This window comes from Tiliqua scincoides, chromosome 4 (assembly GCF_035046505.1).
Source record: "Tiliqua scincoides isolate rTilSci1 chromosome 4, rTilSci1.hap2, whole genome shotgun sequence".
Lineage (NCBI taxonomy): Eukaryota > Metazoa > Chordata > Lepidosauria > Squamata > Scincidae > Tiliqua > Tiliqua scincoides.
Genome location: NC_089824.1, coordinates 83813921 through 83874868, shown reverse-complemented (window position 1 = coordinate 83874868; position 60948 = coordinate 83813921). Strand labels below are relative to the sequence as shown.

The following is a 60948-nucleotide window of genomic DNA, read 5'->3' as shown; positions in this document are numbered from 1 at the left end:
ACAACACTGACAATGTTGGGTTGAAATTCAGCTCTGTACATAAGAACAGCTCTGCTGGATCAGGCCCAGGGCCCATATAGTTCAGCTTCCTGTATCTCACAATGGCCCACCAGATGCCTCAGGGAGCACAAGACCACAAGATACTTACATCTTGCTGCCACCTCCCTGCACCTAGCATTCTATTTATTCTCACACCCCCCAGCGAAGATATGAGATTGCAATTGGGTTTATCTTGTGTTACTTTATTAAATGCAGTGACCAATTTTTAATGCATGAAACCTACAAAAATTGCCATGTAACCCCAAGTGGCCCCAGTGCTCATCTTGGGAATTACTCAAGTGTTTCAGCAACAGTAATAATTGCATAACCTTACAAGTAGTTATTCAACCAAATAGAATTTGAGCACCAATGTTATTTATTTTAAAATTTAAGTAATTACGGAATAACTTTCCAAAGGTAATTCACAATCTCCATGATATAAACGCCAATTATAATTTAATACCCATTCTTAAACAATTGTAACATAGGAAGAGTTCAGTTTGTGTGGTAACAGAGTCAAATCCATAGCTCTTTCAAGGGTGTACATTTTTGGAAGTAGATACAAAGCAGCAGGCATCAGAAGCACAGCCATAAGGAATTAAGTGGTAGGAAATGGCTTGGTGTACACAATGCATGCATAGGACAGAAAAGAATTTCTAGTGCTCTGAAAATTTTTTGTGGCTTAAATATGAAAATGAAACTCTATAGCAACGAATTATAAGAAATAATCTGCAGTTTCAAAGATGCTCTAAGAAATTTCTTTTACTGGATACCAGAAATACTGCTGGAATGTCATTAGGAGTAGACTATTCCATATACATAAAAACTACAGCAAGAAAATGTTTTGACAATAAATAAGGCATAGTAATGTCCGAAAGAAAAAAAAACACTCTAGAAACATAAGCAGGTATTGTATTGCAACCTTTTACTTCAGAGACAAATTTGCACCAGTCCTATGATTTTAGAAGGTACACAAAATATGTACATCAAGAGAAAACCAAAGCCTATGAGATAGTGACTATACAGGACTTAAAACATGAAAAAATATAATGTCAAAGCATCTAGAGGATACAGTCTGACAGCAATAATGCAACATGTTACTTTACTGATACTAGTGTGATTACTAGTCTACAACCAGGGCAAACTTACAAGGCACAAACTTAGTGCTGACACTGTAGTGTTGTAAGTTATATTCAGGCACTTCTCTAAGATGCATAATTCTTAGCAAAGGCCATAAAAAAATCTATGATACTTTATATGTTGTGTAGAGAAATGTCAACTCATTTCCAAAATATTTAATTATTAGACTAATAAACAAGATGGTCATAGTGAAGACAACTTCCCTTGGCAACAGATGTTCCTATGTTCACTGAACTCTTCATTCCTTGGTCCAAAAATTGACTGAAAATAAGGTTAAGTCCAGAATGGCCTTCTCTTCCATTAACCAGTGGCTGACTACAACTCTGTTTGCAGGCTTGGTCACAGATTCTTACGAAATACAATGTGTTCTTCATTTGGTTTAAACTCCCGCAGAGAATAAAGCTGGAAAACTAGAAAGAGAACCAGAGCAGCTTTCCTCCCCAATATTTACATTTTAAGCCTATTCTCTGGTAGTCTGCACAGTGACAGGTATTTATTGGCAAATTAAAAACAATGCTTGCTGCTCTTAAGGCAATGTCTAAATACCACATAGCAGGAAACACACCCGAAAAAGTATCAACTTGGTATTGTACTTAGTAGGTACTGGCCTTTATTTAAATGCAAATCCCCCCCTCACATCCACTGCTCACTTCTTTGCTGTACCCTACAGTATTCTCCAGTTTAACGACCTGTATTACCAATTTCTGCCGCATAATTCAAAGGGAAGCAATTATTTTTCAGGAAAATTGACACTGAAAATACTTGGCAATCAAACAGATCTTCTGCTGCTTCCAAGCCATATTTTTAAATACCTATAGGAGTATATAAATATTTATAAACTAAATATTTATAACTATGACTAGTATATATTACCTAAAATCTGGACTCTTAAAAACCACAATCTGAAGGGGCAGCCAAATTTTTAAATATAATTTACCATGTTTTCCTCTTTCTTTTCCATGAGATCCTAATATTATGCTCTCAGAAGGTGAAATTTAAGATATTTCTGAAAAGTGAAATTACAAAAGCTCAAAGGTCCTTGCAAATGGCTCTTTAGTCCCATATGGAAACAAAGGAAGGAGCGATTCATTTATTGGCAATAAAGAGGCGAGAATTCCAAAGAAAGAAACCTAAGGGTCACAGTGGTCTTTGGATTAGCCTTCCTGTCCAAAGTCTTCTGTGAATTTCTTTAGTTTTTCCAGGTCTTGTTCATTCACAGTTGGTTTAGTGTTGGCTAATGACCTCAGCATGTCAGCCTGTCCACGCAGGAAAAGAAAAAAAAAAGTTAAAAAATATACTTTGCTAGGTACACACAAACTCCTGAACAGTTGATACACAAAAGATAGCGTATACTTCACGACTTCAGTTGATTTAAAAGAGGAAAGAAAAATCAACAAGGTAAGGCCATGCCATGGAAAAAAAGCCAATAGTCTGTTTCTACATATTTTGTCAAACACGCAAGTGTTTACAGAAACACTTATAAAGAAAATTTAAAAAAATTTAAAGAAAATTTGCTCACATTATTGGCAATTAAAATAGTGACAGTTGGGAACAAGAGGTTTATTTATTATTTGGAATATTTATATACTGCTTTTCAACAAGAGTAATTCACATAGCAGTCTACATAGTAAAATAATAAATGGTTCCCTGTTCTCAAAGGGCTCACAATCTAAACAAAGTTTAGATGCTATTACCCTATTTTTAATTAGTCCCGGTTAAAGGCAAAAACAGGCTCACAGACATCTTGTGTCTTTCATTCTGCTGTTTTCCTGTTGCTCGTGGATTTGCTGGTGCTGCATCAAGCATCCCAATTCTCTCCATCACTCAAAAACTGTTGTGCCAATCGACATCCATGATGGGTATCAGACTTCTTTTTCAACTAGTCTCCCCTCTTCTCTGCTCCCTTCCCCATAAAGTTACTGCAAAATTGATGCTCTGGAGCCCAGTAATTTGCCTTCAGAGCATCACTTCCCCTGGAAAAGCAATCTCAGTTCCCTCGCCATACTTCCCTTCCCTGGAATCAGCTAACTACTACACCTTGCCCTACACAGGTTGCTTTTCAAACTCTTTTCTGCCTCTGTCTCCACTTTTTCATGGGAGATTGGCACCCTAGATCCATGATCTCTATAATGTTTCAAACTGCCTCAGCAGAGAGAGATTGGTAACCTTGGCCTTTGTCAACTCTGGCCATTGGTCCCCATCTCCCTATCTTCCATGTCTAATATGAAGTCACAACGGACACCACACTTATTGCTTCCATCTTTTTCCCCTGTGAGTTTGAGAGTCTATGACAATTCAATGCACCTGAACAGAATGAAACTTACTTCAGAGAAAACACGCATAGAATTTTACCATTGCTCTACTTTTCAACAATTTAGTTTCCCCAGAATGGGAGGCCTAAAGATTAGCCTCCAACAAATGACCCCTCTGAACAGATAAATCACAGATTTGTAACCTCAGAGGCACAGAGTATCAGTTAAGAAGAGTCAAATGGTAGGGAATGGGATATTTGAGCTTATTAACTTTTGGAGGCATCAGGGGTTTCTATAGACTGGGGATGGTGGCTTCCCCTAGTGTAGCACCTATGAGCACAACTTTCTGAATGCCAGCCATGATGTCTCATATATTAATAGACTTTGCAACATTATAAGCAGAAATATGACTAATAGTTTTCACTATCTTCTTCAATCAACAGACAATACTTACATTTGCAATTTTGTATAAGCATCTCCAGGTTTTATAATGTGCAAGGCAATAAATGAGCAAGGTAGTGGTAGTAGGACTAAGCATTTTACAGGCATTACATATACAACTAATATTAAGCAAAAAAAAGAACGACATGTTACGAGTATTTTATGAGAGGTAGTGAAGAGATAAGAGTTCTCCTTTAACACCACCTTCTGAGGAATAATCAAATCCTCATCATTTGTTGTCCATTATGAGCTGGCACAGGAGCCTGTAGGTTCCATATAAAGCATGAATGGGAAGCAAGTTTTAGGACAGACTTGCATGCATTTACTAGTACAAATTTTTTATTATAGCACACTGGTGAGCTAATTAAATCAAGTACTAAGAAGTAATGTGCTACACAGCAACCTGAGCCACCTGTCTAGCAAACTAGTCATCTGCAAGGAATCGTTACACAACTCAGGTGTGTAGAAATTGCCTATCCCAAGACTATCTTGGCTTATGGTCAACCACAAAAACACCATGGCACAGAGAAGTATCTACCCATGTATGTTGTTATGCACTATAACGAGTTCTTGAATGCTTTACCTGCACATGGGGACAAGACAAGTAGTATGTATTGTCTAAGAACACACCACACAATAAGAGGATCACGGTGGCATGTCATTGTTGTAATTCATTATGATTCAATAGCCACAAAATATTTCTGAAAATAAGACACATTTAATTAAGAACCTCTGAGGCTCTTTCCAAGATTGATGCAGCGGTTCCGAGATCAAGACAAAGACTGACCATGGAAACTACAGGCTCCAGTAGCTTATCCCCTGGCAAATCCATCCATGTCATTTCAATAGCACTGGGTTCTCCTGGAGAGCATGGAGTGAACAGATCTACTATGACATCAGGATCTGACAATGATGGTCCTTTCACCTTGCAAAGAAACAAAAATAAAATAAGTCGCAGGTATGAAATATTTTAGAATTACAGATAGGGAACTTGAAAAGACAGAAAACATTGGAAATTGATAAACTAGGATTTTTTTTAAATTGAATGACAATTTGAAATGCATTTCTGTCATCAGGAGTTTTAATCTTCTGCTCACAGAAAAGGTCTTTGCCTCCAAAAGCAGAATCACTGGTTGGCATGCTACCTATTGTATATTTCAAGAACATGGGTGGCAACACAGCTGCTGACAATCTTGGGCAAAAATAACAGGCCATGGAGTCTAGCCCACACCTCTTGCCTGCTCCCCAAACTCAACAGATTAGAGACAAAACCACATTAAGGCAAAGATGAAATGCACAAGTATTACAGTGAGCTCTTGAGTGACACTATATGACATTTTGAACTTAAACTTTTGCATTTGTGCCAAACTTGTTTGCCAGTAGTTTAGAAGTTTCAGTTCTTTTTTGGTAAATGAATTTTCCAGCAAACAGTAGTAAGAGCAGCTTAAATGAGCAAATATGGTGTCATGGTTCAGGAATTGGACTTAGAGCTGAAGACCCAGATTCAAATTACCACACAAGCTCAGGGAGATTGCCAAGTAGCAGGGTGGTCGGTCACAAGCAGAATCCCTATTCTGTCTTAGTGATACAGTTGAAAATACTTAAAATTGAGTGACTCAGGATACCTAAACAGAGCATGGATTCATGAAAGATTACCATAACCTCTCCCCACTCTTCTGATCTGGCAAGCAGTTAGAACAGATTAACCACCTAGTGACTTAGTTCCTGGTGGAAACAGATATATAAATGGTGAAATTCAGTGGGAGTATTAAGACACCTAAAAAAATATCCTAAACAAATATTTGTTTTAAATAAGCTCCTCAAAGAAGCACCCTAGTTTTTTATCTCCAAGTTGTGCTTAGGTATCCAGAAAATCATGAGTACAACTGTTAAGTTGCATGCAGAATTTAGTGCAGAATCAAGTATCTGGTCAATTACTTGGAGATTTGGAATCAAGCGGCTTACTGTGACCAACTACAAAGTAATAAAGCATTTATTTAAACTCCTGTTACTTCAACATATCTACTTTTTTAATTCAGAGATTTTAGGATAATTGGGGGTAGAGCACTTATGTAAAACAGGAGCTGCTTTTAAAATATAAGCTTACAAGACAGGAGAGTTATACAGCAGCGTTTCTCAAAATGTGGGTCAGGACCCACTAGATGGATCAAGAGCCAATTTGAGGTGGGTCCCCATTCATTTCAATATTTTATTTTTAATATATTAGACTTGATACTACTAAGGTATGCAACTGCAGTTGGGGAAATGTTAGACCTGTACTTTTAACCAGCTACTATGACCCTGGTATCAGTGGTGAGTCAAATCAGTGGATAATGAGGCACAACCTATAACTACTTAAATTTGAAAAGATTACACAAACTGAAAATTGTTCTAGAGAAATACACAAAAAAAATTAAGAGTTAATTTACTTTAGTCACTTACTTTTTTAAAGTGTGTGGCTGATTGAACTTTCCTAACAGGCTGCATTAGGGCATCTCGTACTATTACACTTATATCAGCACCTGAGTAACCATCTGTTCGCTTTCCAAGTTCTCGATAATCTGATTCAGTCAAGTTGTTTGGAGTAGTCCCAAGATGAAGCTTAAACATTGCACTTCTTGCATGGTCCTCGGGTAAGGGAATGTAAATGCGCTTCTCAAATCTCATTAAAAGAAATAAACACAAATTGAGAACTCACATTTGAATTGTTTTTCCAGTACAGTATAGCTTGCTGGGAAAGGAAACTCTCTCTTTACTGCAACTTTTGAAAATCTAGCCATGAAAATCAAACAAATCACTAGCACTCTGCCCAACAAGGCACTAAAGGGTTTTGGAAACAAAGATTAGCATTCAAGCCTATTTCAAATTACTCAGTTATTTTGCTTGCTTATTTCTGAGAACAGAGAAATGGAGGCAGAAATTTTTTTTTTTTTAAAGCGGTCAATGAGTAAAACAGGAAGCCCAATCCTATAGTTCTCAGCATCTGGCAGAAGAATGGAGACAAAATGGCTACCGCTTTATCCTGCGAGCACAAGGAAGCCATTGGAAGTCTCTTTGGGGGAAAGAGGACTGTCGATCCCTCCCCCTGAGGAAAATCCCTGCAATGTACCGGCTATTTTGCCAGCACAGACGTGAGAACCTCCATGTCAGGATTTTCAGCCTGATGAAGATGACAGAATCAGGTGGAGGAGGCCTATGCTGATCCCACCTCCCTTCTGCCCTGGTCACTCCCTCCTGCTCTGAACACCCACAATGCTGGTTGACGTCCTTCCAGCACCGGGCCCAGCACCCACACAGTGCCGTAAATGTGTTTTACAGCATGTTTATGACACTGAGTGTCAGTGCTGGAGTTCAGCACATGCACTATGGGCCATTAAGATTGGGCCCTAAGGCATTTCTATTTCTACATTCCATAAATATCAAACAGTATAATTCTATGTCCCACATTATATCAAGCTTCCTGTTTTTATGAGAAGTAAGGTAAATTTAGGTTTGATAAACACCAAATGTCTCATGAATTTAAAGTTTAGGGCAATTTTATTATCACCATTGTCTCTCTCTCTGGGTTTTATAACAGTCCACATGGTCAGCACACTTTAAAAATAAAACGTTGGAATATTTAACCTACCACTACCACAAGACTGCCCTACTCTTTCCACTGAGAGTAGTAAAACACAGATTAAAAATTGGTTGCCTAATCAAGTAATATTCAGTGTAAAGACTACAAAGTGATCTTCCTTGTGTTTCCTCTTTATGTAAGAAAATATTGCAACAGAATATTTACAGATCTTACATATTCTATCAGCAGGATGGCATAAATATTTTATTTACAATACAATTTGACATCCCAATCCCTCAGAATTATACAGCAATGCAAACAACTTGCAACACCATAAATTAATAGCATTTTAAGCCTGCAAGGTCGTGTTAATGCTTGGGCCAGGGCCTGCTGACGACACCAGGGAAGATGTAGCACTAAACAGTCTGAGGACAAGTAGCCCCTCAATCTGAAAAACTATGGAAGTGGAATGATTATATTTTAGACTGGGCCAAAGAATAGTAGTGAAGCTATTATACCTTCTTCTGATGGCAGAATCTAGAACCCAAGGTATATTTGTAGCTCCTAGAACCAAAATCCCATCATTGTCTACTCCAACTCCTGAATCAAAATAGGCAAAATTTGTCAGTATTCAGTATTACATGACCTCTAAAATAAGGTATGAAAAGGATAAGGTACAACAGGCATTTCAATAAATCTCAACATTAGTATGCCTCTAACTAAAAAAACATTTCATAATTCAAAATGAATTTCATGCATTGTAATCTAATGAATACAGGGTCAGACTAATTCTGGGCAGAACAATGAATGCTGGGTCACAGGTAAATAAAGATATTACTTTAACTATGCCTAGAAAACCAATAACCTTACCTTGCATTTGAACTAGAAACTCTGTTTTAATTCGTCTAGCAGCCTCACTTTCATTTTCACTTCTGGAACCACACAATGAATCTATTTCATCAATGAAGATAATTGAAGGTTTGTTTTCTCTGGCAAGCTGGAAGAGATTCTTCACGAGCCTATGGAACAATTTAAGATATCTTACAGAATGACAGAATTTACAGTCATATGAATTACACTATACTCTAAGATTCAACAAAATGTCTAGTTATTAGTCTTGTGTAGTCAGACAAGTTATCACTAAATCTTACAGTTGCTTTACTTCCCATAAAAACATCTTTCATCTGACAACATCATACACATTCTGACAAATGAAATGATATGGTTCTTGGTAGTCCCTCAGTTGATTAGAATACAGATGAATGTTTGCAATAAGGTTATGAAACTGAAGAACAAAATACGTATTGCATTATGCACATCAAATGCCTGTGCGGTACGCTGAAATACAGGTATAATATTTAACAGGATAAAGTAGCCAGGAGTTAGCTTGTTTGAAGGTTCCCAAGTATGATTGCTACTGCTGTTTCTTTCACCCCAACAGACCCATAATAACAACTTCTGCTTTTGTTCCCTCTTATTTTTCCATTTCTACAACAGCCTTCTCTGACACACACACACACACACACTTTAAGCATCTCACTGCACCAATTATCTATTTGTTTTGTGTCTGCGTGGAGCCCTACAGAGGCTATGCAGATGCAGCTGTTGGCCTCTGTCACGCTCTGCAGCACAGAGAGAGAAAATGTGGCCAAAGAGATGTGGGTGGTACACAGGGCTTGGTTGTGGCACAGGAATGAGCCTGAGTTGACACAGGCTGTCAAGGCTCACCTGCAGATTTAGGTTTTTAAAAACCTAGGGGAGTGGAGTTTGGAAGCTTTCATCATCTGAAAAATTACTTACTTTTCACTCTCCCCCAACCATTTTGAAACAAGGTCAGAAGAAGATACAGAGAAAAATGTAGAGTTGTTAGCTTCTGTTGCAACAGCTTTTGCCAAATAGGATTTTCCTGTTCCTGGAGGTCCAAACAGAAGGATCCCTCTCCAGGGGGTTCTCTTCCCTTTATTTAAAAAAAAAAAAAGGCACACACATTTTTAAAGAAAAAGTATTATTTGAGAAATTGCTTCCTCAACTTGGTAAAATTTCACAATTGCCTCAAGTAAATAAAGTCACCTCATACAATAATGAATCACTTGTGACATCTGTACACAATCACTCCTCGCAATTTTTTTAAAATCTCCAAAAGCTGTCTGGAATGAAGTCATACACATAAAAGAATGTTAATCAGGAATGATTCCTCAGATTGTGCTAAAATGTACTCGCAGGATTATAACTGGAAAATTTGTGGGAATGACTAATTCTGATGTCCTTTTGTCAGAAAAGGCATGTTCTTTTTCAACTTAGGGCTCATGGCAGACTCAGCACCATTGCCTGCTTATAGAAACATCAACACACAGACAGACCTACACCCCAAATAGTACAAATAATTGATCAGCTCCATTCAAAGCATTCTACATGGGTATACTGTACTTGGGTTACAATTTAAAATATGTGATCATTTAGGAAACAAAAATTAGCTCAGGGATTACTAAATTGATTAGCAAACAATAATTAGTAAATACTCTGATTGGTCAAGATATACCTGAGTAAGTCTCATGCTAACCAGATCTTTATGTTAAATCTCAGTTCAAAATAGTTGAGATGCACATTTCCTAACAGTTCCAGTTAATCCTATCAGTAACAAAGTCTGAAGTCAGCATTGTTTCACAAAATTCTTCTGTGAGGAAAATTCAGTTCAGAGATAATGACCAGCCCAAAGTCATGCTGGGAAAGCTTCATAAGTGAAAAGGGATCTGAACCCAAGCCTCCCTAATTTTAGACTTTCTACCATATGGGCTCTTAAACATGGATTACAAATTGTCTGTACATGGCAGATCACATACCTTACATGTTTGACAGAAACTTCCAGCATCTTATAAGTCAGAAGAAACTACTGGCTTGACTCTGGACAACTAGCATAAGAGATGAAGGCCTTTAAAGCTTTGTTATTTGGCAACCATGGGGAATAGGGGTTGCTGGTTAACCAGATATGCTGTTTAACGTTTTTCCAGTTCTTAAAACACCCCTCCCACCTCTACCTTCTGGACAGGATCCTCTTTGCAGTATTGGTCTACCTGCTTTTCTCTCTCATGAAGGCTCTCTAGGAACAGAGAGAGTACTTCTTAAGCAGGGCCCTTGTGAGAATAAAAGAGTCCCACAGGGGAAGCCCTGTTTGGAAAGGCTGGGAGATAAGTGAATGGTTTGCTAACTGACACAATTAAGTAACACGCTTGGTTAGCTGGCATTCCCACCCACTGTCTTATTGGTAGATGGAGATGCCAGTTAAGCTTTTACTTTATATGGAGTCAAGTACACCTTCATGCCTGAGCAGCAGCAAACATTACAGAAGCACCTCTGTAGATATATCTTTTAACGTCTCCTGGGAAGATCATTTATGTAGCTGCAATTTAGGTGAAGTAGAATCATCCACACACATTATGTTGCACTGTCCCAGATGTCAAGCACTAAGATAGCAATTTCTCTCTCCCTTGCTCCATGCTAAAACAGGGCATTCTGAGAAAGCTATAATTCAATTCCTTCTAGCAGGTGATGTAGAGCATTCAACCTTCTCAGTCGCTCAGTTCCTAAATTTGAGTAATTTGAATCCAGCCAAGCTTTCTGTAGCAAGTAATCACTGAGTACATTACATCTTTGGCAATATCTGCAGAGTAACTGATTATTTTGTTTTTTAAATAATACATGTTTGTATGTAAAATGTATTGTACGTTTGTATCTATGAGTACACATAGGTGTGCACATATACATATATTTGTGTACTACTTAGGTTTATATTCTCTCTACGGTTTCCGTACAGAGTCTTCACCTACCAAATGTTTATGCCTAATAAAGGTTGACTTGACTTGACTATATCTTTTAACACCAGAAGAGACTCACAGATTGACAGCCAGGTTATATGGAATATATTCACAACTATTATGTTTTTGTAGACTAATTTCAACCAACAATCACCTCTTTTCCTCATTAGTCATAATGTTGTCTGAGAAGCATTTTCTACAATTTTATTACCATTCGCTTTGCTGGCACCAGCCCTTATTACCAACTTCTGTTCTACATACTTGACATAACAGTAGCTCAAGCACAGCTCAAGCCATCCACAGACAGACTTTCTAACAGGGCAGCTTTCCATATTTCAGAAGCTGTTAAAGCTACCCCTTATAACTCAAACATTTGAGAACTTTTGACTAAAAGGGAATGAATATCACAAGACAAGCCAAACATTGACAAGCATTTTATAGCAGATTAGTTTACCTGTGAAAAGATGAGGAAATTTAATCGGCAATATTACTGCTTCTTTAAGAGCTTCTTTTGCTCCCTCTAAGCCAGCAACATCATTCCACTTGACATTTGGTCGCTCCATGACAATGGCACCTATGCAATGAAACACTATCACTTAGGAGGGCTCACTGCTTCAAGATGTTTAATGGCACTATTAAATAAGGTCTACGCTAGTTTCTAGCCTAGCTCCAATTCAGTTAAGGTTTATCAATATCTGCTGTAGTCCAACAGAGCAGAAGAGTCATACTGTTGAAGCTTACGAAGGAGTACACAAGTTTGAATTTTTGCAAAATGCTGTTTTTCATGTTAACAAGTGTTAGGGTAGTTCTTTTCCGCAAAACAAAACTAATTGGTGTGTACAGGAGATTAATGCCAAACTTAGTCACAATTATTTCAGATACTTCAATTTCTTTTACTGAGCTTCTTCTTTAAATATCAATATGATTTTGATTACTGCTGACGGGGGGGCTTTTCAAGATATTTCTCCCTCAGTTGGAAAAAGGGCAGCAAAAGAATAAGACAGCTGTACAGATTATAGCAATACAATACAGATTATAGCTATACAGCTGTATAGCAATATTACTAAAATGTATACTCCTTAGCAAAATTGCTTAGTATTCATGTTGCACTTTTCAAATTCCATGATGCAACAAATAAGAAAACTGCCCTCGGAACACAGCATAAAAAATGAGAAGCACTGCCCAGTTATCTCAGGGAGAATATGGACATGTCCCCCCTTCCCTCAGGGCAATGCTGCTTTATGTCCCCCCAGTGATAATACTATGTAAGAACATACCATCACCTTGCCCACTATGTGATCCCTGATTGTATAGGATCAAGCAGTGAGGTGCCAAAGGAGCAGGTAAGGAAAAACAAAGTATCGGAGAACATGAAAAATCTAAAATCTTTGGAAATCTACCCAATTAACATTTGATAATAATTGTTAACGAAACATTTGAATCTACACTCCCTGCAACAATTGGCCTGAAATATGACTAAATTTCTTTGTTCAAGACATTCAGAGTGACATAAAGCTACCTTGCAGTTGATTCTGCAGCTTCTTTTTCTCAGGATCATCTGATTCTCCTTCACCATCACTTTCATTCCTAATTGAAGTACATAAAAGAAGTATACACACATATACCCTCCAATGCAGAGACAGGTCCTTCTGATCAAGGAGGAAAATGACACACTTACAATAAATACCCCTGCTAACTGGATAAGGAGGGACCTTTTAAAGTGGTGGTTTTCCTATTTCCCTAGGAGACAACAAGTATTCTTATTTTTCCTAGCACATCATCCCTCTTAGTGGCTTCTCTCATGTCTTTTTAAAAATATTGTGAGCAATTTGGGATTTATTTTCTTATTCATTTGCTATGTAGACTGCTTTGAGAATTTTGTTGAAAAGTGGTATATGAATATTCTAAACCAGTGATTCCCAAACTTTTTAGTGCCGGGACCCACTTTTTAAAATGACACTCTATCAGGACACACCTAGGTTTACCAGACTTTTAAAGAAAGAGATCTAGAAAGAAATAATGTTTTATTTACTTATAATAATAGTCAGAAAAAAGACCCTAAAACATTTATCTCCTTATATTTATACATGCTGCAAACATCAGGAACTGAGCTCTTTGCAGGATAATTATCAGTAATAGTATCTGATTTTTGAATAGCCTCAGGTATGAGGCAATCACCCTTTGGCAACCCACCAAAAATCAGGCCGTTCCTACCAGTGGGTCCCAACACAAAGTTCAGGAACCACTGTTCTAAACAGAGACATTATTTAGAAACCTTAATACTGGAAAAATCTAATTTAAAGCATATCACTGTCAAAAGATAAATGGAATAGTAGAGTTTTTTGTAGACCGTAAGATTAATCTTTCTCTATCATCATTTGAATTGTCAAAGCCTGGCTCACAATAATTTTGCATTCCCCCACTCCCAACACTGAAAATAAAAAGCCTGCGTGAAGCAGCCACAAAGATTTGCTCAACAGAAGAAATAGAGGATATATATCAGCAATAATGGAACAGAGTCCCCAATACCCCAATGTTCCACTCAGTGAAAAAGAAGTTCCACAGGCTACACTTTAACTTCCTTCTCCGTAAGCAAACTTGGGGTTACAGCTGAGAAAGCTGTTGCTGTAGGGAAAAACCAAAGAGCATGCCTAATTAGAAGCGTAATGAGAGCTGGTTTAGCATAGCTGCAAACTGACTGAGCTAAATTAAGACTCCCCTGGTTTGAATCCCCTGCCTCTCATCCAGGTACTTCTGTCCATTTCCTCTCAATCTCAGCTCTCCAGCTACTATTTGGGGATAATTACGCACCTTACAAGGCTGCTGTAAGAACATCACTATACACATGAAGCACTTTGCACGCTCCAAAAACATAATACAAATGTTCAGTATTATTATGATCTAGAGCAGCAGTATTCAAACTGGAGACTGTTGTGCCCTGCAAACAGCCTCCCTGGCATAATCAGAGTTTACCATTCTGCCGGGTAGGCTGCTATTGTTGCTGCGGATCTCCCATGTATGCTCTGCACCATCACATCTGCTAGGAAACCCAAGTGTAGAGCTTCCTGGGGTGGCAGAATGCGAAAGTGGCAGGCCACAATGAACATGGGGGGAGATAGGTGACAACAATGGCAGCCTCCTCCATGGAACGGTAAGCCCCGTTCCCACAGGGACGGGGATAAGTGATATCCCCGTTCCCACAGGGACAGGGATAAGTGGTAACAGGGATAAGTGAGGACACTGGATCCGGCCTGTTGTCTGGAGTACCCTGATCTAGAACAGCTATTCCCAACAGGAACCATGGCACATTTGAAGGGGGCCACAGACTGTGTTCAATAATAAATAATTTTATGTTTCTGTTTGTGATATATTCTTGTTTGACAGGAGGCCCTGGAACCTGATAAGACATGTTTAAATAATCATGATAATCACGTCTTATTATTTTATTACCTTCTCCCATGGTGTGAACATTTCAAAAATATCACAGGTGAACAGGTCTATAGATGTTTAAAAACTGAAATGAATGGCAAGGTGGGTAAGTGCTCAGGAAAAACACAAGAACCCGAGATCAACTTTAGATCCCAATAAAGAATATTTTCCAATGGGATTGTATCCCAACGAATGTTCATGCAAGTTATTGTCTTTCCCCCTCCTTCCTTCAGAAGCTTTTTAAGCCTCACCAATACACACCTGAGAGTTGAGACACCACAGTACTGTGAGGGATGCAATGCAGGGGCTTTTGTGGAAGGCAAATTGGCCAAAAAAATCTCATAGAAACTTGCCTCCATGTGGTTTTCATCCATTTCTACCTCCCACAGTAGTCCCTGCCTCTTCCCTGCATTCTACACTATATCAAAGGGCCCCTCACCCTCAAGAGCAGTTTTTCGGGGGGTGCACAGAATTTTCATAAGGAGGAGGCAGGGAAGATAGCTGCTACAAGTATCACTGTACTCGAGTGCCTTAGGATGCTACCCATCATACGCAAAAAAGCATGTCTTATATGTCATATTTTCATGCAACGTTCTAGCACAACTAAAAGGACCTAGAGAGAAGAAACCTGTAAAAAGTTGGAGTAAATTACATTAACTTACCCCTTTTCATCAGCTGGACCAGATTCTTTTACTGGCTTGGGGGGAGCTTTTTCTTTCTTTTTCAGATATTCCTTCAGCTTTTCTGCTCTGTCCAGATACTCAGTACACTTTACTCTGATGCTTTGTTTTGCTTTATCACCCTGTGCTTCATCTGAGAATAAGAAAATATTCTGGATCATGATCCAAGTCAAACTTCCAATGTACTTGACTTTAAAAAAAAAATCCACCTCAGAACACAAAAATGTTATCATCTAAGATTTCTAGTGTACCAATGGCTACATTATTCAAAAGTAATAATTATTAAAGTACTGCATCTTCCTCATCAACAATTTGGAGATTCAGTAAGAGTTTCTGGGGAAAAAAACAAGAGATAGTGATAGCTTTCTTCAGTTTTTGGATTGCAGAGGCTTGGAACTTCCGGGGCTGGAGACCAGTTAGGATGGTCCACCCCGGAGGCTGATAGATCCTGAAGAATTCTTGATGGTGTTGCTGACACTGTGTCAAAGTCCTAGTGGATTCTAGAATATAGTAATGACCCAGATAAATGACAGTTGCTTTTTAGATGCCTCCTCCCAGTTAGCAGAGCCCAATTAGCTCACTGGTTTTCTAAAGAGCCAGGAGCAAGGGAATGACTGGGATGACAGCAAAGATGTTACAACAGAGCTTATACAACTGAATACTGAGTAAAGTACAATTTAGGGCTTCGGTGGCAGTGAAAGTGGTGAAACTTTGTCTGCCACTGTTGCATCTTCTCAAAGTCATCCAGCTCTGCTTTTAAAGAAAAAATTTGCTTCATCTGACCCAAAGAATTACATTGATTAATTCCTTTGGTAGTTCACTGTAACATATTTGCAAGGTGTACACCAGCAGTCCCCAACCTTTTTTACACCAGGGACCAGTTTTGTGGAAGACAATTCTTCCACAGATCGGGAGGGGGGAAGGGGAATCATCGAGTGCCTTCCCTTGCTAAAGGCTGGGAAGAAGGGGGTTTCCCCGAGTCTTCTCCAGGTGGACCTTGGCAGGGTGAGGCTGCCGGGGGGCCTCAAACTAGACTCCGGAGAAGGGGGTAACGTCACCCCGCTTTCATCCTTCCTGGGGTTACAGCCCTGAGATGGGTCCCAGGCAGGTGGCTGTTAGCTTCACAGCCTCCTGCCTCACCATACTGCCTGTTCATTACTGCCCATCAGGCCCCTCCCCCCCAGATTTATGGTACTGGTCAGCCTCCCACAGCCCCACCCCTCCTCTCCGGTAGGGCCATCTAAAGGGGCCCCAGCTCCCTTTCCCTGTGATTGCCTGATGGCTAGCGGCACCTCCCTCGCAGCCTGTCTTCCCTGGCCAGTTTGCTCCCTCCTTGCCTGCCTTGCTGGGGTATACCTTCTGCCATTCACAGTGCAAGGGAGGCTTCTCACCTTGTGTCACCCATGGACAGCAGGTCCCTGAGTTGCCTGGTGGGAGCAGCCCCTGGTGGAAAAAGCCAGGGCCGCACCAGGCACCAGCCTGCCCACTTCTGGCATCATCAGCTGGAGACAGCCTAGAAGGCCCTGGGGTTCCCAGCACTTCCCCACCGCTCTGGTGGGACTGGGCGAGGTGCAGGGAGGCCAGACACTCAATCCCTGACAACTGCCTCCTGTGTTCTGTCACCCTCCTTCTGATGAGGCCTCTGCTGAGGCTGGTCACGGAGGTAAGTTGGGGTCCAGAGGTTTAACTGGACCCCGAAAGCTTCGCTTGCTCACCCGCTGCTCACCTTCTGCTGTGTGGCCCAGTTTCTAACAGGCCATGGACTGGAACCAGTCCATGGCCTGCAGGTTGGGAACCCCTGGTGTACATTATGTTTGTACATTCTGATTTGTATATTTCTGATTTGTATATTTCTCCATGCAGTCTTCAGTCCAACCATCTCTGCTTGGATGAATGTCAATTAAAGTCCGAGAATGCTTAGATCATACCTCTCCATATTCTTTCCACTCAACTATATTCTATAGTGATGTGCAGTGCTTAGCCGGGGGGAGTGATTAAGTGAGTTCAGGAAATAAATACCTTATGTTGAAGAAGAGAAAGCAACTGACCACCTTGAAAGATGGCTGCAAAACCATTCCTGAAGAACAAAACTTAGATCTTAGCAACTATGACCACAGGTCAAAACTCCCTTTAAGGGTAAGAATAGGCAGTTACTGCTCAACTCTACTCACTTCTGAAACCAATTATCTCTAGATCAGCTTCAATCTGCCTCAGTCACCTTGGTGAACCTACACAAGGGGAAAAGGCAGGGGTTGCATGATCTGTTAATTCTGCTACATTTCTCACAGCAGATTTCTAGACCAGTGTTTCTCAAACTAGGTGGGTTGCAAGCCAATTTCAGGTGGGTCCCCATTCATTTCAAAATTTTATTTTTAATATATTAAGACTTGTTGCTACCATGGTATGGGACTGCATTTGGAAAAGGTTACAGACCTGTACTTTTAACAATCTACTATGTATATTCTTTAAACAATGATAGTAAATGGGACTTACTCCTGGGTATGTGTGGGTAGGATTGCAGCCTAGGATTGTTAAAAATTTTCCTGCTTGATGATGTCACTTCTGGTCATATCACTTCCGGTGGGTCCTGAGAGATTTTTATTCTAAAAGTGGGTCTCAGTGCTGAGAACCACTGTTCTAGGCTATTGACCTCAAGATTCTTCTAGATAGACTGACGAAGTTGGGAGTTAGAGACACTTTGCTCCAGTTGGCTCTGCTCCTTCCTGACTAATCAGATAGGTGCAGAGTCAATAGGTGATGGTAGAAAATACCTTGTAAATAATTATTTACACAAGGTTCCATTCTATCTCTCTGTTTTTTAATGTTTACACAATAGTAGAGGATGTTTGGGAACTTAGGGTTACGTGTCATCGATATTCTAATGACACATGATTCTCCTTAATGTCAAATTCATCACATGTCAAACATGTGTGGCAGCACATGTTCTAACAAGTTCTGGAGTCTGTAATAGACTGGTTGATGACCAATAAACTGAAGCTCAATCCTGATAAGGCAATATACTGCCACCCAACTGCAGAATGCAGTGCATGTCCCATTGGCACAGCTATGCCAATTCACAGTTATGCCAACAAACAGTGTGATACACTGTTGGCTTGAAACAGAGTCTGGACTGTACTGAATTCCTTTAAAGCAGGGTTTTCCAAACTTTCAGCATTGTATTGCTCTTATAAGTTAAAGAAGATACAAACATTTTGGAAATAACTAACAATTTTCACAATCAGGGAACAGTATTTGAAAAATGCTTGCATTTGTGGACTTCTTGCTAACTCTCTCTTTCAACTTGGCTCTCAACAAGAGCGACCAAGGCTGGTAGTTGCTTCCATTAGGAAGAAAAAACGCATGGTAGTAGATAAGGGAGGGGAGGAAGGTGTTGGAGGATGTAATTATGTCACTGACTCAACCTGCTGATCAGGGGCAAATGTGGCCCGTAGGTCATAGCTTGGGGACTCCTGCTCTGAAGGATCATGCTTGCAGTTTAGAAGTGTGATCAAATAGACCTCTGCAGAAACACGAAGATGTCATCCACAGCACAAAACATATTTAACCAGCTTCATTTAGTATGCAAGCACCTACCCTTCTTGAAAACAATGACCTGTTTATAGTTATGAATGCCCTGGTAATGTTCATGTTAATCCAATCTGTTGACTTTGTCAAGGAAAATAGTTTCTTTCCTGGGCTTTTAATAGCTTTTAGTTGTTTGGCAGATTTTGACTGGCTCTCAAGAGCTCCATTTTTGCTATAAAATTCTGTTTTTTATTTGTTGTTTTTATTTGTTCATTTGCCTTTTAAAATTTGCTGTAAGTCACCCTGAAAATATGATACTGGAAAGTGGAGAACATTTATTTTAAACAAATATTTAATGGATAATGCACGGCTATCTTCTTGGTGTTGAAGGCAAAGCAGGACCCCTACTGATAAGGATACATTTACTTATTTATAGAATTTATATCCCTCCAATTCCATGCTGAAGCAATTACCCAATGTGGCTTACAAATACCACATTATTTATTCTACATATTGTACATTTTAAAGTCATAATAAGTACAATGGGGGGGGGGGGCAACTATTTAGACCACAGCATTATTACAGAAGCACAGACATCAGAGAACAAACAAAGCATCACTCAAACACTAGACCAGGGGTGTTCACACTTTTTTGGCTCGAGAGCTACTTTGAAACCCAGCAAGGCCCGGAGATCTACCAGAGTTTTTTTTTACAATGTTCGCGCCATCATAACATATAACATTTATGTGTACAATGTATGTTGGTGTACCTTGCATAACTGCATAAGCCAATATTGCACAACACAACATAATTAACTATAAACATTTTTTGTAATTACTTGAGTTTACTTTAATGACTTGCACTGAAGTGAATCAGCCAAGGATGCATAGTCCAGACAGTAGCTGCTGACAGCCAGCCTCAAGCACACTTCCAAATGTTCATCAGTCATGGTGGAATGGTACTTGGACTTAATGATCTTCATGTAGGAAAAGGCTGACTCACATAAATAAGTGGAGCCCTTCCTGCCTCAGGTGCTCTTATATCCCTGAGGGCCCTATTGCCTTCAAGTGGCTGCAGCTGTGCAGCACACTCTGCTGGAAGCCCAGGCCTTACCCTTAAAGGGGCCACTGCTGACACCACATCTACCTCCACACCAGATCTTCCTTGATTCCAATACAAGTGGGGGGGGGGGAGCAGATCTCTATACAGACCAGTGCAAAAACAGGGGAAAGGTGTGGGGAAGATCTCTATATAGACATCACAGCAAGACCAGTGCAAAACCTCTTGCACACAGAACCAACAGATGGAAGTTGGGGGGGGGGGCAGATCTCCATATGTACCAGTGCAAAAACAGGGGAAAGGTGTGGGGGAGGGAAATCTCTATATAGACATCACAGCAAGACCAGTGCAAACCCCTTGCACACAGAACCAACAGATGGAAGTTTGGGGGGGGGCAGATCTCCATACATACCAGTGTAAAAACAGGGGAAAGGTAAGTCAGCCCCAGTAGAGTCAATGGGGCTCACTCCCAGGGATGCGTGGACAGGAGGGAAGCCTGCCAGCGGCTCCTCTCCAGGTCTACTCATGAGTCAGTCCCAGTAGAGTTAACGGGACTCACTCCCAGGGATGCATGGACAGGAGCTCACTCCCAGGGAGCTTCACTCCCAGGACGGGGCTCACTCCCAGGGATGCATGGATGGGAGAGAAGCCTGCGATCGACTCATTTTGCCTCGTGATCGACCGGTGGATCGCGATCGACGTACTGAGCACCCCTGCACTAGACAAACAGGAATGTTATGAGCCTTCACTGAAAGACCATGAGGGAGCGGGTAGTTCTTTTCCCCCAGAAAGTTTAAAAAATTCAGTGAACTCTTGTTTGGAAAAAATGAAGTTGTTCCTCAAAAAAAAAAAAAAAAAAAAAAAAAAAAAAAAAAAGCCAGACAAATCCAAAGGTAGACAATATGGCCCAATATGAACGAGCAATGTGTAAAATATAAATACAAACTGAATATCTCAGTTTAAATTACACCTGAAAACCACTTGGAATGACAAGGTTAAGATCTTACACCATCATAATGTGCATAGTAAAGAACAAAATAAATAATAGAACCAAAATGTTTAATGTGTGTATGAGGAAAGCTGGTACTGTCAGCAAGATAGCCCCGCCCATTCAAATAGCCTGGAGGGGAAAGAATCCATAAAATTTCTGGATGAGCATAGCACAATGTAACTTCCTAGATTCTTTTTATGCTCAGTTAAAGTGATGGGTGGTTTTGGGTAATTTACAGATGCTAAAAGGTCCCTATTAGATAGTTAAGTTGTTCCAGCACTTTCACCTTCTCTCTACTGCTTACCAGCTTACCTTATGTTCTGCCAGCACCTCTTCTTTCTGTTCCTTCCAATTTCCTGACAATTTCTCATTAGAGCTTCCCTTAGACACTTTCTTACATTGGTAGATAAACTCAACTATCTTCCTAAAACAAATTAAAATCCTACCATATTACTCCACAAGCTTTGTTGTGGAGAAACTGCATATCCTTGGAATTCATATACACTCATTCCAATAAATTAAAGCAAGAGTTGCAGCAATTACCTGCCCTCATAAGGTAACCTTTGGTATCTTGTGAACTGTCACGGAACAGATTCATCCTATTCTTATTTTTCCTAACAGACCTTCAGAAGGTTTCAATAAGACAAGAAAAAAACCGCAGGAAATTCGTAAAAGACAACTGAATATTTATCTTTGATCTGGATACACCTTTAGGCCTCATCCCATCAAGGAAATGAGTCCAATGTTATTTAGCAAGTAATTAGCTGCCCCCAATACTGCCGGCTTATAGTCACTGAATAAACCATATCTTTGCAAACACCATCATAAGGACCACAGCATACAATTTTAAGATGTTGCTGCAGCTTCCAAGAACAGCTCGCTCCAATCATTTATATATATAGTAATTCTTACATTTGACTACATGGAGAAAATACTGCACAGCATGTTGATACAAGCGGAGAGCTTCCTCAAAGTTTCCTGCTTTATCTTCTTGTGCTGCCTTGCTAGCAAGGTCTATTGCTTTCTAAAAAAGAAAAAGAAAAAACACAAACAAGAGATGGAATTAAAATTACATTTCTCAGATAAATGAGTATTAAACAATATTTCCAATACACTTAAGTTCAGGAAAACAAGAATATAATAAATTCCCTCTCAGCTTCTTGGGATCCCAGTGCGTGGTGGCACAAAGCTGAGAGAGGGCAGGGGGAGACATGACGGGAGGCAGGGGTGGGGAGGGGGCAGGCGGGAGGCGTGCTGGGGGAGGGAGGGAGGTGGGTCTGTGGAGCTCTGCTCCACCGAATCCAAGGCAGGCTTGGCGCCCTACACAAACGCCTTTCCTTTACCATCAACCTTTTGGTCGGCGGTAAAGTGAGTAGCCCCATTACGGGGTAGCTTACCTTACCCAGGAGAAGGGGACGAAAGTAGCCCGGAGCACACAGGATCCGGCGGTAGCCGTTCTTTGTGCCACTGAGGCTGGGCGCCCTGGGCAGCTCAGGATAGGGCTGTAACTTGGGATATCAGTTAACAGTGCTGATCCGGTGGGCGTGACTAGCTTTTCCACCGCAAGTGTGTGTAGGTTCACCCCTTGTCTGCATCCCCTTGGTTCAGGTTACAGAAAGTCTCAGCCTTACTCTGTGGCCTGAACTTCAGGAAACTCTCTTCTTTCCACTAATCTCTCCATTATTCTTCCATGCACCTAAAATTCTCCATTCTTCAATATCTCTGGGAAAACTGTCCCTTCTTCTAAAGAGTTCCTCTTTCCTTGTTTCTCTTCGTTCCAACTGCTTTCCCCAGGATGCCACAGTGAGTGAATGTTAGCTGCAGAATTACTCTGTGTAGTTTAAGTCATGAGCAAGTCGGTTCAACTAGGCCACAGCTTTGAATTCCCTTCTTGTTGACCACTGGAATAAATTCCTTGGTGCACCTTTTACCCTCACCTTTACTCTCCTTTCCCTGCTGAATTATTTAAGTTTACATATATACTTGGTGCTGAGTGCCTGCCAGAAGAGAATGGACCAGGGCAGCCTGACTGGCCTGTCTACTGAATGGACAGATAGTAGGATGCTATTTTTTGGCACAGCATCAATAGTTCAGCAAATTTATGCTATGCAGTTACATTACATATGTAATATAGTACATTAGGACAGCTAAAAATACAAATTTTATGGTAACAAAAAAGTTTTGATACAAAAATCTAAGATAACTGTAGGAATTCATGTCTCTGGATTGTATAAAAAATTCAAAATAAACAATTTTTGTGTTATACAGTGTAGTCACTGGGAATTTCCACAACATCAGCAGACCTGCAATCAGTCAAGGACATCTGTTTAGAAAGAAGGTCTGAAACTTAACTCGGCCCTCCAACAAAACCATACAGAAAAACCTTACACACTACTGCGACAGTGACCAGAACAGAAGATGCAGTTCCCTAAGAATTCCCAAAATTCCTATCAATGTATGCACCCCCAGTATTCATACTGGGTGGTTGTAGGGCTTATTTTTCACATGTACAAAGAAAATCTTATAAAAAGATTCATGGTTCATATAGAATGTGTGGTTTTCGCAGCACTTTCCTTCCTTGGGGCGTGTACTCTGTTGGGGAACCCCCTCACCCCATCTTCAAGTCTTGTTGTAGAGACCACATGTTCCCATGAAAGGGGGGTGGGGAAGAAGCAGAGATATGATTCATCTTCCTCTACTGAACACAAATGATTTGTGCCAGGACACAGCGATTGATTTGTTTAGTGGTTTGTGGGTACCCAGAAAAGCTCCTTTCCCTAGTTCTGAATGAAAAGGTTGCCCTGGAAAACCACTTGATCAGTTAAACAAACAAACAAACAAACACACACAGACAGAGAGAGAGAGAGAACGAACACACTTTAATTCTGGGGTAACCTTCCTACATGGAACCAGGGAGGGGAGCCTATTTAATTTTTTTTCCCAAAAGGGGTTTCACCTCAGGGAACACTGCTATCTTGGCTGAAAACTCCTCTGTGAAATCTGAGGTGGGAAACTATAGTACATGTCTCACCCAGGAAGTTTCCTTCCCTCAAGCCTCGAGGGAAACTCCCATTCCTTTTTATGGGTAAGTTCTCCTGGGATTTCTGCTGACACAGGATGTCTGCTAGAGGACAATTGGCAGTGCAGGAGGAGGGTCTAGCATGGTTTTTTCACACAAAGAAAGCCCTGGGTTGCAGTAAATCTGTGATTGCAAATCATATGTAGGTTGAATCCATGGATGTGACTCACGGATTTGTTTTCTCAAAGAATAGCTACACATTTGGAGTAGGCCTTAGTGCTCATGACTTTTTCCTCTCTGTGCAAGTACTATCTGTGAGTGAAGTCATTTCTACTTCCTTTTCCTCTTGTTTTCTTCCTGACAACTGCTTATGCTTAGGGTCCAGCAGCAAATGAATGGTAAAAAATTGTTGCCTTGCCCAGCTAACTGTGATTTGAGTGGGCAAGCTTAACTAAACATGGTTTTATTTTTTCCCCTTAACCATTTTTGTAACCATCCCCACAAAATATGTGTTTTTCTTGCACCTTTCACACTAGCCTCCCAAACTGCTGCAAATGAATCTGCACCCCAGAGTGCTCTGCATAATTTTCTGCAACATGCACATTCTCCAGCAGACAAGCAAATCTTTCTCCATGAATGAGTCAACATGGAAAGTTTTCTGAAAGTATAAAGCCTACTACTAAAATTATAATTATATTACTTTTATGATGAAGTCCAAAAAAAATCATTTTCTTCAGTGATAAAGTGTCACACTTTTTTTTTTTTAAAAAGCATGGCATGGATTGTTATGAAAACTTTGCAGCAAAAGTACTCCTAAAAAGTCTCTATTTCCCACACTCACCACATAACTTGATGACTGCCAAAATCACAAGAGGTCAATATGGTAAAATACTATGACAATCAAAAGCAACTGTGATTTTCCTACCCAACTTTCTTAGAATGGCCACACTACTACCACCCTGACATGACAGGGGGCGGGTGACGGACAGACAACTTCTAGAGATCACTCACTGATCCAGGGAAGTGATACTTAGTGCCAAGCTCTCACTGCCTTCCCATCCCCCACCCTTCCAATCAGTTTGGACATGCAGCTTGGTGGGACTTGGTAGATCTAGTCTGTTGCAACCAGCCCAAGCGATCCAGTTCCCTGGGCAAACTTCTACACAAGAATGCTATTTAAGGTTGTTAAAATGTCCTTACTCTGACAATAGTACCTGCAAAGCAGGGAGGCTGATAAAACCACTGATCTCAGAAAAATGGTAGAGGTTTTAAACAAAGAAGTTTTAAGCAAAAAGGTTTTATTGACAGATGGCTTAACAGATGAGAAAAAACAACATAAACAGTTCATAAATGTAAACATATCTGCATGGTTGGTTTCTCACAGATAAACATCCCCTGAATGTTGCTGGCTCTGCAGGGAAGCCTCACACATGTAGGCCGTGCTGGACTAAGCCGAGAGCCTGGATCCCAACTTGAGCTGAGGGGATAAAAGCTCCCAATATCTGGAGGGGGGAACAGCAGACCAATATAAACAGAACTTAACACTCCAGGCTGATACTTAGTCCCTTTCTATGTATTAGAAAGGGTCTCACCTCCCTGCATTACAATCTCTGCGCATGAACTGGAGGTTGTCCATGACTTTGTGTACCTTGGCTCAACGATCTCCGACACTCATTCTCTCGATACCGAGCTAAACAAATGCATCGGTAAAGCAGCTACCACATTTTCCAGACTCACAAAGAGAGTCTGGTCCAACAAGAAGCTGACAGAACATACCAAGATCCAGGTCTACAGAGCTTGCGTCCTGAGTACACTTCTGTACTGCAGCGAGTCATGGACTCTTCGCTCACAACAGGAGAGGAAACTGAACACTTTCCACATGCGCTGCCTCTGATGCATCCTTGGCATCACCTGGCAGGACAAAGTTCCAAACAACACAGTCCTGGAATGAGCTGGAAGCTCTAGCATGTATGCACTGCTGAAACAGAGACGCCTGCGTTGGCTCGGTCATGTTGTGAGAATGGATGATGGCCGGATCCCAAAGGATCTCCTCTATGGAGAACTCGTGCAAGGAAAGCGCCCTGCAGGTAGACCACAGCTGCAATATAAGGACATCTGCAAGAGGGATCTGAAGGCCTTAGGAGTGTACCTCAACAGGTGGGAATACCTGGCCTCTGAGCGGCCCGCTTGGAGGCAGGCTGTGCAGCATGGCCTTTCCCAGTTTGAAGAGACACTTGGCCAACAGTCTGAGGCAAAGAGGCAAAGAAGGAAGGCCCATAGCCAGGGAGACAGACCAGGGACACACTACACTTGCTCCCGGTGTGGAAGGGATTGTCACTCCCGAATCAGCCTTTTCAGCCACACTAGATGCTGTTCCAGAACCACCATTCAGAGCGTGATACCATAATCTTTCGAGACTGAAGGTTGCCAACATGATGCACCTGGGGACTCTCCCAGTAGCCTTCCACTCTGATCCCCAGAGAGTGGGCTCTACCTATCTTGCCCAGTCAAAAGTACTTGGGGAGGGGAAGAGTGACCCCCTCAGACCTGGGGACCTTCTCTTTAGCACCACCCACCAGTTCTCTGATTGGCTGCCCCCTTGTAACATGGAACACTCCAGCATTTGGAGGAAAATGCTCCACAATGAAATACAGCTGAAATAAAGCAGTACTGTACAACTATTTTATCATCACACACTCCCATCCCAGAAAGTGCTGTTATGTTATGCCTTGCTTCCCATAGTTCGTTTATAAATGAGATGACTAAGGACTAAAATCTTTGTGGAAGTCACATCCGTTAATCCTGAAGGCAATTGCCATAACATCAAGTGCACAGAACAAGATTATGGCCTTGCACAAGCAATGGGAAGAGAATGTATCTGTGCACATTTGAGGACAGCTTTCTCTTCCTATTTCATAACTGTGGTCAATCAGATACTTTCAGGAAGCTCAAAGACAGCACCAGAGTGCAATGGTCTTTGCTGGTTGTTGTACCCCATAACCTGTACAAATTTAGGGGCATGCTGCCTCTGAACATGGAGGTTCCATTTATTTTAAAATAATAAATGCCTTTCCCGTGCCTGAACATGGAGATCGCAATATGAAGGGCTCAGACCTTCAGATAACAGTGTTCTTCTGGGGTTGGGACCCCAATGGGGTCACAAAAGCTCCACCGTGGGGTCATGGCAACTTACGGGAATGAAAACACTCCTGGACTAGAGCACCATCAGTTAAAGAGGAAGGCACTTAGTGTACCCCTCCAGGTCCCAGGGGATTGTGCCCAGGCCTGCTCAGGTTCTTAGCAACTGGCTAAGAAACTTCCACAAGTGCCAGGCTTCCTGGGGGGACTTTTTCTGCTTGCTGCAATAGGAATATCTGGTTATGGTGAATGGGGCTGGGAGGGCAACACGAGGGTGGGGAGAGGGTGGTGACAGCAGTGGGTGCACAGGGTCCTGGGAAGGGATCAAGAGTGGGGTCCCCAATGTCAGGCTTTAGCTATTCGTGACATGAAAAAGGCTGAAGACCTCTGCTGTGCAACATGCTGCCTCTGAACATGAAGGCTCCATTTGTGCATGTACTGCCTCTGAACATGGAGGCTCCATTTATTTGTGTGTGTGTGTGTACACATAGTTTATTTGTGTACACACACACACAAATAAATGGAGCCTCCATATTCAGAGGCAGCACACACACACACACACCCCTCCCCCTCCCATGCCTGTACAGGGAGGTTCCAATAGGAAGGTTCAGCCACAGACTATTAAGGCCACCCCTGAACCTGACAGCAGAGCAGTGACAGCTTGGAGGGAGGGATGGCTGACCGCCTCTGGTCCCCACCCCCACCCTGCCCTTGGAACGCCTCCAACGTCCAGCCTCGCGCCCCCGCCCAACCGCCTTCGAACTCTGGCAGGGCGCCTCCCAGAAGCGCTCGGGCGCCAGGTGCCTCACCTGCAGGTTGGACGTGGCCGCCATGATGGGCGGGGACAGGCTGGACCAAGACGTCGGAGGGGGACCCGCGAGCGGCCCCCACACACACTCACACGCCCAAGCCCCCTTGTGCGCAAGGGGGGGAGGGAGGAAACAAAACGCGTCCTGAACTGCTTCCGCAACTGGAGCCCACCGCCGGCCGGGAACTACTAAACCAAACCGCGCTTCCGCTTCCGCCAAACCCCGATGGCGTCACGCGCCGCGCCCTCCGCGGCACGCAGGCGCTGTGCGGAGCAAACCGGAAGGAGGAAGTAGAGTTGGCTGAGGGGGAGGGGAAAAAAGCAGAGAGGCGGTACTGCGGATGCGCATATTTCACGCATCCGGATCCGCTCCCACGCCTGTGCCTGGAACCCGTCCGCCTGGATGCTTCTTCGCGCATGCGCATCCGCCAAGCCTGTTCCTAGGACCCGTCCACCTGGATGAGCCAGGATGCTCAACATTCTGCACTCGCTGCAGCTTTCGAGGTGTCTCTTGTTGCTGCTGCGCGCGCGGGGCAGTGAACGTCGTTCATTGGCTCTCGCTTTGCTCTGTGGGTGCCACGCAGAAAGTAGAGCTGCAGTGCTCTGCAGGTGTGCTTGAGCCCAGTCTTGGACTGAATGGGCTTGACTTCTGCCTGGACAGGCAGGGGATTGCTCTGGAGGTGCTATGGGAAGGGGGTGTGAGCATGTGAGAGCGTATAACTGATTAAAATAGCAAATTGTGGTGTTACGTGTTTTCATGCCAACATTTTAATAAATTGTAACTCTAAATTATAATGCCTTTAAAATATGTACTAGGTGGGTGATCTAGTGTCACTGTTTCTCAACCAGCGGTTTGGGTACCACCAGCGGCACTTGAGGTGTTGTTTGGTGGTACTTGCTGCACACCCTTCACCCAGCAGCAAGACCAGGAACACAACGCAGTAGGCGACTGGGCTCAACAGGCACAGCACTGCAGCATGCTTTTCCACGTTCTGAAAAACCCTCCCGTCCACTCTTACTGGTGTTGGTTGTGTTGCATCTGGCCTCCCAAATCAGAAGCAACTGGCCATGATGTCATCACCGGTTACATCCAGTGGTACTTTGAATAGGCTTATCATGTGAAGTGGTACAGCGGAGGACAATCATGGCGAAACACTGATATAGGTGATATAGCATCAGCAGATGCAACCACAGTATTGTTTCTAAGTGGAGAAGTAATCTATTTTGATTTCTGGAAAATATCTTAAAACACCAAAATGTGGTGTTGTGTGTTTTTATTCAGATGTTTTAACACCAAAAAAGTGGTGCTTTGTGTTTTTAACAACAACAACAAAAAAAAAACAACTCCTAGCTATGGGCCAAAAATGGGTTGGTGATTTTTCTATCGACACTGTCATCATCTGAACTATGAATATAAGCAAACAAAAATAAAAAGCTGAGGACTGAAGACACTAAGCAGAAATTTTTTTGTGTGTATACTGCTAACTCCAACATGAAAATGCTGACAGCCCAATCCTTTTTACCGGGAGTAAGAGTGTCAGAGTTCAGTGGCGTTTCCAAGCAAATGTGTGGTTTCTTCATCCCCCCAGCATCTCACAGGAAAAAAAATCACATCATGTACTCTGGATTATGTAATTCCCAGGACACTTGCAGACATGCTCCTTGTATCGCTCTGCCAGCATGTTGGTGCTGTTTGGCTGTGGGTTGCAAGCAGAATTGTATGGCTACTTTCATGCTGCAGTAGATGTACTTTAGTGTGTATTGGGGACACAAGTTTTCCTACCCCCTTGTACCTCTGTTTCTGTTTAGGTTATTGAATATGACCCACTCAGAGTATATGAAATAGCTCTATCAACAGTCTACGCATGTAGTATTTGCATGGTTGTGCTGCTTTTCTTTAAACAAAAGAAAAAAAAAGATGAATTTTACACAATATGATTTGAATTCTGTATTCAAAAATACTGTATTGGTGGATGATCTATGAATGATTATGTCATGTGAAACCATCCCACCCTCCCCCAAAGAGTGGGTGAATACATCCCGCTTTATGTCTTATAATCACACAAGTTCAAATCCCTGTTTATTTCTAAACACAGTTTACTTTAAAGTCCATTGACCACAGTGGAATCCTTTCAAGCAAACAGGTTTAGGATCAAACTGTTAATATCCAAGATATTTATTCTCCCAAATTAAACCTAGAGCAGTAAAGAGACCATACATAATGTGGTAAACTGTCTATCAAGAACACTTAGTGCAAGAGGTACAACCTGAATTAATTCAATTAATATTATGGTCAGGAATGACAGGATTTTATCGATCCATACACTCCCCGAAGTTTCTAAGTCAATAACTGCAACTTAGTATTTCTGATGAATAACTAATTTGCAAGCAGTGTTAGCAAGAAGGGAAGGAATTTGACTGACACCTTTATTATATATACCTGTTTACTTAAAGTAAGTTCCATTGAAACTAACTGAACATGCCCATTTGCATACCTATGACATGGTGGGGATGGTGGCAAAGAAATATTTATTCCATCCCACCATTTCAACAGTTGAATCATGCCCAGTTAAGCAGAGCTTCCAGGGGCTCCACCCTGTATATACTAATATGGTCTTGTGGTCCATGCCTGTGAATTTGGATGCAAAATTGTACACCCTAATTATGGTCCACCCTAAAATTATGTCCATCTTAATAATTTTAGGGTGGATGCTCTGCCCTAAAATAATGTCCCAGTTTCCCAAACGTAAACATTTATATTGTACATGATGTTTACTTTGTATTTAAGTAGTTCTATTATGTATATTGCATGTATTTTTAAATAGCCTATTATAAGCTGCTTTGGATGTCACTCAGAAAAAAAAGCAGTATAGAAATCAAATAAATATTGTACATGTCCAATAATAAGGCACTGTCTGATTATCATAAATACTGCAGCATCAGGTGGTACTATGCTGTTCCCTGATCTATATTATCTCTGGCACTATAGCAACGGGATTGCTACAGTACTTCCAGTATTTTTATTTAATCTACTGTGGTTGTTCCTCAGTAACTTCAATACTTTGGCAGCCACAACTGTGCTCGTGCAGGGGCCAGCATATTTTGGTGCCAAACAGTCAAGAGTGTAGACAATCAAATGCTGGATTACTGGAATTTTACTCTACTTGTAGCACAATGTTATGCATATCTACTCAAAAGTGAGTTCCAATGTGTTTAATGGGGCTTACTCCCAGGAAGGTGCCGATAAGATTGCAGACATTGGGAATTTCCTAAGTATGCAGAAGTAAGTTTGTAAATTAAAAGAATTTTTTTTTTAACTGACGCTTTTAACTTCTTGGACCTGTGTGACCATAAAGGAGTTTTTAGAATCCCCCTGGTATACAGATAGGGTTAGCTTGCCTATGAAGTAAATGGAAGTAACTGCTTCAGGCACCAGCCTGGTGGGAGGCTGTGGACTGGCAAAAGGCACCCAACTCAACATGGAAAGGTTTAAAAAAAAGCTGCAGCTGCCAAAATTCCCTCTTCTATACAGTGGTTAAAGGTATAGGCACTCTGTTCCACTTTGTTTCTGGTAACCCTACTTCTAGAACACTCTGGTCATGTTTGTTTTTCAGGTTCTAGTATGGTCGCCATTATATGCCAATAAAGATGCTATTGTATTGTATGCTCACCACATGAGCAACCCTAACCCCTGCTAATTGGGTAAGAGGCACTTTTTCAAGTGGGTGCTCCTTTTTTAGCAGGGGGAGAGTAACTAGCCCACCTCACCCCAGCACTGTCTGTTCTAGTGGCTGTCTGCTGGTATTCCTTGGCATCTTTTTAGATTATGAACCCTTTTGGGACAGGGAGCCATTTAGTTATTTGATTTTTCTCTGTAAACCGCTTTGTGAACTTTTAGTTGAAAAGCGGTATATAAATACTGTTAATAAAAATAAATAATAATAATATGCCCTTCAAGCTCGATGCTAGAATACATGGTCGCCTTCATAAATCATGTTATCGTATTGGTCTGTTCTCAGGAAACAACTGGATGCAGCTGGATGTACAGCAAATAAGGGAAGTGGTGTTTTTGAACTTGGACAAAAGGAACTAGAACCCTAGCTAGAAGGAGATTAAAAAACAGCTCTCTAGCACTGGAAGCTGAAAAACAAACAGCCTAATTTGCATGCTGCTACTCTTCCAGCAGGGCCCCTTCAGACCACATGGAAACAGTTTCAGCCACTCAAGAATGAGTCAGTTGCTGTTTCTGCTGGGTGCTGCCTAGTATTGTTCTGTTCCTGCAACCCTTTAAAGGCCATTCCAGAGGAGAAGGAGCCAACAGAGGACGAACAGATATGTCTCCGGAAGCTCCTGGGAGACAGCTTGTTTTCCCCCAAATACTGCAGGTCTGAAGAGGACCTGAAGATCTTTGTTAGGAGAGACAAGATCTTCATCGGTGCAGGCATCTGGGAAACTGAAAGCCCGACCCGGGGGGGGGGCTTTCTTCTCAGAGGAATCTAACCATTTGTGACAGTATTGGGGGAGGTGCAGTGCTGGCTCCGTGCTGAGGTGCCATATGAAGGGAAAAAAAGCGTAAAGTGTAAAGTTTAAGCTGGAAATTTAAGATATGCAAGTGTTAATATTGTCCCCGGCTCTGATTGACTGATTTGGCTAAAAGCCCTGGATATATTGGAGGCGTTAACGAGAGACTTTTTAAGGAGGTTGAAAGTGCTCTTTTTCTCTGCCATGGAATAAATTGGTGGTAGATTATAATTACAACTATAACTTGGGTGTGAACTAAAATCCAGAATTATTCTTGGACATAATTGGATATAAATATAATTCTCATTAGATTTGCAAGAGCTTTGTTTTCTCTGCACCAGAGACGGTGAGACTGTTTTCTTTCGTTTTGTTTTTCTCTCCATTAACCACACTGGACTGTTATCTGCAAGAGGTATATAAGGAATGCGGATGGCAGAGTAGTAATGACGTGGTGGAAGTGAGGAGAATAATATGTTGTGGACATCTAGTAGACTAGAGCGAAATTGCAAAATAGACTGTTCCAGAAATGTGGGTACAGAAAATCTTGATTAATACGGAGAGATTGCTTGTTATGGAGCGACAACAGCTGAATTGGTCCTCACAGATTCAAGTCAGTCTGGAGACTCTTTCCCAACAGATAGATGTCTGTAAGGAACAATTGGAAGATGTGAAGAAACAAGCAGAAGATAAACAAGGGAGTGAAAAAGCGGACAAGGAGGAAAATCAACAGGATGATCAACAGGACGAAGAAGAGGCCCTGATGGAGATCAAGTAAGATAAGATGGACAGAGTAACAGGAGTGCACAAATCACAAAATTTGTTGGAACAAGCAGGAGAAAATATATCCCAGTTAACTGGAAGAATGAACACACCCTAAATAAGAAAGTGGGGATTTATCAGATTCTGTTATAGAGATAAATTATTAAAGGTATTACAGGAGAAAAAATGGAAAGTAAGAAAAAAAAAGAACCCTGAGGGGTAATCTGAGGGTTAAAGAAAATTGGAGGATTTATTTAGCTAATAACAATGGCCCAAATTTATTTGAAGAAAAAAAAAAAGAATACGTATGAAATTGATAAATATGAATTAGAATGTATTAAAAAATATAGCTGGAAATGTAAACGTGTGGAAGAATTGTTTTATATGTGGTTATTATGTCAAAGAAAAAAAGTGTAATTAGATTGGAGAATTAGATTGGAGTTGAAATAGCTGAGGTGATAATTTTGGTAATTAGATTATTTTGTTTTAATATTAATGAGCAATTGAAGTTAGTTTACGCTTGGTAGAAAGTGAATATTTAGAAACTATAGTATATAGGACATTAGGGAAAATTGGTTGTATATTATATAAATAAATGGATAAATCAATAAAAGGTAGAAATAGATAAGAACATAAGAACAGCCCCACTGGATCAGGCCGTAGGCCCATCTAGTCCAGCTTCCTGTATCTCACAGCGGTCCACCAAATGCCTCAGGGAGCACACCAGATAACAAGAGACCTCATCCTGGTGCCCTTCCTTGCATCTGGCATTCTGACATAACCCATTTCTAAAATCAGGAGGTTGCGCATACACATCATGGCTTGTAACCCGTAATGGATTTTTCCTCCAGAAACTTGTCCAATCCCCTTTTAAAGGCGTCCAGGCTAGACACCATCACCACATCCTGTGGCAAGGAGTTCCACAGACCAACAGGAGTTCCACAGACCAACCACACACTGAGTAAAGAAATATTTTCTTTTGTCTGTTCTAACTCTCCCAACACTCAATTTTAGTGGATGTCCCCTGGTTCTGGTGTTATGTGAGAGTGTAAAGAGCATCTCCCTATCCACTCTGTCCATCCCCTGCATAATTTTGTATGTCTCAATCATGTCCCCCCTCAGGCGTCTCTTGTAAGTAAGTAAGTAAGTAAGTAAGTAAGATGAGTAAGTAAGATGAGTAAGTAAGATGAGTAAGTAGATTAGGAGATATAGTATGACTGATTATAGTATAGTATAGTATAATCATATAGTATAGTATGATTAACTAGTAATGGTATATGGTATTTAGCACTCCTAAATGTATGTTATATGTTTGTGTGTCTGTGTGTGTTAATTAAAAAAATAATAATTTTTTAAAAAGCCATTCCAGCCCAGCGTTGCATATATACAACAGGGACCAAATGTGTACACCTGTGGGCCAGGCAAAAATGATTTAGGGCACAAGCCTAACCAGGTCTACTCAGAAGTAAGTCCTATTTTGTTCAATGGGGCTTACTCTCAAGAAAGTGTGGTTAGGATTGCAGCCTTAGGGCCCAATCCTATCCAACTTTCCAGCACCAGTGCAGCCGCAACGCAAGGGAACAAATGTGCCCATACCTTAAGGAGGCCTCTGTGATTGCTGCCCCACCACAAGATGCAGTGCATGCCCCATTGGCACAGTTGCACCGGCACTGGAAAATTGGGTAGGATTGGGCCCTTAATCTTGTATTTTACTGTTTTTCTGACTTGGTCCAAGTTCACTTGGGAGGGAATGAATTTACCATCTCAGACCTTTGATTCTGTTATTGTTTCTCAGGGCACTCTTCAGATTTCAGAGCTCTTTATTACCCTGGGAGAGAGGCTTCTCCAAGGCTGTCTTTCTGTGTGGGCTCCCTAAGCCTGGCTATCAGCAGTGAAAATAAATTCCAGTTGGCCCAGTAAGAACAGTGAAGAAGGGAGCAAAGCGTTGCTTACTGCTAGGCACTATTCTTCTGCCCTCCTTCCTTCTTCTTCTGCAGTATAAACATGGGTGTATTTTGGACCCAAAGATCAGTTTAACACACACATACACACAAACTACCCCCACTTGTGACACTTAGTGCAATCCAGAGGTGCCCTTGGGCCAGTGCACAGAGGTGTGCTGGCCTGCAGAGGCTGATACAAGCCTCTGCACCACCTTCCTTGGTGAGCCTTGCATTGACACAGCTGGGCCAAGCAAGCCTCTGGGATGGGTGGGGAGGAGGCAGGAGGGAGGCATTCCTGGGGGGGAGGGGGAGGGCAGGCAGTGGGTAGCCCTGGGGGTGGGCAGGTGGGGAGTGGGAGGTGGGGCTGGGATCCAGCACTTTCCTGGGAGTAAGACCCATTGACTATAATGGGGCTTACTTCTGAGTAGACATGCATGGAATTGGGCTGTAAAGATTCGTATAAGCTGTTTCCCATATGCAGAAGGAAATTAATCCAGCACTTATGCTGGATCCCAACCCTCAACCCCAGGGAGTTTGGAGCGGCTTGAAGCCACTCCACTCTCCTCACGCTACTTTAGGAGGTGGCGCAAGTCCAAGGAGACTGATAGGAGCAAGGGCGTCTTACCCAGAGGTAAGGGGAAAAGTTTCCCCTTGCCTCTGGCTGAGCCGCCTTGGGCCCCTATCATGTGCTGGATACAGCGCAAGCTTCTTGGCTTGCCTGTTCCAGCACAGGGTATGATTGTGCCATTAGTCTGCAATCCTAGCCACATTTACCTGGGAGTAAGACTCATTGACTAAAATGGGGCTGACTTCTGAGTAGACATGCATAGAATTGGGCTGTAAAGGTTATACAGGTTAAGCCTCATTATTCTCCTGGGTTCCTTCCAAGCACTCACCTGGATGGCAAAAAAAAAAACGCACAATAGCAAATCAATTTAAAAAACAAAGGTGATTTAAAAACAGCCTTGCTGACCTTTGTGATGTAAGATAAGAGTTATTAAGAAGACAATCCATCAATCAGTTGTCCTGCAAGGGCTTACAAAGGCGCTTCACTCCCTTCTCCAATGCCCCTCCCTTCTCCAGTCCCCTTCTCCCTTCTCCAATGCAAAGTGATCACCTTTCTGCTCAGGGGGAAGGGAGGGGTCGCCTGGAGAGAGAAGGCATGATGGATTGTCAGCCAGCTGCCCCCTCTCTCTATTGTTATTGTTAAAGGCTATTGTTATTGTTATTAATAACAATCAATATCAATTGTTATTAATTGTAATTAATTGTTATTAATAACAATTGTTATTGTTATTGTTAAGGCTATTGTTAAAGGACTGTTCAGTTTTTAAAACTTATTTTAAAGGGATGCATTTTTTCCCTTCTCCAGAGATCAGCACATTCCTTTTCATTTGCAGGGCCTATTGGTGTTGAGTCAAGTATGTATATAAAAAAATCTGTGTATAAATAGGCTGGACCTGTATATTATTGGCAACCTTCAGTCTCGAAAGACTATGGTATCGCGCTCTGAAAGGTGGTTCTGGCACAGCGTCTAGTGTGGCTGAAAAGGCCAATCCGGGAGTGACAATCCCTTCCACACCGGGAGCAAGTGCAGTCTGTCCCTGGTCTGTCTCCCTGGCTATGGGCCTTCCTTCTTTGCCTCTTAGCCTCAGACTGTTGGCAAAGTGTCTCTTCAAACTGGGAAAGGCCATGCTGCACAGCCTGCCTCCAAGCAGGCTACTCAGAGGCCAGGGTTTCCCACTTGTTGAGGTCCATCCCTAAGGCCTTCAGATCCCTCTTGCAGATGTCCTTGTATCGCAGCTGTGGTCTACCTGTAGAGCACTTTCCTTGCACGAGTTCTCCATAGAGGAGATCCTTTGGGATCCGGCCATCATCCATTCTCACGACATGACCAAGCCAACGCAGGCGTCTCTGTTTCAGCAGTGAATACATGCTAGGGATTCCAGCACGTTCCAGGACTGTGTTGTTTGGGACTTTGTCCTGCCAGGTGATGCCGAGGATGCGTCGGAGGCAGCGCATGTGGAAAGCGCTCAGTTTCCTCTCCTGTTGTGAACGGAGAGTCCATGACTTGCTGCTGTACAGAAGTGTACTCAGGATGCAAGCTCTGTAGACCTGGATCTTGGTATGTTCCATCAGCTTCTTGTTGGACCAGACTCTCTTTGTGAGTCTGGAAAATGTGGTAGCTGCTTTACCGATGCGCTTGTTTAGCTCGGTATCGAGAGAAAGAGTGTCGGAGATCAGTGAGCCAAGGTACACAAAGTCATGGACAACCTCCAGTTCACGCGCAGAGATTGTAATGCAGGGAGGTGAGTCCACATCCTGAACCATGACCTGTGTTTTCTTCAGGCTGATTGTCAGTCCAAAATCTTGGCAGGCCTTGCTAAAACGATCCATGAGCTGCTGGAGATCTTTGGCAGAGTGGGTAGTGACAGCTGCATCGTCGGCAAAGAGGAAGTCACGCAGACATTTCAGCTGGACTTTGGACTTTGCTCTCAGTCTGGAGAGGTTGAAGAGCTTTCCGTCTGATTTGGTCCGGAGATAGATGCCTTCTGTTGCAGTTTCAAAGGACTGCTTCAGCAGGACAGCAAAGAAAATCCCAAACAAGGTTGGCGCAAGAACACAGCCCTGCTTCACTCTGCTTCGGATGTCAAAAGGGTCTGATGTGGAGCCATCGAAGACAACAGTGCCCTTCATGTCCTTGTGGAAAGATCTGATGATGCTGAGGAGCCTGGGTGGACATCTGATCTTGGGGAGAATCTTGAAGAGGCCGTCTCTGCTGACCAGGTCGAAAGCCTTTGTGAGATCTATGAAGGCTATAAAGAGTGGCTGTCGTTCCCTGCATTTCTCCTGCAGTTGTCTAAGGGAGAATACCATATCAGTGGTGGACCTGTTGGCTCAGAATCCCCACTGCAATTCTGGATAGACGCTCTCTGCAAGTACCTGGAGCCTCTTTAGTGCAACTCGGGCAAACAGCTTTCCTACAACGCTAAGGAGAGAGATGCCGCGGTAGTTGTTGCAGTCACCCCTGTCACCTTTGTTCTTGTACAGCGTGATGATGTTTGCATCCCTCATGTCTTGAGGTACTCCACCTTCTCTCCAGCAGAGACAGAGGATTTCATGCAGTTCAGTGACAATGATCTCTTTGCAGCATTTTAGGACTTCAGCAGGGATGCTGTCTTTTCCAGGTGCCTTGCCAAAGGCAAGGGAGTCCAGGGCCACGTGAAATTCTTCTAGGGTTGGTTCACTGTCAAGCTCTTCCAGCACAGGCAGGCACTCAATGTTGTTCAGTGCTTCTTCGGTGACTACATTTTCTCTGGAATATAGCTCAGAGTAGTGCTGCACCCAGCGTTCCATCTGCTGCGCCCGATCCTGGATGACCTCGCCTGTGGCAGATTTCAGAGGGGCAATTTTCCTCTGTGTTGGACCTAGGGCCTGCTTGATACCGTCATACATCCCCTTGATGTTGCCCGTGTCAGCTGCTATCTGTATCTCGGAACAGAGCTGGAGCCAGTAGTCGTTAGCACATCTCCTGGCAGTCTGTTGGACTTTGCTGCGAGCAGCTCGGAGGACCTGCAGGTTGCGCTCACTGGGACAGGCCTTGTATGCTGCTTGAGCTCTCCTCTTTTCCTCAATGACTGGTGTCAACTCCTCAGAGTGGGCTTCAAACCAGTCTGCCGCCTTGTTGGTCTTCTTGCCGAATATAGACAAGGCAGTGTTGTAAATAGTATATGTATATTGTAAACAGTATACAGTATAAACCTGTATATGCTGTTTCCCATATGCAGAAGGAAATGAATCAGAGCACATGTCAAGTTATAAACAATTAAATTTCCAAATATACATCAGACTGATCAAACTGTTCCTTCCTTCAGTGTAATTATTTTAATTAGAGCTCATAAGGCATACATTACTATTCAAGTCAGGTTCTTCACCTCACGTCCTCTTTCTGTGTTTGTAAATACTTGCTTCCTGATGCAATCAGCTGCACTACTCAAACCAAGCCTTGTTATTGCCACAAGTTGTACCTGGCAGGGAAGACTTGCTTGCCAGAAAAAAATAAAAATAAAGGACACTGCCTCTAGCCCCTTACTTATAGAGAGTGAGGCTGGGAGGATTCTGGGAATGGAAACTATCCATGTCTAGCAGCCACTTCACCCTTTCACTTTACACAAAGTAGCAGGGAAGAAGCCATAGTGGTTCTTTTCTGAAGTAGTTAGGAGAGTGCTAGGGCAGGGGTATCATAAGGCCTGTGGGCCACTAGTGTAGCATCTGCTATCCAGGGTCAGATTTTGTAGAAGATTTTGTAGGCCCCCATCACAAAATCTAATTAAGTAAATAAAAAGTGAGCCCCACATTCTTTAGATACAGGTTCTACAAATGCCCCCACCCAGCACATGTTCCTATCCAGGAGAGGGGGCTCTATTAAATGTTTGGAACATAGAATGGAGCAAGACAAGTGAAAGATGGGACTGCTTGGTTGTGAGTGCAATGTCAGAAAACTGATCAGACAGAATCCTTTTTTTAGCAAGGCACTACTCTGTCCTCAACGGAGCTAACACACAAGGAGCTCCCTGCCACAGCTCCACAGCACCCAGAACTGTCTCATTTCACAAACATGCCTCCCCTTGTAAACAATCTAGAAAGATGCAGAAGAACACCAGCAAAACAGCCACTAGAAAAGATACTGTGCTGGGGTGAAGAGGGACAGTTATTCTCCCCCTGCTAAATATAAGAAGAGCAGCACTTGAAAAAGTGCATCTTTACCCAGTTAGCAGGGATAACTGTATGATGATACATGGAAATGAGAGCTGACTCATATCAATACCTTATTGGTTCCATGCTGTATCATAATAACACCTCATTGGTGTTTGGAACAATCGGTTTCTGGTCATTTGCAGCTAACAAGTTTTTATGTGAGAACAAAGTGCTTATTTCTGGCCATCATCTGTTTAATGATGTCACTTTCTGCTTAGTGACATCACTTCTGGCCCTCAGCAGGCACCATGAATGCTAATTTCAATCCTCTGTATGAAACAACATGAACCTGTGCTGGGGAAAGGATTGCAATGGCAGTAGGACTGAAAGAGAAGCTAAGCCCTTCCCCATCCTCCTTTTGCACTCTCTTTTTTGAGAAGAGGGTGCATCAGTGGCCTAGTTAGGCAAGGTGGCAAGCTGAGGAAAGTTGCAAGTGGATGCAGGTTGCAGAACCTGCCATCCTATACAATGTATAGGATCATAGCCATAATGTGGAGCCATGGCCAATGGCCCAGGAGATCAAGGGAGCCTCATGTTGAAAATGTTTGGGAACCACTACCTTAGGTAATTTCCTGACACATTTACAGGGATATAATTGTTTTGCATTTTTACCAGCATCTTCCTTCCCTAGTACACATCACGTGTGCGTCTTTCTCATAATCAGAATCATAGGATAATATGGGTGAAATTTTACAGCACTAGAGCTGTGCCGCACTTATGATGCTAAAAATAATATGCTACTTCTCTTCCATAAACAAGGAAACAAGTCAGAAAAGGAATAAACATCCAGTTATATATCAGATGTACCACACTATTTCAGAATAATTGTTTTAATTAGAGGTCATAAAGGCTATATAGTCAGGGAATATCACTTCCTGTTGCTACTTCTGAGTTTGTAAAGTCTTGTTTCCTGGTAGAACTAATAGTGGCAGTACTCAACTAACCCTTGTTATTGCCACAGGTTGTACTTGGCAGGAAAGGCTTGCTTACCAGAAAAATAAAAACACTCCCTGACTCTCACCTAAAGTCAGAGACATGTTTTTGTTCAAGTGTGCATGCATTCACATTCGCTCTCTCTCTCTCTCTCTCTCTCTCTCTCTCTCTCTCACACACACACACACACACACACACACACACACAGATATCCCACTAGTATTTTTGGACATCTGTTAGCAAATTAACAATGATCTTGACAGTGATCAGTGTGTCTCAACAGCAGCTGATATTTAACTCACAACTTCTTTGAGACATTTGCTTCATTCAGTATGTCCCCAACCTCGGTACAGATGTGAAAACATCCAACCTATGTTGTGTTCACTTTCCTAGCTGCATGACAGCCTTTCCCTGAGCTGAACATTACTGCCATCTCCAGAATGTTCTTTTCATGACCAACATATATATTTCATTTGTCCATATCAATATTCTCAATCTCAAGGAGAAGATTTTCTTCTACCTCAGCAGGTTTACAACACTTGAGGACATAAACAGGCATGTTATATAAGAAACTTGGAAAAGAAACGTGAAAAGAAACTTTGAAAAGATACATGAAAAGAAATGTGAAAAACCATGAAATGAAACGTGAAAAGAAAGGTGAAAAGCCACAAAAAGAAATGTGAAAAGAATAATGAAAGAAATGTGAAAAGAAACTTGGTAATGAAACTTGGAAAAGAAATGTGAAAAGAAACTTGGAAAAAACCGTGAAAGGAAACTTGGGAAGAAATTTGGAAAAGAAACATGAAAAACTGTGAAAAGAAACGTGAAAATAAAGAAGTTTTTCACAGTTTTATCAAAATAAAATTGAAAAAGTCAAAAGAAACGTGAAAAGAAACATGAAAGAAATGTGAAACAAAATGTGAAAAGAAATGCATAAAGAATCATGAAAGAAATGTGGAAAGAAATGTGAAAAGAAATGTGAAAAACCGTGAAAAGAAACTTGGAAAAAACTGTGAAAAGAAACGGAAACTTGGAAAAGCATGGTTTTCACAGTTTTTTCCAAAGAAATTTGGAAAAAACAGTGTGAAAAACGAAATGTGAAAAAACGTGCAAAGAAGCATGAAAGAAATGTGAAAAGAAACTTGTAAAAGGAACTTGGAAAAGAGATGTGAAAAGAAACATGGAAAAGAAACGTGAAGAGAAACGTGAAAAGACACATGGAAGAGAAACTTGCAAAAGGAATTTGGAAAAGAAATGTGAAAAGAAACTGAAAAGAAATGTGAAAAGAAACATGAAAAGATACTTGGAAAAGAAACGTGAAAAGAAACTTGGAAAAGCATGGTTTTTACGGTTTTTTTTCCAAAGAAACGGAAAAGAAACTTGGAAAAAACAGTGTGAAAAACTAAAAGTGAAAAGAAACGTGCAAAGAAGCATGAAAGAAACATGAAAAGAAACTTGCAAAAGGAACTTGGAAAAGAAATTTGAAAAGAAAAGTGAAAAGAAATGTGGAAAAGAAACGTGAAAAGAAACTTGGAAGAAACCGTGAAAAGAAACGTGGAAAGAAACTTGGAAAATAAACGTGAAAATAAACATGAAAAAACTGTGAAAAGCTGTGAAAAGAAACTTGGAAATGAAATGTGAAAAGAAACTTGCAAAAGGATCTTGGAAAAGCAATGTGAAAAGAAATGTGAAAATAATCATGAAAAAACCGTGAAAAACTGAAAAGAAACGTGAAAAGAAACTTGCAAAATAAACTTGGAAAAGAAATGTGAAGAGAAATATGAAAAGAAATGTGAAAACCATGAAAAGAAACATGAAAAGCCGCAGAAAGAAATGTAAAAAAATCATGAAAGAAACGTGAAAAAACGTGTATCATGTATTGTATTGGCAACCTTCAGTCTCGAAAGACTATGGTGTCGCGCTCTGAAAGGTGGTTCTGGCACAGCGTCTAGTGTGGCTGAAAAGGCCAATCCGGGAGTGACAATCCCTTCCACACCGGGAGCAAGTGCAGTCTGTCCCTGGTCTGTCTCCCTGGCTATGGGCCTTCCTTCTTTGCCTCTTAGCCTCAGACTGTTGGCAAAGTGTCTCTTCAAACTGGGAAAGGCCATGCTGCACAGCCTGCCTCCAAGCGGGCCGCTCAGAGGCCAGGGTTTCCCACTTGTTGAGGTCCATCCCTAAGGCCTTCAGATCCCTCTTGCAGATGTCCTTGTATCGCAGCTGTGGTCTACCTGTAGGGCGCTTTCCTTGCACGAGTTCTCCATAGAGGAGATCCTTTGGGATCCAGCCATCATCCATTCTCACGACATGAGCAAGCCAACACAGGCGTCTCTGTTTCAGCAGTGAATACATGCTAGGGATTCCAGCACGTTCCAGGACTGTGTTATTTGGAACTTTGTCCTGCCAGGTGATGCCGAGGATGCGTCGGAGGCAGCGCATGTGGAAAGCGCTCAGTTTCCTCTCCTGTTGTGAGCGAAGAGTCCATGACTCGCTGCAGTACAGAAGTGTACTCAGGACGCAAGCTCTGTAGACCTGGATCTTGGTATGTTCCGTCAGCTTCTTGTTGGACCAGACTCTCGTTGTGAGTCTGGAAAACGTGGTAGCTGCTTTACCGATGCGCTTGTTTAGCTCGGTATCGAGAGAAAGAGTGTCGGAGATCGTTGAGCCAAGGTACACAAAGTCATGGACAACCTCCAGTTCATGCTCAGAGATTGTAATGCAGGGAGGTGAGTTCACATCCTGAACCATGACCTGTGTTTTCTTCAGGCTGATTGTCAGTCCAAAATCTTGGCAGGCCTTGCTAAAACGATCCATGAGCTGCTGGAGATCTTTGGCAGAGTGGGTAGTGACAGCTGCATTGTCGGCAAAGAGGAAGTCACGCAGACATTTCAGCTGGACTTTGGATTTTGCTCTCAGTCTGGAGAGGTTGAAGAGCTTTCCGTCTGATCTGGTCCGGAGATAGATGCCTTCTGTTGCAGTTCCAAAGGCCTGCTTCAGCAGGACAGCAAAGAAAATCCCAAACAAGGTTGGTGCAAGAACACAGCCCTGCTTCACTCCGCTTCGGATGTCAAAAGGGTCTGATGTGGAGCCATCGAAGACAACAGTGCCCTTCATGTCCTTGTGGAAAGATTTGATGATGCTGAGGAGCCTGGGTGGACATCCAATCTTGGGGAGAATCTTGAAGAGGCCGTCTCTGCTGACCAGGTCGAAAGCCTTTGTGAGATCTATGAAGGCTATAAAGAGTGGCTGTCGTTGTTCCCTGCATTTCTCCTGCAGTTGTCTAAGGGAGAATACCATATCAGTGGTGGACCTGTTGGCTCGGAATCCACACTGCGATTCTGGATAGACGCTCTCTGCAAGTACCTGGAGCCTCTTTAGTACAACTCGGGCAAACAGCTTTCCTACAACGCTAAGGAGAGAGATGCCGCGGTAGTTGTTGTAGTCACCCCTGTCACCTTTGTTCTTGTACAGCGTGATGATGTTTGCATCCCTCATGTCTTGAGGTACTCCACCTTCTCTCCAGCAGAGACAGAGGATTTCATGCAGCTCAGTGACGATGATCTCTTTGCAGCATTTTAGAACTTCAGCAGGGATGCTGTCTTTTCCAGGTGCCTTGCCAAAGGCAAGGGAGTCCAGGGCCACGTGAAGTTCTTCTAGGGTTGGTTCACTGTCAAGCTCTTCCAGCACAGGCAGGCACTCAATGTTGTTCAGTGCTTCTTCGGTGACTTCATTTTCTCTGGAATATAGCTCAGAGTAGTGCTGCACCCAGCGTTCCATCTGCTGCGCCCGATCCTGGATGACCTCGCCTGTGGCAGATTTCAGAGGGGCAATTTTCCTCTGTGTTGGACCTAGGGCCTGCTTGATACCATCATACATCCCCTTGATGTTGCCCATGTCAGCTGCGATCTGTATCTCGGAACAGAGCTGGAGCCAGTAGTCGTTAGCACATCTCCTGGCAGTCTGTTGGACTTTGCTGCGAGCAGTTCGGAGGACCTGCAGGTTGCGCTCACTGGGACAGGCCTTGTATGCTGCTTGAGCTCTCCTCTTTTCCTCAATGACTGGTGTCAACTCCTCAGAGTGGGCTTCAAACCAGTCTGCCGCCTTGTTGGTCTTCTTGCCGAATATGGACAAGGCGGTGTTGTAAACGGTATTCTTGAAATGTTCCCATCTGTTGGATGCGTTTGTGTCGGCCGGGCCTGGAAGAGATTCCTCAAGCGCTTGTGCAAATTCCTCCACTTTTCTCTGATCCCGGGTCTTGCTGGTATCAATGCGAGGTCTTCCTTCCTTTTTCGTGTGATACAGTCGCTTTGTTTGCAGTTTCACTCTGCTGCACAACAGGGAGTGGTCAGTGTCGCAGGCAGCACCATGATAACTGCGTGTGATCTTGATGCTGGGAAGGCTGGAGCGTCTGGTGAGGATCAGGTCGAGCTGGTGCCAGTGCTTTGATCTTGGATGTCTCCAAGAGACTCTATGTTGGGGCTTTGTGTTGAAGAACGTGTTGCTGACACAGAGACCGTGATGACAGCAAAACTCTAGCAGGCGTTGGCCATTTTTGTTCATCCTCCCAGTGCCAAACTGACCTAAGCAAGTGGGCCATGAACTGTTATCAGCACCAACTCTAGCATTGAAATCGCCGAGGATGAACAATGGCTCTTTTACAGGGATTTTCTTGACAGTGGTGGCCAGGTCATCATAGAATTTGTCTTTGGCTTCTGCTGGAGACGACAGAGTCGGTGCATAAGCACTGATGAGAGTGACAGGTCCTGCTGATGACTGGAGCTGCAGGGACAAAATTCTTTCACTTCCCACAGTAGGTGGGATGATGGATTTCAGCAGGGTATTTCTGACCGCAAAGCCAACGCCATGTTCCCTGGTTTCGTTTGGTGGTTTTCCCTGCCAGAAAAATGAGAAATTTCTCTCCTTGACAGATCCGGAATCTGGCAGCCTAGTCTCTTGAAGGCGACGATGTCCATCTGCAGTCTGCTCAGCTCCATGTCGATGACAGCTGTTTTGCGTGCGTCGTCTATTTCTTGCAGGTCATCAGAGAAGCCAGGTGTCATTGTCCTAACGTTCCAGGTGCCCAGCTTTAGGGCAGTAGTTTTCTGTTGCATGGTGCAGAGTTGTCAATCCGCTTGTCGGTTTTCACCCTAAACCCCACGCACCCCATGAGGTTAATGGACCGTGGCGAGGCAACACCTTACTGGCTGGGGACTGCCCAGCTTAAGGCGGGCGGTAGCTGCCCAATGAGATGCAATGATCTCTCCCACCATCGGAAGCAGCCCCTGGCGTCATGCTGTAAGCCAATCGAGCAAAGACTTATAACCGGTAAACTGCTGCTTCCTGTGTTGTGCCGACGCCGTATGGCGAAGCTGGAGTGTCCTCTCCAGTGCGCGAAGCCTGGGTAAAGAAGGTATGGAGGATAGGCTGTTACCCATGCAGCAAATCCCCCCTCTCCACATCGCTGGAATGGTCCAATGGAAAGGCAGAAGCCAATACGGTTGGTTCCAGCGGCGTCGCAGGAGTTGCCAGAATGTGACTGTGTTCAGCCATGAACTGCCTAAGGGACTCCGGTTCCTGATTTTGCCTCGAGGTTGACTCATGAAGCCTTTTCCACAACTGGATGTAGCCACAAGGCAGTGGAGGTTTGAGGTCAGAGTTTCCTTCTCTTAGATGAGCTGCCTTCCTAGGCTGATGAGTCCCATCTACCCGGTATTGACTCTGATAGTGCTTACAAAAAGGTGATGAAGACCTTGCATGGGAATGATGATGATACTGGGAAAGGGCTTCTTTTGTTGCCAACCCAGAAGGCGCCTGGTCCACATCCTTTCATACACCTTTCCACACCTGGTCCACAACTTTCATACACCTGAGAGAAAGCTGAGAGATGGGGCTCTAGACCCTATCTTGGAGAGTGACTGGGACATCCTGATGGGGCAACAGGTGGTTTGGGGTTCAAGGTACCCCTGTAGACCCTACCCCAGGCCAGCTGCATCCCAGTAAACCAGGTAATACCAGGTAAACCAGTGTCGTCATTATAGCCAAATGTCAAAACTCTCAAGTTCACCAGAAGAGGGATTAACTTCATTTCAGCTGGCCAAGAGGCCACACTTTGAACCTCAGAGAGAGAGAACCCATATACTAGCACTGAATAAAATAGCTGTTGCTGTGCAAATAAGTCAGATGACAGGGAAAAGCAAGTCAGAGAAGTGTTAGAAAATTAGGTTCATTTTTGTTTAATTTCTTCCCATTACAAACAACTTGGAAGCGGGAGCACCATCTGCTGGCCAATAGCAATAATTTCACCCCATAGCAACTTAACCATAAAAAACCCTTTGCATCTCACATTTTCTCAACTTACTTTGTCCTTTTGCTATTTCATTTAATCCTTTTTTTGTTAAATCTTTTCTATGAAATTGGTTATACAGGTCCAACCTTGTAATACATGGATCTTTTATACACGGATTTGACTCAACACAAATGGCCACTGCAAATGAGAAGGAATGTGCTGATCCCTGGAGAAGGGGAAAGAGGCATCTCTTTAAAATAGCAGTTTAAGAAACTGCTTTTTTTACTGTTGTTGAGAGTAGTGATCATGCAACTGATCATTCCATTCTTCAGCTGAGCCAGGCAAGGGCAGGGGGTCCTTTGCATTTCTAATTGCTTCTGCCTCTATACACAGTAAGAAAAATTGTTTTTAAACCACATTTGTAAAGAGACACACTTTTTAATTGCTTTTATTTAACACATTTTATGGTATCAGCAGGAAGTCCCTGCAGATACCAAGGCATGGCCTTATTAGGAGCAATGGAGCGGCAAGAAACCTGAAAGTGGGTCTTTAAGTCTATTTTTCCACTGTTTTTTAACCCATTCAATGGATAACCTGAGGGATCCATTCAGAGGGACAACCAATATTTTAACTCTTGGTCTGCTTGGTCCCTGGTATAGGAAATACAGTAGATCAGTGGTTCTCACACATTCAGCACCAGGACCCACTTTTAAAAATGAGAATCTGTCAGGATCCACCAGAAGTGATGTCATGACCGGAAGTGACATCATGAAACAGGAAAATTTTTAACCATCCTAGGCTGCAATCCTACCCACACTTACTTAGGAGTAAGTCCCATTTACTAACATTGTTAATATACATAGTAGCTTGTTAAAAGTACAGGTCTGTAACATTTCCCCAAATGCAGTCACATACCATGGTAGCATCAAGTCTAATATATTAAAAAAGAAATTTTGAAATGAATGGGGACCCATCTGAAATTGGCTCACGACCCACCTGGTGGGTCCCGAACCACAATTTGAGAAACACCACAGTAGATTGTCACATCTCCTTGCTTTGCAGGGCTACTGTGAGAGTTATTTTGATAGGAATCCCTATGATTCAGTATTTTCTGGGAGGGGTTTTTTTGCCCAGACAGCCCCTCTCTGCATGACCTGATAGCCTGGGCTGGTGGCAGCAGATGCAAGACTTTTCCCTATTCAGCTTTGTGGCCAAACAGGGGAAAGAGGGGAACAGGAAGGGAGTGAGCAAACAAACCACTCAGGGTGGTCAGTTGGGGTGGTGGTAGAGTAGGTCAGGACAGATCAAGGGCAAGGATAGGGGCCTGTCAGAGGTGGGAGGGGGTGACACCTGGCATGACTGACTTCCACCTGATGCTATCCCCTCCAGAGCCCCCCAACATACCCCCTTAACTGGCATGTGCCAGTTAAAGACCTGATGCAGGTCCAAAGAGACCCATTGCCTCTCTGAAGCTTCCCAATCAGCACCCCCCAACATCACAACATGCAGGGCAGCTTGTTTTGGTGCACCTGCATGCTATGGCAGAGAAAAGGGCGGGACTGGGCTGTTAAGTATATGTACATGAAATGACTGCTTGTCCTTGACCAGTTTATCTCCACTTCCATTTGTGTCTCCCTTCTTGGTTGTTTTCCTTGTGTCTAATCTTAGCTTGTTAGCCCTTTGGAACAGGGATCTGTCTTCATGATCTTCATAAAACACTGTGCACACGGGTTGGAATCAACATCAGATCGATTTTTATGGAGTTCACTGAAACTTTCTTCAGGGTTTTTTTTTAACTCATAGTTTAAAAAAACAGCAGGTGAAGAAAGAGTTCTTGCAGGAATGGGAAGGAATGAAAAAATGTGAAATGAAATGCAGGAATGGGAAGGAATGAAAAAACGTGAAAAGCCGGAAAAATAAACGTGAAAAAATCATGAAACGTGAAAAGAAACATGAAAAGAATCATGAAACAAACATGAAGTGAAACCTGAAAAGAAACTCAGAAAAGAAACATGACTAGAAATGTGAAAAGAAACATGGAAAAGAAAGGTGAAATTTGGGAAAGAAACGTGAAAAGAAACATGAAAAGCCGCAGAAAGAAATGTAAAAAAATCATGAAAGAAATGTGAAAAAACGTGAAAAGCCGGAAAGATAAACATAAAAAAATCATGAAACGTGAAAAGAAACATGAAAATAATCATGAAACAAACGTGAAGTGAAACCTGAAAAGAAACTCAGAAAAGAAACATGACTAGAAATGTGAAAAGAAACATGGAAAAGAAAGGTGAAAAGAAACATGGAAAGAAACGCTAAAAACATTTCTTTTCACGTTTCTTTTCATGGTGTTTTCCAAAGAAACTTGTAAAAGAAACTTGGGAAAAACAGTGAAAAGAACCGTGAAAAGAATCATGATAAAACATGAAAAGAAATGTGAAAAGAAACATGAAAAGAAACCGTTAGATGTTAAGGTCTTCTTCGAAAACGATGGACGAACATCATCATATAAGTAATGTTTAACATATGTGTCATGTCCTGAGCTACCTCAGTTTAAACTCGTGTGATCCATGAATATGCACTTTTGCACATCCTCCTTGCCTGTGGCGTGATCTCATCATTTGCACCAGTGTGTTATCTTCCTGGCTCTGTTGCTATCCTGCTTGTTCCCAAGGCCATCTGGCCTTCTGGAGTTCTTCAGACTGTAGTTCAAAGTTAGCTCTTAACACCTTCTCTACTCCATCATTCTGCCTAGCTGTCTGGTTTAACTTCAAAAGACATTACTTCCTTTCCCATGTTCTTTTACAACCCATAGGCATCTCAATACTTCTCCCTCAGTTAGTCATACCTTATCCCAGGGTTTTTTCAAACTGGAGCATTGCAACACCCCAGCCTGAGGGCCCTGGCCTCTGCCCCCTTAAGGGGCAGGGGCAGTGGCAGCGGCAGCGAGGAGGCGGTGGGGGGGCAGCGACGCAATCCCCAGGATCATGTCACTCAGGGGGCTGCAGGGGCTTGGCTGTACTTACCAGAGCCTCCTGCAGTCTCCTGGGGCAGCGGGGAGCCCTACGTGACCTTCTGCAGGGCTCCCTGAAGCTTAAGAAGTGAAAGTGGAGCAATTCCACCCCACCTCTGCAAAACCAGAAGTGGAGCGATCTTGGGGATCGCGTTGCTGCCTCTCCCCCGCCCCCGCAAGGACTTAGAGTGGCTTAAACTCTCCCAGAGAGTTTGAAAACTGCTGCCTTATCCCAGGGCCTAGGAGAGGGCGGTAAAGGGGGTAATTTGTACCTGGGCCCAGGGTCAAAAGGGGGGCCAGGAGCCAAAGGGGGGGCCGCAGAAATTTCCCGAGATATTATGTTTTCCTATCTACTCAGATTTGATGCCTGCATGGAATGCTGGGAACACTACAACAACTGGGGATGCTGGGTATCCTACTGATGCTACATGGATTCATAGACTTGGGCTCCAAAGACTTTTCCAGCTGTCTCTATCCTCCCTCCCCCCTGTTTCACCCCTCCCTGCCCCCATTCTGCTCATCCATCACCACCTTCCCCCACCCTGTTTCACCCCTCCCCCTTTGCAAAGGGGCCCAAAAGAAACTTTGTACCCTCTCAGAGGCCCTGCCTTATCCCATCACCTTGATATATTCCAGATGTTGCCTTAAAACTCAAAAAGCCCCTTAAAATCCCATACACCTCCTTCACAGATCTATAGAGAACATCTTAAGTTTCTAGCACTTGATCAAAAAGAATAGTTCTGATGGTGGTAGCAATATCTTAGCGCAGTGATTCCCAAACTGTGAATCAGGATCCACGAGTGGGTCACAGTCTGATTGTTGGTGGGTTGAGAAACTGAAACTAACAAATGGATAGTTGAAATGGAAAATGTATTGAGCCCTATGGAAAGTGAAGCGGAGCCACATGTGCATGTTTACTTGTGAGTAGACAAACATGCCTCCACTCCTATCGAAAGCCAGGCGAAGGAGAATGCAAGGCCACCAGAATGGTCCTGATCTGATTAATGTGGAGCTCAATAAATGCTGCAGAAGGCAGTTCCCTCAAAGGCTTGAGCAACTGGTGAATTTTTTTTTTAGTCCCATAAAACTAGGTGGGTTCAGAGAGAGTGTCATTTTAAAAAGTGGGTCCTGGTGCTGAAAGGTTTCGGAACCAGTACCTTAGCACAATCTCCATATTGAACATGTGAGGAATTGTGATACCTGCACCAGTTCTGTGGTACATAATCTCAATATAGAAAACAAAATAAGGAAGCTTTGAAATATTGCTTATCTATGTAATCCCATGATGGGATTTTTTTTTTTGAAGGATTTCATTCATCAGTGCCACCAGCTGCAAGATTTTGAGGATCTTTGGGTTAAAAGGGCAGTCTTAGCAGAAAGATATAAATAGTGCCAACCAAGAATAATCCTAGGTTCCAAAGAGACAAGGCATGAGAGTTCCATGATTGGAACTTTTGACAAATGCTTCTTTTTCAAAAAGCAGCCATGGGGATGCAGGTAATTGGGATTGGGTTTAAAACTCTTCCTTTTGCATTGTGCCCTTGATCTCAGTCTCCAAAGTTGCTATTCACTGCAGATAAGAAGATTTATGAGCACAGAATTGGGACATAAGAATTGGGACAGTGTGCTTAAAGGGTTCAATCATCTCTGTTTGCACTACAACACCAAATTGCGCCCTCCCCTGGCTGCTTTTTGAAAAAGAACACAGTGTCAGAACTCTTATATAATCCATCGCTCATTTGACCCTCACATTGCCTCTGACCTTTAAGTGCTCTATATTCTGTGAGAATGGCAGCATTGTTGGGTTGGGGCACCCTTTCCTGGTCTTGGGTCAGTGGCAATTGCCTATTTTTACCACCATCTAAACTAGCCTTGACTCTGTATAGGGATTCATCTGTATAGGAATCTCTTAGTTTCTGTTTAGAGCTTCTACAGGGACAATGATGCCACCTTGTGTCTAGAAAGAGAATAATTTCTGATGCTTGGCATACCTTAACTTCAAATTCAGAGAAAACCTATAGGGATCTCTTAGTTTGCATTTTGTGCTTCCAGTGAAACAATGATGCCACCTTGTGTCTTGAAAGAGAAAAATAATTCCAGACGCTTGACATACTTTAACTTCAAATTCAGAGAAAATGTGTCTAATAAACACAGGTGAACTAAGAAGGGTTTTCGTGGGCATCATCTCTGCATCCACAATTGTTGGACAGTTTCCTTTTCAGCAGCTGCATTTACAAACACTGATCAACTGGTTTTTGAACACACTAGTCTGAAGATTTGACCTGAGAGCCACTTTCAAGGAACCTGCCACTCATTGCTGCATACTATCGGCCTCTTAACATTTCCGATAAGCCAGCGTTTCTCAAACTGTGGGTTGCATAACACCGCCGGCTGCCACGCCAAAACTTCTGGGTTGTTGAGCTTTCACTTTCTTTTCATGTGCAGCAGTATTCAGCCCACTACAGGCTTCGTTGCATCATGTTCTTGCTGACAAAGGCAGGTTTGTCAGCGAGAACATGCCAAATGGGCCAAAGACTGCTGTGCAGAGGCTCTAGCAGTGGATTTTTCAAGTAAAAAAAATGTGAAAGCTCAGCAACACGAAAGTTTTGGTGGTGACGTGATCACATCATCACATTACCACCAAAACGTCCAGGTTGACAAGCTCTGTGCTGAAGGTGGGTCACAGGGTGGGAAACTTTGAGAACCACTGCTAAACAGTTAATAATGCCTGTAAGCAAAACATCTTAAATATAAGGACGTTCAAGTCAAATTGAACTGCTCCCTGCCTAGCAAATGCTTCTGGATCTATTTGAATGAACACTGGATTGTTTTCATTTTGAATCCTTCCAAGTTTGGCCAGTGACATCCTCCATTGTGTCAGAATGCATCACAAAATTAGCTGGCCTACTGTTGAGATATATATATACTGTGGTTTGTAAGTGACATTTTAAATATTGGGGTGTATCCAAAGGCTGATTTCCTCTGAAGAAAGGAACTTCTTCCAGCTGAAGGAGACTTCCTTCCTTCTTCCTGGAAAAAGAGAACTTTTGGATACAACCCATTTTCACAAACATGACAGTTGGTGGGGGCACCAACTGCAGTGACACTTTATATGTGAGAAAATGTCATATGCAGCAGGATCCTTCTTACAGCCTAATCCCATCCCTGCAGTCAGCTGCCAAGCTAGCATTCCAGAGAGAGAACATGCTTTCTGGAATCATAAAACACATTCCAGAAGTGTGCGGAGCTGAGCACTTCTGGAGTACCATTGGCAATGCTGCAGACGCCCTGCATGGGGTGGCAGGGTGAAATAGACCTGCTGATGCTGGTAAATCAGTGGGGTGGGCATGTGGGATTGGGTAACGGTGGAATGGGGAAGGGCCATGGGCATGTCAGGGGCCAGAGGAAGTGGCACTTGGCATGGGCGACTTGCACAGAATGCTATCCCCTCTGCAGCAAGCCGACCCACCCACTTTGTCTGCTCAGACTTGCATCAGCCAAAGAGCTGGCTCAAGTCTGATGAGACCCATTGGTAGCTGAGGGGCTTACAGAGGGGTAAGGGAAAATATTTTATCTTTCCTCTTCCAAGCCTCTCTGTTGGCCCCTCCTCACCACAGCATGCAGCCCAGCCTGTTTTGGTGTGGCTGCATGCTATGGCGGGGGAAAACATAGGATTGGACTGTCATTCATATTTAATGTGAATTATGTTACACTAAATTCAATCACATTTAGGGTGCAAACCTAACCCACTTTCCAGCACCGACATAAGGGCAATGCAGCTCTGAGGTAAGGGAACAAATCTTTCCTTACTTTGAGGAGGCCTCCATGAGTCCCACCCAACTGTAGGATGTAGCACATGTCCCATTGGCATCGCTATGCCAGTGCTGGAAAGTTGGTTAGGATTTGGGCCTTACTCTTTTGGGTTTGGGATAACAGCAAATGAGATGGATATACTGTATGGATATACAGGCCAAAACCACTGCAATTGAACCCAGGTTTTTAAAAAACCTTAATTTCTGTTTCTGATCTGGTGGTACTTTTGTCATCACATTTCCTAATGTATTTTTTGTAACCATCACAATGGAACAAATACAATGAGCATATGGACTTCATTGACACAAGACATGGCAATGGCCACTGGCTTACAGGCTGATAAAAGGAGATTAGACATACCCACAAAGGATTGGGCTATCATAGCCTTTGATAGCCAGTGGTTCCCAAAGACATACACTGACATAGGGACTGTTGTATTGGGGGGGGGGGGGTGGTCCCAACAGTGCCGCAGTGATCATAGCGCCACCAGGAACAAGGGTTTTTAAAAATTTTCCTAGGGAGTCATGCTGGCCTCTGGAAGAGTCCAGGAGGCTCACAGTCCCCTTTAGGGGCCTCCCTGCTGCTCCAAATAGCTCTTATCAGCAATTGGAGCCCACTTCTGGTTTTGCGCAAAAACTAGAAGTGGGCTCCAATAACCTATTGGAAATATTTGGAGCAGCGGGGAGGCCCACAGAGGGGGCTGAGACCCTCCTGGACCCTCCTGGAGGCCAGTGTGACCCCCCCAGGTAAGTTTAAAAACCTCTTGCTCCCAGCAGCGCTGCAATCGCTGTGGCACCATCAGGGCACCCATTTCTGGGCCCTCCCCTTAAGAGAGAATTGCCCTTTTCTGGTTCCCCTGGTGGGTTGCAACCCACCAGTTTGGGAACCACTGCTATAAGCTATGATGCCTGGTAGAACTATCATGTTCCAAAGCGGTATACCTCTCAATTCCAGTTGCTGGGAAGTAACAATAGGGGAGAGCTCCTGACTTTGTGCTTTTCTTTCCAAGAAGCGTCTAGCTAACCACTGCTGGAAACAGAATACTGGGCAAGATGGGCGTGGCTCTTCTTATACCCTTCTGTTTAAAGCAAATTCATTTAGGGCCCAATCTTATCCTTCCCCCATACCCCACTGGTGCAGCCATGCTGAAAATGGACATGTTGTTTCCAACAGGGGGGATGGAGCAGGAGGCTTTGGCAGGGAAAGGGGATTTATGTCCTCTTACACCTCCATAAGCCTCCCACTCCACAATGGATCTCCTCACCTGCTCCAGTTCTTTAGCTGATGCAGGTCCAAGGCGAGATAGAGAGCAATTTTGCACCATTGCTGGTGGATCCACCCCCTCCTGCAGCCTCCCTGTGCCCCATTCTGTCCCCTCCCCACCTAGTTTCTCCCCTTCCCCACCCCATTCCACCCTCCCACCAACTCTCCTGCCTCTCCTGATGTCCTACCTGCCCCTGCGGGTCCAGCATGCTTTTCTGGCAAGCACAGGAAGACTTTGGCCTTCCTGCTGGCAGTCTGGCAGTGCACTACTTCGTGCTCTGCCAGAGTGCAGTTTACAGCAGGTGTAAGGATCATAAGTGATCCTCAAAATGGTTTGCATTTCTGGTGTTTGCAATTCAGGTTGAACATTCTACATACTATGCTTTAATATTGTTGCAGCACAATGCTGCTTGGGAAGCACCCAGGGTAGAACCTTGGTGCCTGAGGAAGAGTGCTAAAAGCAGAAGCACTCTGAGGGTTTGAAAGTTAGAACTCGAGCAGCAAGAAGTCAGAGCAATGAGAGACACAGCAGACATTCAGAGGGTTGAGAACAGGGAGAGCTACACCGGAAGTAGGACGGTATGAGATTGAGAGAGAAGTCTGTCCTCCCAGCTAGCTTCCTCAGACTTTTATTCATTCTCAAAACACATGATGACACTAGGGAAAAATTACTGAAGGTTGCTGAAATCTGCACTGCTAAGAAACCTGCTGGCTCTGGCTTGACCGCAATACACATTCCTAGATATGCACTTCTTCATAACATCCTCTGTTTACAGGCTCTGGGTGAAGACTCAGCAACTGGCCCACTCTGACGTGCCTGAGTGGGGGGGGGGCAGCAGGTTTGCCTGCCTACCTACCGGTTGCCATGTTACCAAGGCTAAGCCCAGCGCCTGTGTAGATAACCACTACAAATATGGCTCTGCTTTACTCTACATTAACGTTAATAGGTGATGCATTCCAGCTAAAAATTATTCTTCAGGCCCCTTGTTAAAATAATCTTATTTTGCATGCAGTGCCAGCCCAAGATATATTACTGCCTGAAACAGAAAGTGAAATGGTACAGAGCATCAAATGATGCATCCTCTCTTCCCTTCCCTTTCTCTTTTCCCCCCAAATAAAATCACATTCCCCTTCCTTCTTTCAAATATTGCCTCCTTTACCTTCTGCCAGGAAGGGAAGAAGAGAAGCCTACCATGCCATTTCACCTTCCTTCCTCTACAAGCCACCTGGGGAGAGAGGGTGCTAGGTCGACTGCCATGCTGCCCCAATAACTGGCTCTTAGTTTGTTGCCTGAAGCGGTCTGCTTCACTCTGCCTCATGGTAAGGCCGGCCTTGGTTCCAAGGGTACTTCAAACATACCCTCGTTTTAAAACTGATTAAGTTGATGTGGCTTTCCCCAAGCAGCTTGTGGAACTGCAGTTCACCAACAGTGTTGGGATGTTCAGGTGGAAGTTTCATGAAAGCATTCCCAGGGCTCCTCAGAGGGAAATGCAACAGTTAAATGGCCTTATAAACTATTTTAGGTTTTTAGTGCAAATCTAATTGAATGAACTAGGTGATTCTGTGGAGCATCACACCTCCAACTGAGAAAGCCAGAATGGACTTTGTCAACTCATTGAAGGCATTCCTTTAGAAGAGCTTTGTCATCCAGCTTCATCAAGCCTCCGCTCATGTGAGTATTTTGGGCAGAGTCCTATGTCTGTTGTTTTAGGCTGAGAGTGCAGTCCTACCAACTTTCCAGCACTGAGTTAAGAGCAATGCAACTCTGAGGTAAGGAAACAAACATTGCCTGACCTTGAGGAGGCCTCTGTGACAGCCCCCCAACTGCAGGATGCAGCGCATGCCCCACTGGCACAGCTATTCCAGTGCTGGAAAGTTGGTTAGAATTGCACCCTGAGTTTACTTTAATACCTTTCTTTTCTCTTTTAACCTTGTTTTGAGCTCCTTTTGAAAGTTTAGAACAGGAGCTTCCTTTGGGGGTCATGTATTGCAGGGGTCATGTTTTACAAGTTTTCCTTGTGTGGTTAGAGTGCTGAAGATTTACACAAATAGGCAGACTGAGCATAGGAAGACAGGTAAATATTCATACAGAGCTGTTTTTTAGAGCAGTTTTGCTCCGCCCCAAGCACACACAGTGTGCACCAGCAGCTCCCTGAAAGATTGCAAAATTCAGATTTCAGTCTCCTTTGCTGGCTACATGCCAACTGCCAAATGGTCTCTTTCCAGTCCCATGTAGGCAGGTGGGTGAGCTCCATAGCTAGAAGCACCAGCCATCAATGATTTAAGCAAGCTTCTTCTAGCCATCTGTGCTCATAAAAAAAGCACTGTCTGTTATTAACTGTACAAAAGTCTACAGCGGAGGCAGTAGAAGGTGATCTGTAGCTTGACACCAATTCTGCCACACGTTCCTGCCCCTGCCACTGCACTGCATGGAAGGCAGTGAGTGTCCCCATTTTGTTTAAAGGGATGCGATGAAGGAGAAAGATAAAGAGGTAGGAGGCGGATTTGTTGCCCTCTGATTTGCTCCCTGATCATTTTCAGCAAGTGGGAAACAGACTGGCACAGCTCTGGGCTGTTGCTACTGGGCTGCAGGGAGGCAGCAGCCATGAAAAGCACCCCAGTCCCTGTGTAAGTCCCCACAGCTCTCTGTTCAATGTCAGCTGCAACAGCCACTTCACCCTTATGACATTCCTGGTCTGGATATGAGAATTTCCTCCTTTTATGGCCATAATACTATATTTGCTTAATCAATAACCCTGTAGAAACAACTGGCTATCCTGATTTCATCAGTAGGATAAGCAGTAATGTCTCTTTAAGAAGCAAGTCTGGAAATTCTCACAATGAGAGAAGGGAGTTTCAGTTTGGCCCCAGAAATCTGAGTGAGTGGTTGGATATCTAGTTCTTTATGCTCTGTGATTTTTCCAGTGAATTGTAAGCAATAAATAGCTGAGCCATTAGAAGGTGCCTGGGATGTGCTGCTATTCTTACATATCTGATAGCAGCATCATAATAATTGTTCTAAATAAGACACAGAGGTGCTGTGAATAATTTACTGGAGATATAGTTGAACTGGGAAAATTCTCAATGCATTTTGAGTTCATTCCCATTCCTTAGAGAGCATTTATTATCTTCTAGACCAGGGGTGCCCAAACCCCGGCCCTGGGGCCACTTGCGGTCCTTGAGGCCTCTCAGTGCGGCCCTCAGGGAGCCACCAGTCTCCAATGAGCCTCTGGCCCTCTGGAGATTTGTTGGAGCCCGCACTGGCCCGACATAACTACTTTCAGTGTGAGGGCAACTGTTTGACATCTCATGTGAGCTGTGGGATGATGGCTTCCTCCACAGCTTGCTGTTTCACGTCTGTGATGCAGTAGCAGCAGCAAATGAAAGGCCAGCCTTGCTTTGTGTAAGGCCTTTTATAGGCCTTGAGCTATTTCAACACCTTCATTCATTCATATAAGTTCATCTTTAATATATTCATTTATGTAAGCTTATGTAAATTTATTCAAATTTTAAATGTAAATTAATTCTTTTTTTCCCTGGCCCCCAACACAGTGTCAGAGAGGTGGTGTGGCCCTCCTGCCAAAAACTTTGGACACCCCTGTTCTAGACTCCCCTTATACTACCTCTTCGACAGCCAAGAGCGCAATCCTGAGCTTGTGCTGGTTTGGCCTAAGTCCCTTACTTTGGCCTGGGAGAGTCACAGACACACCTTAAAACAAGTTTGTGCCTTCTCTGGAGTCAGCTGGGCCAGTGCATGGAGGTGCGCTGCCTACGGAGGCCTGATCCAGCCTCTGTGCCGACAGGACAGGTTAAGTTCGCACCAGCTGAGCTGGGCTGATACAGGGGTCGGGGGGGGGGGCGTGTGAAGGATGGGAGGGAGGGTTTCGGGGCAGAGGAGGGTAGGCATGGGTGGGTAGGGGTTGAGTGGGGCATGGATCTGGTACTTATGCTGGATCCTATCCCAGTTCCTGGGCAGCCCGGAGCAGCTCGTATTTGCACCACCTCTTTAGGTGTCACAGATCTAAGTAGACCTGCTGGGGCTTCTGCAGCATTAACCGGGTTAAGGGAAAGCAATTCCTTTTGCCCCTGGCTGAGCTGCTTTTGGCCCCAACCTCGCATTGGATACAGGCCTGCCAGCCTCTCTGTTCCAGCACAAGTTAGGATTGGGCTGCCCATTGCCCAAGTGTTTGTGCTCCTGAGCTGGAATTCTCATTGTTCATGTCAGTTGTGAATTTGATTTATTTCATTCACATCTGGAAAGCGACAAAATACATCACCAGGCATGATTAAAAAGAAGCATGTCTGCAATGTATGTGGCAATAAAGGGTGTGTCTCGTCAGTGAGCGTTTTAAAGGGCAGAATGCTAGACAGTATTTGTTGCTTACAACAGCAATGCCAACATCCAAGGGTTGAAACAAGAAGCAACATGAACTAGCCTCACCCACATTCTTATGAAAAGTTTAAAGGAGTTATCTATTATTCCTTTTTAGCCATATATTTAAAATGTGGCAGTCTCTTCTCTGTTGTGTTGTGCTGTGCTTCTCTGTGCTGTGCTGTGAACCCATATAAAATAACATGAGGCATTCTAACGAGAATGGCCCTGCTTAATTGCATAAGGCTGCGGTTTTCAAACTTGCAGAGAGTTTGAATCCTGCAGTAAGTCTTTGCGGGGGCAGGGGAGAGGCAGCGGCGCAATGCTGGGGATCGCGCTGCTGCCTCCTCCCTGCCTCCTGGCTGCCCCCGCCCCTTAAGGGGAAAGGGACCAGGACCCTCAGGCTGGGGTGTCACGACACCCCAGTTTCAATGCCACTGGCTTAAGGCATATTTCTCTAAGTGGGTATGCCTTACCTCTTTATAAGTACTTTGCCATACGGATTTTAAATTATCCGTACTGCACTTATGAAGACAATCCCTTTTTATCCATACCAAGATTTTCAATATAAGGTCTGGGAACAAAAAAGGACCAAGTCCATCATGGTCTACCTCTAAGCCAGAGGTACCCAAACCCCGGCCCGGGGGTCACTCGTGGCCCTCGGGGGCTCCCAATCAGGCCCCTGGGGAGCCCCCAGTCTCCAATGAATATCTGGCCCACCAGAGACTTGCTGGAGCCCATGCTGGCCAAATGCAACTGATCCCAGCCTGAGGATGTTTGACCTCTCACCTGAGCTGTGAGATGAGGGCTCCCTCCACTGCTTGCTGTTTCAAGTCTGTGATGCAGCAGTAGCAGTGAAGGAGAGGCTGGTGTTGTTTTGTGCAAGGCCTTTTATAGGCCTTGAGCTACTGCAAGACCTTCATTCATTCATATAAGTTCCATCTCTAATAAATTCATTTATGTAAATTTATTCAAATTTTAAATGTAAATTAATTCTTTTTTTTTCCTGGCCCCCAACACAGTGTCAGAGAGATGATGTGGCCCTCCTGCCAAAATGTTTGGACACCCCTGCTCTAAGCCAATGGGTAGATCTTCCCTCTGTTTTGAGCTCTGGTTACAGAGAAGAGAACAAATTTGCTTTGCATGCCCAGGAAGGCATTCCAGGAGTTCAGATCACATTTTTTATTTCTCCCCCTGCTAGGACAAAGATCCAGAAGGGCCCCCTTTCTTAGGTGTCCTCCTGCAAGCTTTAGAAGATGCGCTCTTCAGGGCCTTTGGAGGATGGCGCATGGCTTGGGAAGAGGCACCCACCTTTGTGTGAGAGACTGCCTGATGGGTAGTGTGTCCCCACACTTTTAGGGCATGTGCAATACATGCTCCCTTTTCTAGTGTTTTTATGCTGTT

At 43.3% G+C, this 60948-nt stretch overlaps 1 protein-coding gene across 1 annotated transcript; it reads right to left on the bottom strand.

The window, feature by feature from the left end:
- Positions 1-947: 947 nt before the first annotated feature.
- VPS4B (vacuolar protein sorting 4 homolog B) lies at positions 948-28096 on the bottom strand. The gene is made up of 11 exons (XM_066625636.1): positions 27894-28096; positions 21840-21951; positions 15335-15485; positions 12763-12830; positions 11698-11817; positions 9232-9388; positions 8302-8450; positions 7950-8031; positions 6315-6534; positions 4660-4797; positions 948-2435 (listed from the first exon to the last, which is right to left on the bottom strand). Exons 1-11 carry the CDS (start codon positions 27915-27917, stop codon positions 2334-2336), a joined length of 1323 nt encoding a protein of 440 aa, XP_066481733.1. The 5' UTR covers positions 27918-28096; the 3' UTR covers positions 948-2333.
- Between the last annotated feature and the right edge of the window lie 32852 nt (positions 28097-60948).

Bases quoted from the DNA above. Each gene is read 5' to 3' on its own strand.
- VPS4B (XM_066625636.1), bottom strand. From the start codon at position 27,917: ATGGCGGCCACGTCCAACCTGCAG. The intron at 11,818-12,762 runs GTAGCTTTATGT...TTCATTGCATAG, and splicing joins GCTGCAGAATCAACTGCAAG to GTGCCATTGTCATGGAGCGA. The intron at 2,436-4,659 runs GTCAGTCTTTGT...CTGCGTGGACAG, and splicing joins TGGAGCCTGTAGTTTCCATG to GCTGACATGCTGAGGTCATT.